We start from the raw sequence: 60,948 nt of genomic DNA, 5'->3' as shown, positions 1-60,948 counted from the left end.
TCCAGTGGAATATCTGCAGCAGAGCCCGCCTTCAGTGAAGTATGTTGGCTGGAAGGCTTTGAGGCCCGTCTTTGCCACTCCAGGGTCAGAGACCTTCACCTTGTTTGGATGACAGCCTGCTCCGACATTCATCTGTGGGCACAAACACCAAAACTCAAGAGACTTTTCAGTGAGAAGAAAAGGCAAACCTTGCATGCCAGAGTGAAAGTGAGAGAGTGTGTGAGTGCATACTCACCCTGAATGGACTCTCAGGGATGTTAGCGTCTCCCCAGGAGACCATCACAGTGTGCTTCACAGGCTTACGTGGGGTGTAGGTGCAGGTGTATGTGCTGCTGCTATTATCCTTAACCTGGACATCCACAGAATTGACTTCACCATCCTGTGCAGAAGACAAGGGATTATAGTTCAATCAGATTTAACACACCGTATTTTTCGGACCATAAGGCGCACTGTCGATGAACAGGTCTGGTTTCATACATGAGGCGCACTGGACTATAAAACGCATTAAGCGAAACAAAACAGCCAGATAAGTCAAACTTTACTCAACTCTTTCTTCTTGCTTCCTCCACTTCCGTACCATTGATTCATTATTATTGAAATCTCTCGCAGCTGCTCTATTCTCATGTTCTACTGCGTGACTGACAGCCTTGAGTTTGAAATCTGCTTCGTCAGCATGTCTCTTAACAGGTGGCATTTTGGGGTCATGATCCACACACAATACAGTAATATTATGTTGCAGCACAGTACGTATCACTCCGCCAGGCTCCTGACTACGTAGCCGTAATGCTCCGACAATCCATCAAGCCGTGCGACTTCGTAGCTTACCAAAGTCGTACTAAAACATTTTTTGACAGATTTTTAAGCGCCGTGTATTACATAAAATCGGTTCAAGGTCAGTAAGCACAACCACAATTCATACATAAGGCGCACTGTCGATTTTTGAGATAATTAAAGGATTTTAAGTGCGACTCATAGTCCGAAAAATACGGTACATACAATATATTTAACATATTTGTGATCATATACAAAGCCAGATATACCTGGGCTATAATTTTCAGAGGAGCTTTTCCTCCTTGCTTGGCATCAACTGTGAGTTCACTGGGTTTTCCAACAGCCAGACCACTGCTCTGTAGGCCTGGACCGTGCGCCTTAACCTAGAGAAAACTATTTTAAACAAACAATTAAAAAAGGAACAAGTCAAAGATCTACTATAGCCAAAAGATCATTTACAGACTATAGCGCTGTGAAAAAACATTTGCCTCCTTTCTGATTTCGTATCTTGTTCCATATTTGTCACACTTACACGTTTCAGATCAATAAATTTTAATATTAGACAAGAATGTCTAATATTAAACGGCAGTTTTCAAGGGGAAAAAGCTATCCAAACATACTTGGTCCTATATGAAAAAGTAATTGCACCGAATTAAATAAATTCTAACAACAGCTTATCAAGTTTAAAGGCGCTTCTGCTGTTTAACACGACCTCTGCTAGTTTCCTCTTTCTGGCTCAAAGCGGGAGATAAACAAGCAAGAGAGACGGGACTTGTGGCAGAAACGCCGATCAGCTGATCATTGATCAGTTTCATGATTGAAGTAGCAGCAGGAGAGGGAGAACGAGAGAAGAAGAGGCAGCTGTGCAGCAAAGACACAGAATAACTCCAGCTTTTTGTCTTTTTTATATTGTAGCTGAAGTACGGGACAAATCGAGTTTATTTTCAGCTCAATACAAAACGCATAATATTAACTCTGAATACCAGAGGATTCCGTTTTTTATGGCACGGTTGGCAACTCTACTAACTAACCATATGAATAAAATAAAGTTCACCAGTAACATCATAGCACCCACCCAACTGTACAGAAACTCCATCATGCTAGCTAGTACACAGTACGAGTTATTGTAACTGACTGTAGCACAACGTTAGCACAAGTTAGCACAAGGAAAATAAACTCCACCTAAACTTGGTCTGACCCAGATAGACTGCAGGTCATAACTTCTTACCTGAAGCTCATTTCACCTGACAGTCGGACTGGCGGCCGCCTTGGGTCTCTCCACCTCCAGTCCTTTCCCCCATCCACCTGCTGGCCTCCACCACTTGCTAATTTGACTGAATGTGTGAAAGCTCCACCATAGCCACTACCAAACAACTGAGTTCTTTTTACACGTCTGCCAGCATCTGTCCAATCCGCCACCTTTCACTGTTTACACGGTTAGGAAAAAAAGACGACAACAACAACAAAACATTGGGCCATTTAAAAGGCAAAATTAGCATCGGCCCACCGGGCAAATGGCCGGTATACCCGATGCCCCACAGACAGACTGAGGCCCCGCTGCTATTTTTGAGTGCAAAAATGTGTGGTCTCCAGCTAATGGAAAAGGCTGATCGCACGATGTGCGCGTAGTGCTCTTTAAATAGAACAATTTGCCCCATTCTCTTCGCCTGTCATGTGGCCACATGTGGCGGGCTAGCAGGCTAGCAACATACAGGCCCGGGTTCGAGCCCTCGGCTCACTTCCCTCTGTATGTTCACCTGCTAGGGGGAGGTCCAGGCGGGCGATCTTGGAGTGAAAATTCCAAGGGATGACCCCTCGTAGCCTGGGCTTCCCCTGACTTTTTGCTTTGCTTTGCTTTTTTTCTTTTACCTGCCAGCAACAAACACACCTCCTTGTTGTCATGGCTACCAACGACCACTCTTCTTGTGCCAACAAGTCATTGCCTGACAAAACATTATTTCCTATGTTTCCCTGGCTTTTTTGCCTTTTTTATTTCTTGTGTTTTAGACAAAAAGAAAAGAAAAAGATCTACAGATTCAGGCTTTTCTTTACCTGTGGTAGTCGGGTAGAATGACGTCACTGACACTATTTAATATGAAAACAAACTTTCTCAAACAAAAAACAAAAACAAAAAAGGAGTGGGTCGGTGTGTCATCTTTACCGAGCACCATACATGTTTTGCTTCACATTCAAATTATTATTTTTCCTTTTCAAAAATAATTCAGAGAGAAAAAAAACAGAGAAGTCAAATATATCAAATTTGCACGAATCCTCTAGTGAAGGTGCCTCCTCCTTCTGACCTTAGGGTAACTAATTTCTCAGACAGTGACATGACAGTGCGCTGGGAAGCTGCAGCTGATGATGATGTTTCTTACCTCACTAAGTGGAGGCGACCTGAGACAGGTGGGGAAGAACTATTGGATTGTTGGAGTACATATTATGAAGTAAAAAAAATACAATATCTCAATAAACTGTTGTCCTGTGTCTTAAGGAGTATGAGATATCACTGTCTGCACTCTATGGAGATGGAGCTCAGAGTGAAGCTGTGGCCATACGCTACAGCACCTGTGAGTCACACATTTTCTGATCCTGAACGTTTGTCAAACTCAGGAGGGGAGAGCCTGAAACCATTTACCTAAGTGACATTAGCAGCAGTGTTCAGCCTAAAAAATAGACAAGTTAAAAGTCATGCATCCATATTATTTGTTTATTTATTAAATTATTTTCGAGACACTGTTAGTTGTTAGAAGCCAGTGTTTTAATGACAGGACATATATGACAGTAATGAGACAACCTAAGATATCCAAGATTAGCACAAAAACACAAATAGAATCACAGAAAGCGTGTTTCTCTCCCGTTAGTCTTTAGGCCCAGTTACCTTTTACTTTTCTGTGGTCAGAAGCCCTTCATGTCAAATTCTGTCTCTATGTACAATATAGCATTACTAATACAAGAACCTGTATGTAAATGAACTTCATTGTGTAATTGATGGCAGTTGTCAAAGTACTAGTCACTTAAAGGTTAAATTTCACATCGAAATTCTCATATTATATTCTATTTGAATGTTTAAAAAGAAAAATATCACAGTATTTATGCTTTCACTGAGCATATACCTGCATCAATGAAGAACTCTCAAGGCTGAAAAGTCCTGGCTTTGGTCAGCCACGGTCCACTCACACGCACACGTCACCAATCCCTGACTGCTTGATCATAACAGCAATTGGGCTGCTGGGAACATGACGGGCGTTCTTCTTGATGTTAACAAGGTGCTCACCAATCTCCCTGGGAACAAACGAGATTCCTAAGACAGACCGACAAAACAGATGTTAACAACGCTTATTCTTGTGTGTGCATGCAGCCCGTTTCAGTTGCCCCTGCTTCTTTCTCCACGCTTTAACTTTTATTACTTTCCCCCTCTGTCTTTTACTTAAGGGTTAATAAAGTATTTGGATTCTGATGAGTCTCGTTGTTTAGCAAACTTCTCACTTATCAGATGGACACTCACCAATGTGAGCCTTACGCAGCATCTTCAGCAGGCAGGGCTCCTCTGGGCCTGAGGGTGTTGTAAGAGGGGCTGTCAGCTGGCTGAGGTCACGCTCTCCTATGTCCAGTGGAATATCTGCAGCAGAGCCCGCCTTCAGTGAAGTATGTTGGCTGGAAGGCTTTGAGGCCCGTCTTTGCCACTCCAGGGTCAGAGACCTTCACCTTGTTTGGATGACAGCCTGCTCCGACATTCATCTGTGGGCACAAACACCAAAACTCAAGAGACTTTTCAGTGAGAAGAAAAGGCAAACCTTGCATGCCAGAGTGAAAGTGAGAGAGTGTGTGAGTGCATACTCACCCTGAATGGACTCTCAGGGATGTTAGCGTCTCCCCAGGAGACCATCACAGTGTGCTTCACAGGCTTACGTGGGGTGTAGGTGCAGGTGTATGTGCTGCTGCTATTATCCTTAACCTGGACATCCACAGAATTGACTTCACCATCCTGTGCAGAAGACAAGGGATTATAGTTCAATCAGATTTAACACACTGTATTTTTCGGACCATAAGGCGCACTGTCGATGAACAGGTCTGGTTTCATACATGAGGCGCACTGGACTATAAAACGCATTAAGCGAAACAAAACAGCCAGATAAGTCAAACTTTACTCAACTCTTTCTTCTTGCTTCCTCCACTTCCGTACCATTGATTCATTATTATTGAAATCTCTCGCAGCTGCTCTATTCTCATGTTCTACTGCGTGACTGACAGCCTTGAGTTTGAAATCCGCTTCGTCAGCATGTCTCTTAACAGGTGGCATTTTGGGGTCATGATCCACACACAATACAGTAATATTATGTTGCAGCACAGTACGTATCACTCCGCCAGGCTCCTGACTACGTAGCCGTAATGCTCCGACAATCCATCAAGCGGTGCGACTTCATAGCTTACCAAAGTCGTACTAAAACATTTTTTGACAGATTTTTAAGCGCCGTGTATTACATAAAATCGGTTCAAGGTCAGTAAGCACAACCACAATTCATACATAAGGCGCACTGTCGATTTTTGAGATAATTAAAGGATTTTAAGTGCGACTCATAGTCCGAAAAATACGGTACATACAATATATTTAACATATTTGTGATCATATACAAAGCCAGATATACCTGGGCTATAATTTTCAGAGGAGCTTTTCCTCCTTGCTTGGCATCAACTGTGAGTTCACTGGGTTTTCCAACAGCCAGACCACTGCTCTGTAGGCCTGGACCGTGCGCCTTAACCTAGAGAAAACTATTTTAAACAAACAATTAAAAAAGGAACAAGTCAAAGATCTACTATAGCCAAAAGATCATTTACAGACTATAGCGCTGTGAAAAAATATTTGCCTCCTTTCTGATTTCGTATCTTGTTCCATATTTGTCACACTTACACGTTTCAGATCAATAAATTTTAATATTAGACAAGAATGTCTAATATTAAACGGCAGTTTTCAAGGGGAAAAAGCTATCCAAACATACTTGGTCCTATATGAAAAAGTAATTGCACCGAATTAAATAAATTCTAACAACAGCTTATCAAGTTTAAAGGCGCTTCTGCTGTTTAACACGACCTCTGCTAGTTTCCTCTTTCTGGCGCAAAGCGGGAGATAAACAAGCAAGAGAGACGGGACTTGTGGCAGAAACGCCGATCAGCTGATCATTGATCAGTTTCATGATTGAAGTAGCAGCAGGAGAGGGAGAACGAGAGAAGAAGAGGCAGCTGTGCAGCAAAGACACAGAATAACTCCAGCTTTTTGTCTTTTTTATATTGTAGCTGAAGTACGGGACAAATCGAGTTTATTTTCAGCTCAATACAAAACGCATAATATTAACTCTGAATACCAGAGGATTCCGTTTTTTATGGCACGGTTGGCAACTCTACTAACTAACCATATGAATAAAATAAAGTTCACCAGTAACATCATAGCACCCACCCAACTGTACAGAAACTCCATCATGCTAGCTAGTACACAGTACGAGTTATTGTAACTGACTGTAGCACAACGTTAGCACAAGTTAGCACAAGGAAAATAAACTCCACCTAAACTTGGTCTGACCCAGATAGACTGCAGGTCATAACTTCTTACCTGAAGCTCATTTCACCTGACAGTCGGACTGGCGGCCGCCTTGGGTCTCTCCACCTCCAGTCCTTTCCCCCATCCACCTGCTGGCCTCCACCACTTGCTAATTTGACTGAATGTGTGAAAGCTCCACCATAGCCACTACCAAACAACTGAGTTCTTTTTACACGTCTGCCAGCATCTGTCCAATCCGCCACCTTTCACTGTTTACACGGTTAGGAAAAAAAGACGACGACAACAACAACAACAACAACAAAACATTGGGCCATTTAAAAGGCAAAATTAGCATCGGCCCACCGGGCAAATGGCCGGTATACCCGATGCCCCACAGACAGACTGAGGCCCCGCCGCTATTTTTGAGTGCAAAAATGTGTGGTCTCCAGCTAATGGAAAAGGCTGATCGCACGATGTGCGCGTAGTGCTCTTTAAATAGAACAATTTGCCCCATTCTCTTCGCCCGTCATGTGGCCACATGTGGCGGGCTAGCAGGCTAGCAACATACAGGCCCGGGTTCGAGCCCTCGGCTCACTTCCCTCTGTATGTTCACCTGCTAGGGGGAGGTCCAGGCGGGCGATCTTGGAGTGAAAATTCCAAGGGATGACCCCTCGTAGCCTGGGCTTCCCCTGACTTTTTGCTTTGCTTTGCTTTTTTTCTTTTACCTGCCAGCAACAAACACACCTCCTTGTTGTCATGGCTACCAACGACCACTCTTCTTGTGCCAACAAGTCATTGCCTGACAAAACATTATTTCCTATGTTTCCCTGGCTTTTTTGCCTTTTTTATTTCTTGTGTTTTAGACAAAAAGAAAAGAAAAAGATCTACAGATTCAGGCTTTTCTTTACCTGTGGTAGTCGGGTAGAATGACGTCACTGACACTATTTAATATGAAAACAAACTTTCTCAAACAAAAAACAAAAACAAAAAAGGAGTGGGTCGGTGTGTCATCTTTACCGAGCACCATACATGTTTTGCTTCACATTCAAATTATTATTTTTCCTTTTCAAAAATAATTCAGAGAGAAAAAAAACAGAGAAGTCAAATATATCAAATTTGCACGAATCCTCTAGTGAAGGTGCCTCCTCCTTCTGACCTTAGGGTAACTAATTTCTCAGACAGTGACATGACAGTGCGCTGGGAAGCTGCAGCTGATGATGATGTTTCTTACCTCACTAAGTGGAGGCGACCTGAGACAGGTGGGGAAGAACTATTGGATTGTTGGAGTACATATTATGAAGTAAAAAAAATACAATATCTCAATAAACTGTTGTCCTGTGTCTTAAGGAGTATGAGATATCACTGTCTGCACTCTATGGAGATGGAGCTCAGAGTGAAGCTGTGGCCATACGCTACAGCACCTGTGAGTCACACATTTTCTGATCCTGAACGTTTGTCAAACTCAGGAGGGGAGAGCCTGAAACCATTTACCTAAGTGACATTAGCAGCAGTGTTCAGCCTAAAAAATAGACAAGTTAAAAGTCATGCATCCATATTATTAGTTTATTTATTAAATTATTTTCGAGACACTGTTAGTTGTTAGAAGCCAGTGTTTTAATGACAGGACATATATGACAGTAATGAGACAACCTAAGATATCCAAGATTAGCACAAAAACACAAATAGAATCACAGAAAGCGTGTTTCTCTCCCGTTAGTCTTTAGGCCCAGTTACCTTTTACTTTTCTGTGGTCAGAAGCCCTTCATGTCAAATTCTGTCTCTATGTACAATATAGCATTACTAATACAAGAACCTGTATGTAAATGAACTTCATTGTGTAATTGATGGCAGTTCTCAAAGTACTAGTCACTTAAAGGTTAAATTTCACATCGAAATTCTCATATTATATTCTATTTGAATGTTTAAAAAGAAAAATATCACAGTATTTATGCTTTCACTGAGCATATACCTGCATCAATGATGAACTCTCAAGGCTGAAAAGTCCTGGCTTTGGTCAGCCACGGTCCACTCACACGCACACGTCACCAATCCCTGACTGCTTGATCATAACAGCAATTGGGCTGCTGGGAACATGACGGGCGTTCTTCTTGATGTTAACAAGGTGCTCACCAATCTCCCTGGGAACAAACGAGATTCCTAAGACAGACAGACAAAACAGATGTTAACAACGCTTATTCTTGTGTGTGCATGCAGCCCGTTTCAGTTGCTCCTGCTTCTTTCTCCACGCTTTAACTTTTATTACTTTCCCCCTCTGTCTTTTACTTAAGGGTTAATAAAGTATTTGGATTCTGATGAGTCTCGTTGTTTAGCAAACTTCTCACTTATCAGATGGACACTCACCAATGTGAGCCTTACGCAGCATCTTCAGCAGGCAGGGCTCCTCTGGGCCTGAGGGTGTTGTAAGAGGGGCTGTCAGCTGGCTGAGGTCACGCTCTCCTATGTCCAGTGGAATATCTGCAGCAGAGCCCGCCTTCAGTGAAGTATGTTGGCTGGAAGGCTTTGAGGCCCGTCTTTGCCACTCCAGGGTCAGAGACCTTCACCTTGTTTGGATGACAGCCTGCTCCGACATTCATCTGTGGGCACAAACACCAAAACTCAAGAGACTTTTCAGTGAGAAGAAAAGGCAAACCTTGCATGCCAGAGTGAAAGTGAGAGAGTGTGTGAGTGCATACTCACCCTGAATGGACTCTCAGGGATGTTAGCGTCTCCCCAGGAGACCATCACAGTGTGCTTCACAGGCTTACGTGGGGTGTAGGTGCAGGTGTATGTGCTGCTGCTATTATCCTTAACCTGGACATCCACAGAATTGACTTCACCATCCTGTGCAGAAGACAAGGGATTATAGTTCAATCAGATTTAACACACTGTATTTTTCGGACCATAAGGCGCACTGTCGATGAACAGGTCTGGTTTCATACATGAGGCGCACTGGACTATAAAACGCATTAAGCGAAACAAAACAGCCAGATAAGTCAAACTTTACTCAACTCTTTCTTCTTGCTTCCTCCACTTCCGTACCATTGATTCATTATTATTGAAATCTCTCGCAGCTGCTCTATTCTCATGTTCTACTGCGTGACTGACAGCCTTGAGTTTGAAATCCGCTTCGTCAGCATGTCTCTTAACAGGTGGCATTTTGGGGTCATGATCCACACACAATACAGTAATATTATGTTGCAGCACAGTACGTATCACTCCGCCAGGCTCCTGACTACGTAGCCGTAATGCTCCGACAATCCATCAAGCGGTGCGACTTCATAGCTTACCAAAGTCGTACTAAAACATTTTTTGACAGATTTTTAAGCGCCGTGTATTACATAAAATCGGTTCAAGGTCAGTAAGCACAACCACAATTCATACATAAGGCGCACTGTCGATTTTTGAGATAATTAAAGGATTTTAAGTGCGACTCATAGTCCGAAAAATACGGTACATACAATATATTTAACATATTTGTGATCATATACAAAGCCAGATATACCTGGGCTATAATTTTCAGAGGAGCTTTTCCTCCTTGCTTGGCATCAACTGTGAGTTCACTGGGTTTTCCAACAGCCAGACCACTGCTCTGTAGGCCTGGACCGTGCGCCTTAACCTAGAGAAAACTATTTTAAACAAACAATTAAAAAAGGAACAAGTCAAAGATCTACTATAGCCAAAAGATCATTTACAGACTATAGCGCTGTGAAAAAACATTTGCCTCCTTTCTGATTTCGTATCTTGTTCCATATTTGTCACACTTACACGTTTCAGATCAATAAATTTTAATATTAGACAAGAATGTCTAATATTAAACGGCAGTTTTCAAGGGGAAAAAGCTATCCAAACATACTTGGTCCTATATGAAAAAGTAATTGCACCGAATTAAATAAATTCTAACAACAGCTTATCAAGTTTAAAGGCGCTTCTGCTGTTTAACACGACCTCTGCTAGTTTCCTCTTTCTGGCGCAAAGCGGGAGATAAACAAGCAAGAGAGACGGGACTTGTGGCAGAAACGCCGATCAGCTGATCATTGATCAGTTTCATGATTGAAGTAGCAGCAGGAGAGGGAGAACGAGAGAAGAAGAGGCAGCTGTGCAGCAAAGACACAGAATAACTCCAGCTTTTTGTCTTTTTTATATTGTAGCTGAAGTACGGGACAAATCGAGTTTATTTTCAGCTCAATACAAAACGCATAATATTAACTCTGAATACCAGAGGATTCCGTTTTTTATGGCACGGTTGGCAACTCTACTAACTAACCATATGAATAAAATAAAGTTCACCAGTAACATCATAGCACCCACCCAACTGTACAGAAACTCCATCATGCTAGCTAGTACACAGTACGAGTTATTGTAACTGACTGTAGCACAACGTTAGCACAAGTTAGCACAAGGAAAATAAACTCCACCTAAACTTGGTCTGACCCAGATAGACTGCAGGTCATAACTTCTTACCTGAAGCTCATTTCACCTGACAGTCGGACTGGCGGCCGCCTTGGGTCTCTCCACCTCCAGTCCTTTCCCCCATCCACCTGCTGGCCTCCACCACTTGCTAATTTGACTGAATGTGTGAAAGCTCCACCATAGCCACTACCAAACAACTGAGTTCTTTTTACACGTCTGCCAGCATCTGTCCAATCCGCCACCTTTCACTGTTTACACGGTTAGGAAAAAAAGACGAGGACAACAACAACAACAACAACATTGGGCCATTTAAAAGGCAAAATTAGCATCGGCCCACCGGGCAAATGGCCGGTATACCCGATGCCCCACAGACAGACTGAGGCCCCGCCGCTATTTTTGAGTGCAAAAATGTGTGGTCTCCAGCTAATGGAAAAGGCTGATCGCACGATGTGCGCGTAGTGCTCTTTAAATAGAACAATTTGCCCCATTCTCTTCGCCCGTCATGTGGCCACATGTGGCGGGCTAGCAGGCTAGCAACATACAGGCCCGGGTTCGAGCCCTCGGCTCACTTCCCTCTGTATGTTCACCTGCTAGGGGGAGGTCCAGGCGGGCGATCTTGGAGTGAAAATTCCAAGGGATGACCCCTCGTAGCCTGGGCTTCCCCTGACTTTTTGCTTTGCTTTTTTTCTTTTACCTGCCAGCAACAAACACACCTCCTTGTTGTCATGGCTACCAACGACCACTCTTCTTGTGCCAACAAGTCATTGCCTGACAAAACATTATTTCCTATGTTTCCCTGGCTTTTTTGCCTTTTTTATTTCTTGTGTTTTAGACAAAAAGAAAAGAAAAAGATCTACAGATTCAGGCTTTTCTTTACCTGTGGTAGTCGGGTAGAATGACGTCACTGACACTATTTAATATGAAAACAAACTTTCTCAAACAAAAAACAAAAACAAAAGAGGAGTGGGTCGGTGTGTCATCTTTACCGAGCACCATACATGTTTTGCTTCACATTCAAATTATTATTTTTCCTTTTCAAAAATAATTCAGAGAGAAAAAAAACAGAGAAGTCAAATATATCAAATTTGCACGAATCCTCTAGTAAAGGTGCCTCCTCCTTCTGACCTTAGGGTAACTAATTTCTCAGACAGTGAGATGACAGTGCGCTGGGAAGCTGCAGCTGATGATGATGTTTCTTACCTCACTAAGTGGAGGCGACCTGAGACAGGTGGGGAAGAACTATTGGATTGTTGGAGTACATATTATGAAGTAAAAAAAATACAATATCTCAATAAACTGTTGTCCTGTGTCTTAAGGAATGGTAAATGGTAAATGGCCTGTATTTATATAGCGCTTTACTAGTCCCTAAGGACCCCAAAGCACTTTACATATCCAGTCATCCACCCATTCACACACACATTCACACACTGGTGATGGCAAGCTACATCGTAGCCACAGCCACCCTGGGGCGCACTGACAGAGGCGAGGCTGCCGGACACTGGCGCCACCGGGCCCTCTGACCAAGGACTTTTAAGGAGTATGAGATATCACTGTCTGCACTCTATGGAGATGGAGCTCAGAGTGAAGCTGTGGCCATACGCTACAGCACCTGTGAGACAGACAGACAAAACAGATGTTAACAACGCTTATTCTTGTGTGTGCATGCAGCCCGTTTCAGTTGCTCCTGCTTCTTTCTCCACGCTTTAACTTTTATTACTTTCCCCCTCTGTCTTTTACTTAAGGGTTAATAAAGTATTTGGATTCTGATGAGTCTCGTTGTTTAGCAAACTTCTCACTTATCAGATGGACACTCACCAATGTGAGCCTTACGCAGCATCTTCAGCAGGCAGGGCTCCTCTGGGCCTGAGGGTGTTGTAAGAGGGGCTGTCAGCTGGCTGAGGTCACGCTCTCCTATGTCCAGTGGAATATCTGCAGCAGAGCCCGCCTTCAGTGAAGTATGTTGGCTGGAAGGCTTTGAGGCCCGTCTTTGCCACTCCAGGGTCAGAGACCTTCACCTTGTTTGGATGACAGCCTGCTCCGACATTCATCTGTGGGCACAAACACCAAAACTCAAGAGACTTTTCAGTGAGAAGAAAAGGCAAACCTTGCATGCCAGAGTGAAAGTGAGAGAGTGTGTGAGTGCATACTCACCCTGAATGGACTCTCAGGGATGTTAGCGTCTCCCCAGGAGACCATCACAGTGTGCTTCACAGGCTTACGTGGGGTGTAGGTGCAGGTGTATGTGCTGCTGCTATTATCCTTAACCTGGACATCCACAGAATTGACTTCACCATCCTGTGCAGAAGACAAGGGATTATAGTTCAATCAGATTTAACACACTGTATTTTTCGGACCATAAGGCGCACTGTCGATGAACAGGTCTGGTTTCATACATGAGGCGCACTGGACTATAAAACGCATTAAGCGAAACAAAACAGCCAGATAAGTCAAACTTTACTCAACTCTTTCTTCTTGCTTCCTCCACTTCCGTACCATTGATTCATTATTATTGAAATCTCTCGCAGCTGCTCTATTCTCATGTTCTACTGCGTGACTGACAGCCTTGAGTTTGAAATCCGCTTCGTCAGCATGTCTCTTAACAGGTGGCATTTTGGGGTCATGATCCACACACAATACAGTAATATTATGTTGCAGCACAGTACGTATCACTCCGCCAGGCTCCTGACTACGTAGCCGTAATGCTCCGACAATCCATCAAGCCGTGCGACTTCATAGCTTACCAAAGTCGTACTAAAACATTTTTTGACAGATTTTTAAGCGCCGTGTATTACATAAAATCGGTTCAAGGTCAGTAAGCACAACCACAATTCATACATAAGGCGCACTGTCGATTTTTGAGATAATTAAAGGATTTTAAGTGTGACTCATAGTCCGAAAAATACGGTACATACAATATATTTAACATATTTGTGATCATATACAAAGCCAGATATACCTGGGCTATAATTTTCAGAGGAGCTTTTCCTCCTTGCTTGGCATCAACTGTGAGTTCACTGGGTTTTCCAACAGCCAGACCACTGCTCTGTAGGCCTGGACCGTGCGCCTTAACCTAGAGAAAACTATTTTAAACAAACAATTAAAAAAGGAACAAGTCAAAGATCTACTATAGCCAAAAGATCATTTACAGACTATAGCGCTGTGAAAAAACATTTGCCTCCTTTCTGATTTCGTATCTTGTTCCATATTTGTCACACTTACACGTTTCAGATCAATAAATTTTAATATTAGACAAGAATGTCTAATATTAAACGGCAGTTTTCAAGGGGAAAAAGCTATCCAAACATACTTGGTCCTATATGAAAAAGTAATTGCACCGAATTAAATAAATTCTAACAACAGCTTATCAAGTTTAAAGGCGCTTCTGCTGTTTAACACGACCTCTGCTAGTTTCCTCTTTCTGGCGCAAAGCGGGAGATAAACAAGCAAGAGAGACGGGACTTGTGGCAGAAACGCCGATCAGCTGATCATTGATCAGTTTCATGATTGAAGTAGCAGCAGGAGAGGGAGAACGAGAGAAGAAGAGGCAGCTGTGCAGCAAAGACACAGAATAACTCCAGCTTTTTGTCTTTTTTATATTGTAGCTGAAGTACGGGACAAATCGAGTTTATTTTCAGCTCAATACAAAACGCATAATATTAACTCTGAATACCAGAGGATTCCGTTTTTTATGGCACGGTTGGCAACTCTACTAACTAACCATATGAATAAAATAAAGTTCACCAGTAACATCATAGCACCCACCCAACTGTACAGAAACTCCATCATGCTAGCTAGTACACAGTACGAGTTATTGTAACTGACTGTAGCACAACGTTAGCACAAGTTAGCACAAGGAAAATAAACTCCACCTAAACTTGGTCTGACCCAGATAGACTGCAGGTCATAACTTCTTACCTGAAGCTCATTTCACCTGACAGTCGGACTGGCGGCCGCCTTGGGTCTCTCCACCTCCAGTCCTTTCCCCCATCCACCTGCTGGCCTCCACCACTTGCTAATTTGACTGAATGTGTGAAAGCTCCACCATAGCCACTACCAAACAACTGAGTTCTTTTTACACGTCTGCCAGCATCTGTCCAATCCGCCACCTTTCACTGTTTACACGGTTAGGAAAAAAAGACGAGGACAACAACAACAACAACAACAACAACAAAACATTGGGCCATTTAAAAGGCAAAATTAGCATCGGCCCACCGGGCAAATGGCCGGTATACCCGATGCCCCACAGACAGACTGAGGCCCCGCCGCTATTTTTGAGTGCAAAAATGTGTGGTCTCCAGCTAATGGAAAAGGCTGATCGCACGATGTGCGCGTAGTGCTCTTTAAATAGAACAATTTGCCCCATTCTCTTCGCCCGTCATGTGGCCACATGTGGCGGGCTAGCAGGCTAGCAACATACAGGCCCGGGTTCGAGCCCTCGGCTCACTTCCCTCTGTATGTTCACCTGCTAGGGGGAGGTCCAGGCGGGCGATCTTGGAGTGAAAATTCCAAGGGATGACCCCTCGTAGCCTGGGCTTCCCCTGACTTTTTGCTTTGCTTTTTTTCTTTTACCTGCCAGCAACAAACACACCTCCTTGTTGTCATGGCTACCAACGACCACTCTTCTTGTGCCAACAAGTCATTGCCTGACAAAACATTATTTCCTATGTTTCCCTGGCTTTTTTGCCTTTTTTATTTCTTGTGTTTTAGACAAAAAGAAAAGAAAAAGATCTACAGATTCAGGCTTTTCTTTACCTGTGGTAGTCGGGTAGAATGACGTCACTGACACTATTTAATATGAAAACAAACTTTCTCAAACAAAAAACAAAAACAAAAAAGGAGTGGGTCGGTGTGTCATCTTTACCGAGCACCATACATGTTTTGCTTCACATTCAAATTATTATTTTTCCTTTTCAAAAATAATTCAGAGAGAAAAAAAACAGAGAAGTCAAATATATCAAATTTGCACGAATCCTCTAGTGAAGGTGCCTCCTCCTTCTGACCTTAGGGTAACTAATTTCTCAGACAGTGACATGACAGTGCGCTGGGAAGCTGCAGCTGATGATGATGTTTCTTACCTCACTAAGTGGAGGCGACCTGAGACAGGTGGGGAAGAACTATTGGATTGTTGGAGTACATATTATGAAGTAAAAAAAATACAATATCTCAATAAACTGTTGTCCTGTGTCTTAAGGAGTATGAGATATCACTGTCTGCACTCTATGGAGATGGAGCTCAGAGTGAAGCTGTGGCCATACGCTACAGCACCTGTGAGTCACACATTTTCTGATCCTGAACGTTTGTCAAACTCAGGAGGGGAGAGCCTGAAACCATTTACCTAAGTGACATTAGCAGCAGTGTTCAGCCTAAAAAATAGACAAGTTAAAAGTCATGCATCCATATTATTTGTTTATTTATTAAATTATTTTCGAGACACTGTTAGTTGTTAGAAGCCAGTGTTTTAATGACAGGACATATATGACAGTAATGAGACAACCTAAGATATCCAAGATTAGCACAAAAACACAAATAGAATCACAGAAAGCGTGTTTCTCTCCCGTTAGTCTTTAGGCCCAGTTACCTTTTACTTTTCTGTGGTCAGAAGCCCTTCATGTCAAATTCTGTCTCTATGTACAATATAGCATTACTAATACAAGAACCTGTATGTAAATGAACTTCATTGTGTAATTGATGGCAGTTGTCAAAGTACTAGTCACTTAAAGGTTAAATTTCACATCGAAATTCTCATATTATATTCTATTTGAATGTTTAAAAAGAAAAATATCACAGTATTTATGCTTTCACTGAGCATATACCTGCATCAATGAAGAACTCTCAAGGCTGAAAAGTCCTGGCTTTGGTCAGCCACGGTCCACTCACACGCACACGTCACCAATCCCTGACTGCTTGATCATAACAGCAATTGGGCTGCTGGGAACATGACGGGCGTTCTTCTTGATGTTAACAAGGTGCTCACCAATCTCCCTGGGAACAAACGAGATTCCTAAGACAGACAGACAAAACAGATGTTAACAACGCTTATTCTTGTGTGTGCATGCAGCCCGTTTCAGTTGCTCCTGCTTCTTTCTCCACGCTTTAACTTTTATTACTTTCCCCCTCTGTCTTTTACTTAAGGGTTAATAAAGTATTTGGATTCTGATGAGTCTCGTTGTTTAGCAAACTTCTCACTTATCAGATGGACACTCACCAATGTGAGCCTTACGCAGCATCTTCAGCAGGCAGGGCTCCTCTGGGCCTGAGGGTGTTGTAAGAGGGGCTGTCAGCTGGCTGAGGTCACGCTCTCCTATGTCCAGTGGAATATCTGCAGCAGAGCCCGCCTTCAGTGAAGTATGTTGGCTGGAAGGCTTTGAGGCCCGTCTTTGCCACTCCAGGGTCAGAGACCTTCACCTTGTTTGGATGACAGCCTGCTCCGACATTCATCTGTGGGCACAAACACCAAAACTCAAGAGACTTTTCAGTGAGAAGAAAAGGCAAACCTTGCATGCCAGAGTGAAAGTGAGAGAGTGTGTGAGTGCATACTCACCCTGAATGGACTCTCAGGGATGTTAGCGTCTCCCCAGGAGACCATCACAGTGTGCTTCACAGGCTTACGTAGGGTGTAGGTGCAGGTGTATGTGCTGCTGCTATTATCCTTAACCTGGACATCCACAGAATTGACTTCACCATCCTGTGCAGAAGACAAGGGATTATAGTTCAATCAGATTTAACACACTGTATTTTTCGGACCATAAGGCGCACTGTCGATGAACAGGTCTGGTTTCATACATGAGGCGCACTGGACTATAAAACGCATTAAGCGAAACAAAACAGCCAGATAAGTCAAACTTTACTCAACTCTTTCTTCTTGCTTCCTCCACTTCCGTACCATTGATTCATTATTATTGAAATCTCTCGCAGCTGCTCTATTCTCATGTTCTACTGCGTGACTGACAGCCTTGAGTTTGAAATCCGCTTCGTCAGCATGTCTCTTAACAGCTGGCATTTTGGGGTCATGATCCACACACAATACAGTAATATTATGTTGCAGCACAGTACGTATCACTCCGCCAGGCTCCTGACTACGTAGCCGTAATGCTCCGACAATCCATCAAGCGGTGCGACTTCGTAGCTTACCAAAGTCGTACTAAAACATTTTTTGACAGATTTTTAAGCGCCGTGTATTACATAAAATCGGTTCAAGGTCAGTAAGCACAACCACAATTCATACATAAGGCGCACTGTCGATTTTTGAGATAATTAAAGGATTTTAAGTGCGACTCATAGTCCGAAAAATACGGTACATACAATATATTTAACATATTTGTGATCATATACAAAGCCAGATATACCTGGGCTATAATTTTCAGAGGAGCTTTTCCTCCTTGCTTGGCATCAACTGTGAGTTCACTGGGTTTTCCAACAGCCAGACCACTGCTCTGTAGGCCTGGACCGTGCGCCTTAACCTAGAGAAAACTATTTTAAACAAACAATTAAAAAAGGAACAAGTCAAAGATCTACTATAGCCAAAAGATCATTTACAGACTATAGCGCTGTGAAAAAATATTTGCCTCCTTTCTGATTTCGTATCTTGTTCCATATTTGTCACACTTACACGTTTCAGATCAATAAATTTTAATATTAGACAAGAATGTCTAATATTAAACGGCAGTTTTCAAGGGGAAAAAGCTATCCAAACATACTTGGTCCTATATGAAAAAGTAATTGCACCGAATTAAATAAATTCTAACAACAGCTTATCAAGTTTAAAGGCGCTTCTGCTGTTTAACACGACCTCTGCTAGTTTCCTCTTTCTGGCGCAAAGCGGGAGATAAACAAGCAAGAGAGACGGGACTTGTGGCAGAAACGCCGATCAGCTGATCATTGATCAGTTTCATGATTGAAGTAGCAGCAGGAGAGGGAGAACGAGAGAAGAAGAGGCAGCTGTGCAGCAAAGACACAGAATAACTCCAGCTTTTTGTCTTTTTTATATTGTAGCTGAAGTACGGGACAAATCGAGTTTATTTTCAGCTCAATACAAAACGCATAATATTAACTCTGAATACCAGAGGATTCCGTTTTTTATGGCACGGTTGGCAACTCTACTAACTAACCATATGAATAAAATAAAGTTCACCAGTAACATCATAGCACCCACCCAACTGTACAGAAACTCCATCATGCTAGCTAGTACACAGTACGAGTTATTGTAACTGACTGTAGCACAACGTTAGCACAAGTTAGCACAAGGAAAATAAACTCCACCTAAACTTGGTCTGACCCAGATAGACTGCAGGTCATAACTTCTTACCTGAAGCTCATTTCACCTGACAGTCGGACTGGCGGCCGCCTTGGGTCTCTCCACCTCCAGTCCTTTCCCCCATCCACCTGCTGGCCTCCACCACTTGCTAATTTGACTGAATGTGTGAAAGCTCCACCATAGCCACTACCAAACAACTGAGTTCTTTTTACACGTCTGCCAGCATCTGTCCAATCCGCCACCTTTCACTGTTTACACGGTTAGGAAAAAAAGACGACAACAACAACAAAACATTGGGCCATTTAAAAGGCAAAATTAGCATCGGCCCACCGGGCAAATGGCCGGTATACCCGATGCCCCACAGACAGACTGAGGCCCCGCCGCTATTTTTGAGTGCAAAAATGTGTGGTCTCCAGCTAATGGAAAAGGCTGATCGCACGATGTGCGCGTAGTGCTCTTTAAATAGAACAATTTGCCCCATTCTCTTCGCCCGTCATGTGGCCACATGTGGCGGGCTAGCAGGCTAGCAACATACAGGCCCGGGTTCGAGCCCTCGGCTCACTTCCCTCTGTATGTTCACCTGCTAGGGGGAGGTCCAGGCGGGCGATCTTGGAGTGAAAATTCCAAGGGATGACCCCTCGTAGCCTGGGCTTCCCCTGACTTTTTGCTTTGCTTTTTTTCTTTTACCTGCCAGCAACAAACACACCTCCTTGTTGTCATGGCTACCAACGACCACTCTTCTTGTGCCAACAAGTCATTGCCTGACAAAACATTATTTCCTATGTTTCCCTGGCTTTTTTGCCTTTTTTATTTCTTGTGTTTTAGACAAAAAGAAAAGAAAAAGATCTACAGATTCAGGCTTTTCTTTACCTGTGGTAGTCGGGTAGAATGACGTCACTGACACTATTTAATATGAAAACAAACTTTCTCAAACAAAAAACAAAAACAAAAAAGGAGTGGGTCGGTGTGTCATCTTTACCGAGCACCATACATGTTTTGCTTCACATTCAAATTATTATTTTTCCTTTTCAAAAATAATTCAGAGAGAAAAAAAACAGAGAAGTCAAATATATCAAATTTGCACGAATCCTCTAGTGAAGGTGCCTCCTCCTTCTGACCTTAGGGTAACTAATTTCTCAGACAGTGACATGACAGTGCGCTGGGAAGCTGCAGCTGATGATGATGTTTCTTACCTCACTAAGTGGAGGCGACCTGAGACAGGTGGGGAAGAACTATTGGATTGTTGGAGTACATATTATGAAGTAAAAAAAATACAATATCTCAATAAACTGTTGTCCTGTGTCTTAAGGAGTATGAGATATCACTGTCTGCACTCTATGGAGATGGAGCTCAGAGTGAAGCTGTGGCCATACGCTACAGCACCTGTGAGTCACACATTTTCTGATCCTGAACGTTTGTCAAACTCAGGAGGGGAGAGCCTGAAACCATTTACCTAAGTGACATTAGCAGCAGTGTTCAGCCTAAAAAATAGACAAGTTAAAAGTCATGCATCCATATTATTTGTTTATTTATTAAATTATTTTCGAGACACTGTTAGTTGTTAGAAGCCAGTGTTTTAATGACAGGACATATATGACAGTAATGAGACAACCTAAGATATCCAAGATTAGCACAAAAACACAAATAGAATCACAGAAAGCGTGTTTCTCTCCCGTTAGTCTTTAGGCCCAGTTACCTTTTACTTTTCTGTGGTCAGAAGCCCTTCATGTCAAATTCTGTCTCTATGTACAATATAGCATTACTAATACAAGAACCTGTATGTAAATGAACTTCATTGTGTAATTGATGGCAGTTCTCAAAGTACTAGTCACTTAACTGCAATTGTATATGTGTCCCCGGTATTTTGACTTGCAGATGCTATTGTAATATTTGAAAAGTCCCTGTGCTGATATAAGGAATGTGTTATGAATCGTTGTACTTTAAAATGGACTCATTTTGTCTCCTTCTCTGCCCTTGGTTCACAGGAAGGCATATAATTGTCGTGTACTGGAAACTCGTCTCTGTTACGATGTAGCCAATTTGATGTATCTTAGCACTGAAAGGTAACAATGTTTTAAACAAATATGTGTTTGCGTGTTTGAAGATCTTCAGTAATCCTAATTGCTGATGCGTTAATTTCAGGAAAAAGACAGAACGCAGTAAGAAATTCTTTATTGACCTGAAGACACAGGGGAAGATTACCATGGTCAACCCAAAGCCCTGTGGACACCTGTGCTGTTGTATCGTTAAAGGGTGTGAACAGGTGAGTATAACTTTACCTTAAAACAGTGCATTCTAATACTGGTGTAGCTTATGTCGAAACATAATGTATGAAGTGTGGACTCTGTAGTGAGATCAGTTGAATAGGTATGGGTATGAACTGAATCTTTTTGATCAGGTTAAAAATTCATGGTTTTTCCACTGCTCCTTCATGAAGCTATGGGACTGTGTAACCCCTTAACACACTAAATGGCTTTTACTGGTTAAATGCAACAGTTTCACATTGGTAAATGGTAAATGGCCTGTATTTGTATAGCGCTTTACTAGTCCCTAAGGACCCCAAAGCGCTTGACACATTCAGTCATCCACCCATTCACACAGTAATCCCAGTGTATCCCAGTAAACCATTAAAAAATATCATCACTTTTTTTTTTTTTTTTGTCTTTCATAGGAAGAGGCAGTGAGCTTCTATACCCGTTTGGAGGCAAGCTTAAAAGAACAATGCAGGAAGGAGAGGGAGAAGATCAACTCGAAACCTTTAGGAATGGCTTTTGTCACCTTCGAGGATGAAGGCACAGCTGCAATGTACGTACGCTTACCCTCATGGGAAAATAAATGTATATGTGTCTGCTGCATTGTTTTTGAACTGACAAGCTCTTTGGCTCATTACCCAACGATCTCTGTTCCCAGAATTTTAAAGGACTTCAATGCCTGCAAGTGTCATGGCTGTCAGTGCCGTCGTGAGCCCAGAAGCTCTATATTCAGCGGCAAACTGCATACACAAAAATGGACCATCGCCTATGCCCCTGATCCACAAAATGTTTACTGGTAAGAACACATTTAAGTAACAAGTGCTGCTGCTGTTCGTAACTGTTTATTCATAACGCTCTTAACTGATTAATTTGATTCAGTACCATTACTTACCCATATAAGGCGACGGGATGTGGGGAAGTAATAATAAGGTTTCTGGGTGAAATAGAAGTCACAAAGACAGGGTGGGTGGAAGGGAACTAAAACTGAGGTTTTATTTTATCAGCCGTTCTACTCTAAGAAAATCAGCCAAGGCACATCTGCTACTAAGCAACTGTGGCTTGCTTAGTGGGGTGAGATCTACACAACACCCCCACACAGCAAAACCACAGTAGGGCTGCTTGGGATGTAATGAGTCCATTTTTCAAAAAAAATACTACCTCACTCCAGATGAGCTATTGTTTTTTAAGCTGCAGTATCAGTTTACCAGCCAGCTGTGTCCGTAACTGCAGGTCATCAGACTGTGTCAGTCTAACCGCTGTATAACCTTTATCCCACAGGGATCATCTGTCACTGGGAGGATTGAAGTGGTGGCTCCGCTGCTTGTTAATCAACAGTATCCTCTTCATCCTCCTCTTCTTTCTCACCACTCCTGCCATTATCATCTCCACCATGGACAAGTTCAATGTTACCAAACCAGTGGAGTACTTAAATGTGAGCGTCCCAAAATTTGAATGCTTGATTAAATTTTAAGTTATAAGCATATTCATGTTTTTCTCTTAGCATTTGAGTTCAAGGCATAACAAGTCTGCATCCTAATACAGAAGCACATGAATTCACCTGTTTAGTTACATAAACATATCCTCGTCTGTCTGATCTGTTCCTCAGAATCCAATCATCACCCAGTTCTTCCCCACCCTCCTCCTGTGGTCTTTCTCTGCCTTACTTCCTACTGTCGTCTACTACTCTGCCTTCTTCGAAAGGCACTGGACCCGGTACGGTTTAAATTCTCTGCGGTCAACAGTATTTGAGTTATGTAGTCTTTATTTTAAGTTTAAAGTGATTTGGTGTATTGCATAAATTAATGTGTTCACCTTTTTATTTGGTTGTATAGGTCAGGAGAAAACAGGACTACGATGCATAAATGCTACACTTTCTTGATCTTTATGGTCCTGTTGTTGCCCTCTCTTGGACTCACCAGGTAAAGTATGTTTTTATTTTGCGCTGCCCAGCAGTACAAGCATCTGAAATATTTCAGATAATTAATTTCATTTCCTGTTTCTTTGCAGTTTGGATGTTTTCTTCCGGTGGCTTTTTGACAAAAGTTTCTTGCAGGAAGCTAAAATAAGATTTGAGTGAGTAGTGTACGGCACAGTGCTATGCTATTATATATAGAGCAGTATGTGATTTGAATGTATTTAATATTTATATCAGTCCTTTAGGAATACCAAAAACATCTTGAATTAATCTGTAATGAAACTGAATCCTGCAATAATTTTCAAAGCTCATTTTAGTATTTTTGATGATTGCTTCTTTTTTCTTTGCTTTTTAGGTGTGTTTTCCTTCCTGACAATGGAGCCTTCTTTGTAAACTATGTCATAGCATCTGCATTCATCGGTAATGCCATGGACTTGCTGAGGATTCCTGGTTTACTGATGTACATGATCCGCCTCTGTCTGGCTCGCTCTGCAGCTGACAGAAAGAATGTCAAAAGGGTTAGTGAGACCATATGATGGGAATAAGGGCACAGAAGGGTAGATGCACTATGTGCAGTGCTCTTAATGTGAAAAGATATTTACATAAATGTCTTGGGCTTTTGGAGTATTGCTGACATGAGATACTTGACTAGTTAGAAAAATTTTCTCTGACAATTTTCATATTGGATCAAATGTTTGAGTAATATTTTAAATCGCCTGGTGTGATTGCGGTTGTTTCACTGCCACTTTTATGTTTGTACTGTGTGCTGAAATACAATGGTGAAAACTATGTAATCCAACCTTTTTATAACAACTGTCGATTATTACTCAAAGGAAAAAAAAAAAAAGCCACATTTGGTAGTTAAAATGTTTGTTTTAAGTTGGCTTGTTGTCTCTTTATAGCACCAGGCTTATGAGTTCCAGTTTGGGGCAGCTTATGCCTGGATGATGTGTGTCTTCACTGTGGTTATGACCTACAGCATAACCTGCCCAATCATAGTCCCTTTCGGTGAGTTCTGCTGTTTAATAGCCCTGCTAGCTTGCTCCTGTTTCACTTTAACATGGTTTGCTGATTAAATTACAGCAGGATAAACATGTAGAGGACAGACAGCATGCAGTGATTCAGTTCTTTATACAGTGGCTTATCGGCAGGCCTAATTGGATTAGCTTTACTGATTGGCTTGCCTCTGTTCCCTGTGCAGGGCTGATGTACATGCTGCTAAAACACCTAGCAGACAGATACAACATGTATTATGCGTATCTGCCATCTAAATTGGACAAGAAGATCCATTCTGGAGCTGTAAACCAAGTGGTGGCTGCTCCTATCCTCTGCCTGTTTTGGCTTCTCTTCTTCTCCACTGTTCGCTCGGGTAGGAAGACGACTCCACCTAGAGGCCACTCTGGTCCTTTACACATGTCTGGTGTTATTTATGAAAGACAGATCCCAGTGCAATAAATGTCTCTCCCGGTTCTTTCCTCCAGGGTTTTCAGCCGCAACATCCATGTTTACATTTGTGGTTTTGATCATCACAATCATCATTTGCCTCTGTCACGTCATCTTTGGGTATTTTAAATATTTCAGCGCTCACAACTACAAGGTTGGTAGATGGTCACTTTTTATAGCGTATTGCTGTTTAGAATCATGCTGATTAGCCTTTCTAGTGTTTTACTCTAGTCTCATGCTCAACTACTTTCAATGTGTGTTTTCTCTGTCAGATTGAAACAGAGGCTGTGGACGGATCGGAAAATGGAGACTCGGCGTGTCCTTCTGCTGTCAACAAGGCAGCGGTATGTATTCAGTGGTTTATCAATGTCAGCATGAACCTCAGAGCATCCTGTTAAAAAGCAGGATGCTCTGCCAAAGCCTTTAGTAGCTGAAGTCAAAAACAAAGGACAAAGATGGGTAACATATAGTTTTAATGCACAATTGTGCTTTTTCAGTGCATGTGGAGCAATGTTAGTTTACAGATGAATTATGGATGGGGTGAGATTGTGAAGAACTTCACTACAGCAGGCTGTACAACCAAAATTATCTAACTTGCTTGATTTTGAAATTGATACTGTAGCTATATCTGTTAGGAGGCTGAAGGGTGGCAGTGGCAGGTGCTAGTATTTTTAATGATGGCAAAACACATCCATATATGAAGACAAGATGCATGCATCAAACAGAATCTGTTAAGAAACCTACCTATCCAAGACCACGATTGCCAAAGAGATATACTCCCGTTGTCCCCTGCATGTCCAAAGACATGCAGTTAGTGGAGATGGGTTCATTGGAAACACTAAATTGCCAATAGTTGTCTGTGTTAGCCCTGCGACAGACTGACATCCTGTCCAGGGTGTACCCTGCCTCTCACCCTATAGTAGCTGGGATGGGCTCCAGCCCCGCCCACAACCCTGACAAGGTTAAACGGAAGAGACAAAGGGAGTATAATCAGCATGCTTCTTGTTTAACAATACATTTCAGTTAAGGATAAATTAGGAAAAACACACACATATGGTAGAACCTGTAGAACCAAGCCTTAAAAAAACAAAAAACCTTGTAGAGAAACATAAAGATGAGTACCAAACTGTAATACTCTTTTATTTCTGACTGTCCCCTACAGCAAATGTACATTGCTGAGGTACTACAAGAGCCAAATTCAGATGAGACTGGTTCTGGCAGCGGTGAGGACGACGGCCAGGGGTCCTCACAAGACGAGGAAATAATCAGTGTTGACAATGGCTTAAATGAAGCCTTTCAGTCTGGTGAGGACAGCCTAATTGATAATGAAGTGCGGCAATGATTGCACCTGGGAATAGAAAGCCAAGTCACTTTAGGAGCCCAGTGAATGAGTGAATTAAATGAGGAACTGAACCAACGGTTCTCCGAAACATCTCATCCTCCTTGGGGGACCTTCCACTAACATAAGCACCCTGCCCTGTCTACTAAGAATTAAACGGACTGTCGCACAAAGACTCTCACATTTCCTTTACTGGGCCTCGCCAGGCCGCATCCTATGTGTACCTACTGGAGAAGGAATCTACTCTGGCATCGAAAGGGTAGCAACATCTTCGTGCTCCTGACGCAACTGAGGCACACCCCAGTCGCTTTCTCTGGACCAATGGAAAGAAGACATTAATCATTGCCTTGTCTTGTAAGGGGAGTTACCTTGGTATTGCACCCGAATGACAGGACCAGTACGCTCCACTTTCACTAAGGTACTGCAGTATGGCATGCAGCTTCAAAAACGTGGAGAGATTTCTCCCATAATTGCTAACTGCACTAGATGTTTTCAGAAAATAAGAAGATTAGGAGAGATGAGCGCATGAGATGATGGGAGCAGCCTTTATGCCAGATAGTGCTATCAGTCCAGATGAGATGGTCTCACATGATTCTTCCAGTTCCATAGAAGCCTTGAAAAACTGGGGAAAAAATGCTACTTAACACTCCAGGAAGCTTTGACACTGTACAGCTATTAAAAAAAATCTCTGGATTTGTAAAATAGCCTTTTTTTCGACATGTATTTATTGGTAGGCATGGAGTTTTTAACGCTGTCATGCTTTACACACCCTTTAAGCTGTGGAAGAAGATAATTCATGTCTCAGCACACTACACTGATAATGATCTTAGTTTCTGGGTCTGAACCTTTTGTTGGGACTGCAGTTGGAATGCTGCTACTAATGCTGCCTCCAAATAAAAAGGGGGGAAACCTTTGCACGGTTGCTGCAGAAGGACCAGAGCTGAGAGCCTGTGGCAGGTCTAGCTATGAGGAAGGAGAGAAAGGCCTTTTTGGTTCCCCCTTCCCCGGGTCAGTTTTAGATGATGCTGACTGTGCTTCTGTACGCGTTGTTCTCGTTTCCTTTTTGTTTACGTTTTCCTGTAAGTTGCTTGAAATTAAGATTTAGTTCAGGTGGCTGCCATTTTTCTTCTTTTGTCCTGTCAGGCCCTCTTTAATGTCAATGTTTATGTAGACACTTTATCATGCCGATAGCTTATTTTAAGTTTCTGTAGTCAATGAGGAGAGATTAGGGGTGTAGACTGTTCTTTTTTTTTTTTTTTTTTTTTTTTTCTTCGATAACACTAAATAATGGGCAAGATTTAACTATAACAGTTACAGATTTATTTTTTTTTGTGTCGTACTTGTCTTTAATAGGAAAGAGGGGATTGTGAAGGAATCGAGTTTGACCCAGAAGTGTCTGTGAGCATATAGACATGCTCTAAAAGACCACATTTGATCAAGAAACGCAGCAACTCTAATCAGAATACTTTAACAACATTGCAACACTACGAGCTACCCTATGAAATATTTAAAAAATGAAGAACATTTATGATAAAAGGCAAAGCACAACTGCTGTCTGTTGACTTAATGATATGGGATCATATTAAAACACGTTTTGTACCAGCTTTTGGAACCATAGACAAAATAAATGTGCGCTAACTGATCTTCCACTTGTATGACTGATGGAGAAGGGCACATCTTGGTGTATTTGTACCACGTATAGGTTCATCATCATGGTACTAACAAGACAATTGTATGACACCGCTGATTCCTGTGCTCTTTGCATCACGATTAGGTGATTTCGTTTGGTTTTTGTTTGTTTGTTTTTTAAATATACCTCTGAGCTGGCTTGAACTGTCTGAATGTGTCAGCACAGGTAACACATCTTTTCCAGTAACTCTAATCTCAGTTCAACTAACATTTCCATGTCTCCACTAAGCACTGGATGTAGTTAAATATATCGTATTTGGTGAGATAAAGGTAGGATACGAGTGGTTCTGTATTTAAGCAACTTTAATGGGACGGTTCTCTCACTAAGCCAGATGTTTTATACTGTATTCAACCTTACTGCTGTCCAGCCCAGTGCTCTTGTATTTAATTTGCTTATAGATCTACGTTTGTTAGTCTCATGGTTTCAGTGATTTCTGTAATGATGGATTTTTCTTTTGTACTATCTTTGTAAGATCTGTATAAACTTAATGCAAATAATGGGGTTGTAATTTTTTTTTAAACAGCAGATCTCTAACGGAGGTTGTGGGCTTGTTTGTCTCTGCATCTCAAAAAGTGCACAGTCACAATGTTTTGTTTGTTCTGTTTGTGCTTTGCCTTTTTTAGGTTTAGATCATTCTAGATATTGAGAGTAACAATGGCATATCTCAACATTCGACTTACTCGTTTATCATTCTTTCCATTGGTCTGTCTGTACAGACATATTCTGTACTTCCCCTGAGTTCATTCAACAATAAATGTGTTTAATCAGCTTAGTTGATGATAAGAGTTTCTGTTCAATCGTCCAGTGGTAGAGGAATTTAAAGTAATATCTTTCTGATATTATAATTTTATTTTATTCAGTTGCACATGAAAGCTGAATTTGTGTTCAGTTCTATACAATCGGGGTTTTGCTGTTGCAGGTTTATTTGGTCAATTAGCAGCAGCTTCATTAGTTATACCTCACTGGTACTGGGTTGGACCCCCTTTTGCCTTCAGAATTGCTTTAATTCTTCGTAGCACAGATTCGGCAAGGTGCTGGAAACATTACTCAAAGGTTTTGGTCCGTGTTGACGTGATAGTGCTGTTTAAATGGATTAGTTGGTACCAGAGTGTGCCCAAAAAAATACACCACCACCACCTCTGAGCCTTTGATATGAGACGGGATGGGTCCATGCATTCACGTTGTTTATGCCAAATTCTAACTCTACCATCCAAATGTTTCAGCAGAAATCAAGACTCGCCAGCGGGCAACTTTTTTTTTTCCTTCTTTTATTGTCCAATTTTGGTGAGCCTGTGCAAACTGTAGCCTCAGTTTCCTGTTCTTAGCCGACAGAAGTGATGCCCACTTTGGTCTTGTGCTTGCTGTAACGTGTGGTTATTTTAGCTGCTACTGCTTTCCTGTCAGCTCGAAGCAGCCTGGTCATTCTCCTTTTGAGCTCAGACATCAACAAAACATTTTCATTTAGAGAACTGCTGCTCACTTCTCGTTTTCTGACCATTTTCTGTAAACCCCAGAGATGGTTATTCAGCCATTTCTGAAACACTTTCTGTCTCAATCTGTTTCTCACTTTTGAACTGTATGGCAGGCCAATACAGAAAATAACATATTAATTAAATGTGTAGTGAATTAATTTAAATTGAAAATGAATAAATATTTAAATAATTAAACATCTGTTCATTTCATTTATAAGAATTATTTCCAATTTCAATGAATAAATGAAATTTAATTCTTTAATTTGTATGTAATTTAATTTATTTTGGCACTTGTGGCCCTCTATACATTTTTCTTGTGTTTTACTCTCTTTTGATAGCGTGTTTTAATTGTTGCACAGTGCTTTATTTTAATAGCAATTGACATAAAACTTACAAACTTTACTTACGTACTAAACTATATTAGTGGTATGCAAAAAGGAGTGTATCGACTTCTTATGTAACCTGTCCTGCCAGTGACCTACACTCCCTCTTCTTCCATCAGGAGCCTCGCGTTGTGAAGGAATTCGTCTTTAACACACTCACTGTGCTCTTTATAGTGTCCACTTAGTGTGGTCTGGGAGTACTTTGTTGAGATTGAGATTTTACTCCAAACTGAAAACGGGTGGTGAACAATTGCGCAATCGAAGCCCTAAAAGATGCAATTAACGCCTTTGTTGTCCTACAGTGTAGGATGGGCGCGTAAAACCTCTCCAGAAAATACCTTTTAACCCACCCTGTCAAAACCGGCCTGGGTTATGTTTAACTGGGGCACAGAGGAATGGAGTTTTGCTTCCACTCAGGTTGCAGTTCTCGCTGTCGGACACTTGGTGCTGCTGCTTGGGAAGCCGCTGTGTAGCAAACGAGGGGGGCGGCCACGGCGGTGCGACGTGGAAAGGCAGAACAGCATTCTGGTGTTGTCTGATGGTAGAGATTAAACTCCAGCGACCCAATGAGAACGCACACCGTCCCGGATCTCAGTAGGAGCTAACGCTGAAATGAAAGCAAAGGGGCGAACCGGGTAAATACTTGTTAGGAAGAAGTCGTCGCCATGGACGGAGGGCTGATTATTACATTTATATCTGTGGCGATGTTTGTAGGCTCCTTTCTCCTCGGATTCATCCCACTGTTGTTCAGACCGTCTGAGGTAAGTGATTTCCCACAGTCTTTGTTTATAGCGGACTGTCTGGATCTACTTCATCTTGTCTTATTTGTCGTGCCTTCATAATGTGCAAGGCTGTTGTTTTGGAAACTTGCTGAACAACTAGAACTTGTGAGGGGAATCTCAGTCATCTGCTGAAATCACGTGTCTTAACCCTAGAAAAGCCTGCAGTTCGTTTCCATCCTGGGGGCAGGTCTGCTGTGTGGGACAGCGCTGGCCATCACCATCCCAGAGGGAGTGGGTTTGCTGGAAGACTCGTGGAAAGGTGAGCAGGAAAGCTCAAACATGCACATGACAACGAAGCAGAATGGTTGCTGTGCAAGCTTTGTGTTTATGTGGGTGTGCTAACCCACCAAATTTGCATGTGTTTGATTGTAGCCTCCAGATGATTGATGAGGCAGGTGGGAGATGAAAAAGCTGCTCTCTGTAAAAACAACAAAAACAAGCTCATCAAAAGCTCTTTCTGTTCTTCATCTTCCGTCTCCAGCGTCATCCTCTGATGTGTCATCCGGTCTAAATTCCAGTAAAGAAAATGGGACCGTGGCAGAGAGAGGCCCACCTCGGTTCCTCATTGGGGTGGCTTTGACGCTCGGGTTCACCTTCATGTTTGTCGTCGATCAGATAGGAAGCTACCTTTCCACACGCGGCAAGTTATCAGAACTCTCACGCCAGCTTTACATTGCAGAGTGTTGCCTCCACAGATTTGTTAACCACCTCAGCGTGTGCGATGTCTAATTTCAGACCAGACGACTTGTTTGTCCAACAGCGTCCACTTCACAGCCACGTTGGGCCTGGTTATTCACGCTGCAGGTACGTGACACAGCCAAACCTCTCCTCTGCATATTTCTTCTCTTGCTTTTGCTTGAGACGCACTGTTTCACTGGCTTCGAGGTCACAGGGGTGGAAAGTTTATAAGGAAACGTTCCTTATGCCCCCGTGTGACTCAGCATGTGATTCTGCAGCACAGCCTGCAGGATCTAACTTTACAGTTATTTAAACGGGGACAACCAAGCTTGACAGCAGTCACAAATCAAACAACAATCATCCATGATGCAGATCTTAAAGACCGGAGACCTATACAAATCCACATAAAAGAAGTAGCTGTACCATAGAGTAATAATCTCTTTGTTTGCTTTTAGCTGATGGATTTGCTCTGGGTGCTGCTGTGGCTACAGGTCAAGTGACAGTACAAGTTGTAGTGTTTTTTGCTGTGATTCTGCACAAGGTGAGAGAACGGCTCATTGAAATGAACAGATGTCTGGGTGACGAGCACGATGCCATTGACCGTCTTTCCCGTCTCCTGTTTAGGCGCCCGCCGCTTTTGGCTTGGTCTCCTTTCTGATGCACGGAGGCCTCGAGAAGAAGTTCATTCAGGGACACTTACTGGCCTTTTCAGCTGCAGCGCCTATAGTTGCTATTGCCACTTACTTCATATTATATGCAGTAAGAAAGCACAATCTGACTGTCGTGTCTGCTTGAAAGGAGATGCATTAAATCCCAGTGACTAGACGGTTGCTGGGTCTGAGTTATTTAACTTGATGTGTGCTGTGTCTGCAGTCTGGAAGCTCATCTGAGAATCAGCTCAGTGCAACGGGAGTGGGAATGCTCTTCTCAGCGGGGACGTTTCTCTATGTGGCCACGGTGCATGTTCTCCCTGAGATCAGCAGCAGCAGGACTGATGAGCTGCCCTTGGACTCCGAGCAGCAGTCTGGAGCCGAAGCCCACCAGCAGACACACTTGGGGCTCCTGGAGAGCCTCACCCTCATCATCGGTGTGGGGCTTCCGATGTTGCTGGCCCTCGGACTGCACGATGACTAAAAGAAAACATGAGGGCAATTTATTTTAAAAGGGGGTGAAAGGAAAACTCTGAGCACCTGTACTGTATGCCACAATGATCAGAGGACAAAATAGGCTTTGACAGAGTCTACCTTGGTCCTCTTATTTCAGTGTAACTTGGATTTGTGTCAGGCTATTGTTTGGGTGTCAAAAAGCTTTCCGGGAGGTGATAAAGAATCGGGTAACTAATAGTTTCATAGCTGAATTGAGTTTCCATTCAGAGGAAGCAGAACCAGTTCTCATTTGTTGCCACGGTCCGCTGAAGGCATGTTGAGGTATTAAATATCCTGAAAGGTGAATAGATTTACAGGAACAACCAAATAATTCGATACTCTCTCACCTAGAAAATAAGGTCTCTAGGGCGTACACTTTATATTATTATATTTTACGGCTAAGAGTTTGAAAATATGGCCGGATTTTCAGATTATAAATGTGCAATAATACAAACTACAAAGTTTTTTTTATAATGTTGTTTGTCTGAGTTGGTTTATGGTGGGGATCGTGTTGAGTGAGAGGCAGCCTGGACAGGTTACCGTCTGTCTGCTATCACAGAGGCGCGGGCCAACTGTTCGCACTCACAGCTGCAGCTAACGCTAATTTAGAATCATCTCTCTGACTGAGCATTCATGCTTGTGCAGTGTGGAATAAGGCTGGGACAAAACCAGGGACACGCGGAGAACATCCAAACACAGAAAAGGGGCAAAGGTTTGAACCTCTCAATGTGAAGTGATAATAACTGCAGCCAAATGAGAAGACCAACCGGTAAACTGGTCCAGCAACTCTCATGTTAGGTGATACGTTAGACGGAGACGGGTTCCTGGCAGCAGGTGAGGTACGTATCAAGAACTATCAAGCAGATTCTGGAGGTTACAGATGTTTTATTGACTCACTGCCAGTTAGAGCAATTTTTACCTTTACTTTCCTTCTTTCAGCTCCTTTAGTGTGTGCAACATGTGAAATATTGAAACACGTGAAATGTCTTCTGGTTTTATAATGGCTTATTTATTTACTTTATACTTGATTCTTTTTTGTTTTCGTCACACAACGCTGTACATTGCTGCATCGACTGACCTAAAGCTTGTTTACTTATGTTTAACGTGTGGAGCAGAATTCCCCTTTTAACAGCTACACTAAATATCTTGAGATTGAATTTTAATTTCATAGTTTTTGTATTGTAAACCAAAGTTAAGATATTTTACACTTAAATTTGTCCTTTATTCATTAAGCTCTAAACACAGTTCATGTATGAACCCATATGAAAACACATGCACAGGTTAGAGACCAATTAGGTTTGCATAAATGTAACCCATCTGCTCTACAAACCTTTGGAAGTGACCACAGAAGACATGACAAAGGAGTATTAGCCAAAAGGAAGGTTTTTGGGTTTATAAATGACAGGCCACCAAATACCCTGATTCAACCGAGGACTTGGATTTTAACTACTTTAAAAAAAACTTTGTCTTCAAGAATGCCTTAAATCACTGTCTGTGGTTGATGCTGTCTAGTGTTGCTTATTAAATTTTTGTTTGTCTGATAAATATTGATGACTCCTGTTTCCTCCTACTGGTGGAAAATTCCACTCTGACCCTCGGTGGAAGCTTGCCATTGGTGGAACACCACTAGAATAAAATCCAGTGTTTTTATGAACTCCCTGATCAGGGCTCATTTGCTGGAGTTTTTTTTTTTTTTTAAGTTGAACACCATGCCATGAGAATAAAGATTTCTTTACTATTGCCTGAAAAGAGAGTTCCTTGGAGTTCTTTGATGATTTGTCCTACATGTGACCCCAATTTGAATACAGGAAGTGCTCCCGTTTACAGTTCATGTAATTATTAAAAATGTGGCACACATGATCACGCTGCTAATGGTGAAATCAAACATCTGTTATGGCCTAGCATTAAAGTGATACAGCGTTGTTCTGTTTGAATCTTGCACGTAATAAAAATCTTCAAGTGGTATAAAGATTTTATAACACACAGTAGTCAGACTAACAGGAAAACAGGCAACACCGTGGTCTAGCAAACATTAACTCTTGCCTCGTGTCCTCATAGCTCATTCAGAGCATTGCAGTAGGACTGCACTTTGATTCCTTTCCAACCTCTGCAGACTATCCCCTCCCCTCTTATTTGCAGTCTACTAACAGCTAAACGCTCTAGCCATCAATCTTTAAGTGCCAGATGGTTATATTTGTTGTCACTAGTTGAATGTGGGTTGCATATAATGTGTTGCTACACAATCAATCTCATCTCAGGCTTAAGAACTAGCCAGGGGTCAAATATAAATGAATACACTGCTGTGAAGTACTGAACACAAATGGTTGAGGAAACAATGGTGCCTGTAAAGTTTACCCTGACAGGAGGTCACTCAGAGGTCTTGCTGATCTAAGCAGTTAACCTCAACTAAATAAAATGAAATGAAACCGTTTGGAAGTCTTTGAAACTGTAACCCAGCTACTGCACTCTATCAAATAAAAAGTTGACTTTTTGGATTATTAAAATCACCAAATGTTCATGTGTCTGTCATTACAATGGCCAAAAATGATTTTTAAGAACAGCTCTGATATGATGTTCAAGGGCCCTTGCATCTCGGGGACCATTTATAATGAATTTAAATTCATTTACATTCAAAGTGCAGAGAACAGTGATGTCTCAGTATTTCTGCAAGTCTCTGGAGCTATTATTTGACTGCAGATCCTTTTCTAAGCAGCTCTGGGTGAGTGTACAGGTGCAAAACAGAGTCTGAATAGAGTTCACAGATTCATGCGGTTTAAAGACGCAGTCAGCTGAGCCTCAAGCGCCATCTGATCAAAGGTCCGGCTGTGCGTCTGCTGCCTCACTCTCTCCCTCATGTGAAAGGAGGCCCGAGCCAGCCTCTGTGCCTCCTCCTGTATCTGCTCTCGCTGCCTTCTCAGCTGCTCCCTCTTCTGCTCCTTTGTGGAAATGCGGCTCTCTCTGACTCTCCTCGCCGCCTCCTCCTCTCTCTGTAGTTCCTCTCTGAGCCTCTGGTGGCAGAGCTGCCTGTGTTTGTTGTTCTGCCGGGTTTTCTGAGCTCTGCGTCTGTGCTGCGCTGAGGCGTGCAGGGCGGCTCTCTCCATGCGTCTCTGGCTCAGCTGGACCAGGATCTGCTTGTGTGTGAGCTGCTGGACGCTCTGCAGCTCGGCCCTCAGCTGCACTCTTTGACTCATCTCCTCCTCCCGGGCAGCCCGCTCCCGAAGCTCTTCGAGTCGTGCCTCTACAGACTTGGCACGCCTTTGGCAGGAGCGCTGCAACTTCTTCTCCAGTGTGCTCCTCCTCTGCGCCTCCTCTTCCTCCCCCTGCAGCTCAACCTGGTGTTTCAGCAAGATGTGTCTCAGCAGCTCTTTATGGTTTTCCTCCTGCAGCCTCTTCCGCTCCTCCTTCTCCTTCAGCATCTTGCTCCTCAGGACCTTCTCCTCCTTCTCCGCTGCCACCTGTCTCTCCCTCTCTCGCTCCCTCTTCCCCGCCTCCTCCTTCTCGGTCAGCAGCTTCTCCTGGTAGCGTTTGCGCTCTTCCGCCTCCTCCTGTGTACTCTCCATCTTTGCCCTGCGGTACACTTCCACCTCCTCTTTTAGCCTTCTCCATCGGTCTTCTTGCAGCAGCACCTCCTGCTTAAGCTGTTCTGCTTTCTCTTTTTCTCGATGCTCCCTCAGCCTCCTGCGGGCCTCCAGCTCCTCGTTCCAGCGTTTCATACTCCGTTTCAGCTTCTTCCTCCTCTTTTTTTCTGCCTGAACTTGCTGGGCCTCCTCCTGCCTGCGGGCCTCCTGTCGCTCCCATTCCTCCTGCTGGTTGAGCTTCAAACGAGCCTGTTCCTCCTCATGCTTCACCAGCATCAGAGCAGCTATCTTCTGGTCTCTCTCCGATACTGTGACACACATCTGCTTTTGGATGCTCTTGGTGAGCCTCTTCAGCTTCTTCTCGGTAGCTGGGGAGTGTATGAGGTCTCCCAGGTTGAAGCTGCACAATGTGCTCCTCTCTGGATCCCTTTTACTAGGAGCAGAGCAGGAGGACCTGCTAACAGCCTTCTCTTCAGAGCAGAGATCTGCATAGGGCATTTCTGTTGAGCGCTCTTCCAGTCTGGTGTCAGGCAACACCTCCAAGCCCGAGGCTTTACTGCTGCATGGCCGCCTGTCCCCGGCCGCCTGGATAATCCTCCGCCGTTCCTGGCCGCACTTTTGTAAAGTCTTCAGCCTCTCCTTTTCATAAGATTCATGCATGACTCTCATTGTCTCAGACGGCGTGTCCTGTTGCTCAGCAATGAAGTCGTTTAGAGATTTAATTAAAAGCTGAACCGGTTTTACACCCAGCCGAGCGCAAGACTCAAGCGAGCGAGAGTTCGTTAAGACGTGTCGGTTGCTCTCTGCTCCGGGAGAGTCGAAGTTGTTCAGGTCCAACTTAAGCACAGGGGAGCTGCACCTCAGCTCCTCCATCCTAAAACTAAAAAGCTAAATTAATGGATGCCAGATACGGAGGTCCTGAGGCTCACAGGTGCTACACCGAGCAGCGCTTCCGCACGGTCTGCAGCACAGAGAGGTCAGCAGGGGATTAGCTACTTCCTCGCGGACAAATAACAGTCGGTATTTCATTAACCGTCTTTACCTCAACTGTGAGCAATGACAGGCCGAATAATAAACAAAAAAACCCAACTTTATTTAAGCAGACGGGAACGTGTTAAATAAACGCTTGCAGTCAAGCATGGATTTAAAAAAGGGTCAGTCTGTTGAGGTTTACAGGGATTTATTTATGCACAGCTCACTTAGGATCCCACCAGAGCGTTTCATTCAGGTTTACTTTCCCTGGATCACTGCAACGTCTTGATTTTTTTTTTCTTTTCCAGTCTCACTGTCTGCTTCAGCCAAGCTTTAGCTGCTGCCACAAACTAAAATCACCACCATGTTTATCAAAAGAGAAAGCTTTTAAAATGCTAAACTATATATAACTGGGACTCGGATGCGTGGCTCATGGGCTTTTGAATTTGCTGTTGCTGTTTGCTTTTGATGAGTTTAAATGATTATATATCCCTGGTCGCTGTATGTATGACAATGCAGTTTATCTGCAAAATAACAAGTAAGGAAAGCTCAAATAATTAGTATGGAGTGAAAAGAACAATTTTTTCAACAAAATACAGCCAAAACTGAAAATAGCATGACCTAGACCTACTTAGATCAAGTAGAAATACATTAGAGCTATTCAAGTTACATGCCTGCTGTTCATGCGCTCATCCAGCAGTGCTGGGTTGGGTAAGATTCGATTTTGAACTTTTTATTGTCTTTATACATGTTGACTTATTTAGTTTTTAATTTTTTATTTGTGAGTTGTAACCTGGACTTTTTGATTTTGAAGAATATAGGAGATTTTTATATTCTGTGGTAAATACACCACAGTTTGAATAAACATCCCAGAAGGCATTTTGGATTGGGTGCTGTCATAAAATACTAATTTCCCCCTGAGCAAAAGGTTATCCTTAACAAGACTCATTCTTTCTAGTTTGCCAGGTAGGTGCCACTTCCTCTTTGTTCTGCGTTCACATACCAAGCTATAAATGTGTGCGCCTGTCTTATTTTATTGAATCTCTAGCAGACTACCCATTGTTATATTATTCACCTGCATTTTGGTTTTTAATAATGACATGTAATGCTGCATTAGCTAAAAGCATTTCATGGACTCTTGTGCATTAAAAAAAAAAAAAAGTAAAAACATCCCAATAATTAATTAATTACATATCTTTAAAAAAAAACACATTTGTATGGGGTAGACTGGGGTTGGTTGTCACACTTTTTACCGTTACATGAAGTTGCAGAAGTTCCCAGGATCTTTTAAAAGACAACCAGTCTATTAGCAGATTTTCCCAACAGATAACCTGAGCAATAGTAAGCAGGTCAGTGTAAATATGTAAGAGAAAACCAAATGATGAACTCCATTTTTAAAACATAAAAAGTCCACTTAAAAACCAGAGAATCTGCAAGGACCTACCCAATCTGCAATCAATACAAGAGAGACTGATGCTTTTCCTTGAAAATTTATTCAAAAAGCAAACAACACAGGCTGGTCGGTATAAAGCGCTAATGCTACCGAGTCATGTGCAAAGTGTTAAGTCCAATCATTGAGACACATATTTTACTACAAGAGCAGTAAATGTAGGTCAGAGTAAAGAGAAACATCACAATCTTAACCATCTCCATTTTTTTAATTTTTAACTCACTTTTTATATAAATAAAATACATTTATTTAAACATGTATCTGTGCAAACTTGTAAGTAATTTCAAACAGAATTTCTATTATTACGTGACCCCACCCAGGGGGCTACAGCCGACACTTTGGGTACTTCAGCTACAATAAAAAAAGACACAAAGCTGGAGTTATTCTGTGTCTTTGCTGCACAGCTGCCTCTTCTTCTCTCGTTCTCCCTCTCCTGCTGCTACTTCAATCATGAAACTGATCAATGATCAGCTGATCGGCGTTTCTGCCACAAGTCCCGTCTCTCTTGCTTGTTTATCTCCCGCTTTGCGCCAGAAAGAGGAAACTAGCAGAGGTCGTGTTAAACAGCAGAAGCGCCTTTAAACTTGATAAGCTGTTGTTAGAATTTATTTAATATCACTTTCTAGTAACAGCTGATGTTTGTTGGAGCCACAGCTGTAAAAGCTGCTGGTCATGATATCGGTTTGGTTATCTGGTGAGAGGGAAACATGAAGATGAAACCAGGAGATGTCCTTACTGAATCATCAGCGCTGAACAGGTGATGGAGAAACAGGTTTACCTTTTAGGTGACATGAATGGGTTGAAGGAAAGCCATGAACTGTTTCTGAGAGACAACTTACACCTTTTCTATGTAGCTGACAGCTGGTAACTGTGCAGGGGCGGGTCTAGCAAAGATTTGCCATGGGGCCAGGTAGAGCATTAACAGGGAGAGGGGGCACAAAGAAATACTTTTCTTTCTTATTCTCATTTAAAATTTCTAGCTTTCAACAAATAATTATCCGAATCTTACAACCAAAGTTTTCATCTGATGTCAAATTTATAGAAATCCATTATTGTACATAGTAAGTTTTTTTCAGGGTCCCAACATAATTTCTTCAGAAGAAAGTACTGTACATGATGCCAGTATTTTCCCACATTTTCTAGATACTGTACTAGTACTTTGTGTAAAATGCCATCGAAAAGTCAGTTAAGTTTTATTCTTTCTCACCTGTCTTTCTGTCTCCTTTCACTTTTAAAAGGTTGCCATGTTAGAAAAAATATTTTGCCCTGCCATGCTGTTTATTGATGTGGTAAATAAATAGTTTATGAAAATATCACTAAATCTGTCATTTATTATTTTTAATATTCAGTAATGGTCATGTCTCACCTCTAGTCTTCTCTGTCTTAATTTCAGGTTTCCACCATATGTTGTAGATAGTTCAGGAAGTTAACTCAACCAAGCAGTCTTTGGGTTTCGGCTAAGTACTGTTTAGAATACCAGAATAGGGAGGATGGTGTAGGTTTAAGTTTATTAGATTGATACATATGTACCAACAAGACAGTGTACATCACTGTCACAACGACGTTTGTTTTCATTCAAAGGCTTTATGGTTTTTCCTATAATACCTGGTGGGCCGGTCTCTAGTCAAAATGCCCGGGCTGATTTTTTGTCCCAGTCCAGCCCTGCCCATCAGTATTCTTCATTCTGCTGTGCCACATTTTACACACTGACCAAGAAAGGACGTAAGCTCTTCATGGTGACCCCAGAAATTTTAATGTATCACTTTCTAGCATACGGCTGACACTGCTCGACATCTTGCAGTGCAGTATAAGAGTCCCGCCACAAGGAGACACTAAAGGCTTTCAAACCAACAGTTTCTGCTTCCAAAGCGGCGCCAACCGTTAATAGTCGACATTGGTTGCACACAGATGTTTTGCTTTGGCACGAGCTCGAACAATTGAGTTGAATTACACGAGTTATTCATATTCAATAAACCTGTGAAATTTGTGTTGATAAAATATGATTGAAACATGTTTTGGTGAAGTAATTTGAGCTCTTGGAATATTTTAATCCTTCACAATTTTCACACTTTATTCCAACACTATTCAGTGACAAACAAACAAAACACTACATTTTCTGAAATATTTGTGGGGTTTTTCTTGTTTGTTTTTATACTACTTGAAAACTAAAGTGACCCTCCAATGTGATGACAGTGCCAGCAGTGGCCCACAGCTCATTTAACGCTTTCTCCTAATTGACTCATAACAGTCTCTCATATGTATGAACTATGTAGGCTATCTCTATTTTGAAACAATGAGTGGGCAATGACAGCATCTCCTCATTGTGTACTTTACTGACAACAGGACAACAGGGAATACAGAGAAACTGACTGAGGACTTTTTCCAACTGGTGCCAGCAGAACCACTTCCAGATCAACACTCCGAAAACCAAGGAGCAGGTAGTGGACTCCACCTACACCAGTGAACATCCAGAGAATGGGCATTAAGATAGCTGACTCATATAAGTGATCTGACCAATAAACTGATCTGGAGTAACAACAGAGAGTCCATGTACACAAAAGGATAGAGACGAGACGGTTGTATTTGCAACAGAGAAGTCTTTTGGAAGGGAGCAGGGAGAGCTCCTGAAGACCTTCTAGGACTCTTTGGTGGTATTGTCCATGTTTTATAGTGTGGTCTGCTGGGGACAGGAAGAAACTGAAAAGGTTGATCAAGAAAACTAGCTCTGTTCTGGGATGCCCTCTTGACCCAGTGGAGGTAGTTATCTCTGTCAGATAACAGCTCCCACCCCATACAGGTCACTCTGACAACACTAAGCAGTCCCTTCAGTGACAGGCTGCTGCACCCACGGTGTGCAAAGGGGACATTTTGGAGGCCTTTCCCTCTAGCTGTTGTCAAATTGTACACTGCACAACAGCAGTGAATGTACACCACATATGCACACACACTGGGCTCTTTACATATATCAGTGTGCAATACTAAATACCTGCTACTATTAACACCCAAACACTGCACTATGAAATGTTTCATTCTTCTTCTAATAGTAATCTGTATTATTGCATCATATATATGTACATGTATGTATACAGATCAATGATACAGATATATATAGATAGATGGATATAGATATATAGACTTAAATATATAAGTACATATCTATTTCTTAGTCTATATTTCTTCTATTTTTGCATAGCATTATTGATGTCAGGTATGCTGCATGTGTTCATTTGTTCCTGCCTTGTGTACTCTGCTGCAGTAATAATTTGAATTTCCCCAACTCTGGGACTAACAAAGGTTATCTTATCTGAAATGTATCTAAACCCAGCTGATATCTGGCTACATTTTCTGGTGAGCATCCAAATCACACTGGATTGAGGTTTACACACTGTATAATGCCTGATTTCTTGTAAATATTTAACGATGGCCTTGTGAAATATATATTGATAAAATGTTTACCAGGCCACAGTGAACAATGAAAAATAAAATTAAAACAAATAATTGAAAACACTGAAAAACACTCACAAATATATTTTGTAGAGATGACGCATTTGTCTTAACCTGGTTATGCTGTACCATCCAGATGAAGATGTGAGCCAAAGAGCCTTTAAGTTTCATTTAATGAACTTACCTTTTCCTACATATGAGAAATGAGCTGGTGTGAAGTAAATTGGGTTTTGTATATCTGTAGCCTCAGATGAGCATGAAATTTCATTTCTGACTTGACCTGCTTAACAGCAGTCTCAAATATTAAAGTCTTGGTGTTAGGATGTGGAGGATGTGCCAGAAATGTTTGTTAAAACAAATAACTGGACCTTACTTGTTAAGCTCAATGTTCTCACTGTCACATGGAAAAATCTATGTTTTTTTCCCTAATAAATATACATTAATTTTAGGCAGGGCTGGACTGGGACAAAAAATCAGCCCGGGCATTTTGACTAGAGACCGGCCCACCAGGTATTATAGGAAAAACCATAAAGCCTTTGAATGAAAACAAACGTCGTTGTGACAGTGATGTACACTGTCTTGTTGGTACATATGTATCAATCTAATAAACTTAAACCTACACCATCCTCCCTATTCTGGTATTCTAAACAGTACTTAGCCAAAACCCAAAGACTGCTTGGTTGAGTTAACTTCCTGAACTATCTACAACATATGGTGGAAACCTGAAATTAAGACAGAGAAGACTAGAGGTGAGACATGACCATTACTGAATATTAAAAATAATAAATGACAGATTTAGTGATATTTTCATAAACTATTTATTTACCACATCAATAAACAGCATGGCAGGGCAAAATATTTTTTCTAACATGGCAACCTTTTAAAAGTGAAAGGAGACAGAAAGACAGGTGAGAAAGAATAAAACTTAACTGACTTTTCGATGGCATTTTACACAAAGTACTAGTACAGTATCTAGAAAATGTGGGAAAATACTGGCATCATGTACAGTACTTTCTTCTGAAGAAATTATGTTGGGACCCTGAAAAAAACTTACTATGTACAATAATGGATTTCTATAAATTTGACATCGGATGAAAACTTTGGTTGTAAGATTCAAATAATTATTTGTTGAAAGCTAGAAATTTTAAATGAGAATAAGAAAGAAAAGTATTTCTTTGTGCCCCCCTCTCCCTGTTAATGCTCTACCTGGCCCCATGGCAAATCTTTGCTAGACCCGCCCCTGCACAGTTACCAGCTGTCAGCTATATAGAAAAGGTGTAAGTTGTCTCTCAGAAACAGTTCATGGCTTTCCTTCAACCCATTCATGTCACCTAAAAGGTAAACCTGTTTCTCCATCACCTGTTCAGCGCTGATGATTCAGTAAGGACATCTCCTGGTTTCATCTTCATGTTTCCCTCTCACCAGATAACCAAACCGATATCATGACCAGCAGCTTTTACAGCTGTGGCTCCAACAAACATCAGCTGTTACTAGAAAGTGATATTAAATAAATTCTAACAACAGCTTATCAAGTTTAAAGGCGCTTCTGCTGTTTAACACGACCTCTGCTAGTTTCCTCTTTCTGGCGCAAAGCGGGAGATAAACAAGCAAGAGAGACGGGACTTGTGGCAGAAACGCCGATCAGCTGATCATTGATCAGTTTCATGATTGAAGTAGCAGCAGGAGAGGGAGAACGAGAGAAGAAGAGGCAGCTGTGCAGCAAAGACACAGAATAACTCCAGCTTTTTGTCTTTTTTATATTGTAGCTGAAGTACGGGACAAATCGAGTTTATTTTCAGCTCAATACAAAACGCATAATATTAACTCTGAATACCAGAGGATTCCGTTTTTTATGGCACGGTTGGCAACTCTACTAACTAACCATATGAATAAAATAAAGTTCACCAGTAACATCATAGCACCCACCCAACTGTACAGAAACTCCATCATGCTAGCTAGTACACAGTACGAGTTATTGTAACTGACTGTAGCACAACGTTAGCACAAGTTAGCACAAGGAAAATAAACTCCACCTAAACTTGGTCTGACCCAGATAGACTGCAGGTCATAACTTCTTACCTGAAGCTCATTTCACCTGACAGTCGGACTGGCGGCCGCCTTGGGTCTCTCCACCTCCAGTCCTTTCCCCCATCCACCTGCTGGCCTCCACCACTTGCTAATTTGACTGAATGTGTGAAAGCTCCACCATAGCCACTACCAAACAACTGAGTTCTTTTTACACGTCTGCCAGCATCTGTCCAATCCGCCACCTTTCACTGTTTACACGGTTAGGAAAAAAAGATGAGGACAACAACAACAACAAAACATTGGGCCATTTAAAAGGCAAAATTAGCATCGGCCCACCGGGCAAATGGCCGGTATACCCGATGCCCCACAGACAGACTGAGGCCCCGCCGCTATTTTTGAGTGCAAAAATGTGTGGTCTCCAGCTAATGGAAAAGGCTGATCGCACGATGTGCGCGTAGTGCTCTTTAAATAGAACAATTTGCCCCATTCTCTTCGCCCGTCATGTGGCCACATGTGGCGGGCTAGCAGGCTAGCAACATACAGGCCCGGGTTCGAGCCCTCGGCTCACTTCCCTCTGTATGTTCACCTGCTAGGGGGAGGTCCAGGCGGGCGATCTTGGAGTGAAAATTCCAAGGGATGACCCCTCGTAGCCTGGGCTTCCCCTGACTTTTTGCTTTGCTTTTTTTCTTTTACCTGCCAGCAACAAACACACCTCCTTGTTGTCATGGCTACCAACGACCACTCTTCTTGTGCCAACAAGTCATTGCCTGACAAAACATTATTTCCTATGTTTCCCTGGCTTTTTTGCCTTTTTTATTTCTTGTGTTTTAGACAAAAAGAAAAGAAAAAGATCTACAGATTCAGGCTTTTCTTTACCTGTGGTAGTCGGGTAGAATGACGTCACTGACACTATTTAATATGAAAACAAACTTTCTCAAACAAAAAACAAAAACAAAAAAGGAGTGGGTCGGTGTGTCATCTTTACCGAGCACCATACATGTTTTGCTTCACATTCAAATTATTATTTTTCCTTTTCAAAAATAATTCAGAGAGAAAAAAAACAGAGAAGTCAAATATATCAAATTTGCACGAATCCTCTAGTGAAGGTGCCTCCTCCTTCTGACCTTAGGGTAACTAATTTCTCAGACAGTGACATGACAGTGCGCTGGGAAGCTGCAGCTGATGATGATGTTTCTTACCTCACTAAGTGGAGGCGACCTGAGACAGGTGGGGAAGAACTATTGGATTGTTGGAGTACATATTATGAAGTAAAAAAAATACAATATCTCAATAAACTGTTGTCCTGTGTCTTAAGGAGTATGAGATATCACTGTCTGCACTCTATGGAGATGGAGCTCAGAGTGAAGCTGTGGCCATACGCTACAGCACCTGTGAGTCACACATTTTCTGATCCTGAACGTTTGTCAAACTCAGGAGGGGAGAGCCTGAAACCATTTACCTAAGTGACATTAGCAGCAGTGTTCAGCCTAAAAAATAGACAAGTTAAAAGTCATGCATCCATATTATTAGTTTATTTATTAAATTATTTTCGAGACACTGTTAGTTGTTAGAAGCCAGTGTTTTAATGACAGGACATATATGACAGTAATGAGACAACCTAAGATATCCAAGATTAGCACAAAAACACAAATAGAATCACAGAAAGCGTGTTTCTCTCCCGTTAGTCTTTAGGCCCAGTTACCTTTTACTTTTCTGTGGTCAGAAGCCCTTCATGTCAAATTCTGTCTCTATGTACAATATAGCATTACTAATACAAGAACCTGTATGTAAATGAACTTCATTGTGTAATTGATGGCAGTTGTCAAAGTACTAGTCACTTAAAGGTTAAATTTCACATCGAAATTCTCATATTATATTCTATTTGAATGTTTAAAAAGAAAAATATCACAGTATTTATGCTTTCACTGAGCATATACCTGCATCAATGAAGAACTCTCAAGGCTGAAAAGTCCTGGCTTTGGTCAGCCACGGTCCACTCACACGCACACGTCACCAATCCCTGACTGCTTGATCATAACAGCAATTGGGCTGCTGGGAACATGACGGGCGTTCTTCTTGATGTTAACAAGGTGCTCACCAATCTCCCTGGGAACAAACGAGATTCCTAAGACAGACAGACAAAACAGATGTTAACAACGCTTATTCTTGTGTGTGCATGCAGCCCGTTTCAGTTGCTCCTGCTTCTTTCTCCACGCTTTAACTTTTATTACTTTCCCCCTCTGTCTTTTACTTAAGGGTTAATAAAGTATTTGGATTCTGATGAGTCTCGTTGTTTAGCAAACTTCTCACTTATCAGATGGACACTCACCAATGTGAGCCTTACGCAGCATCTTCAGCAGGCAGGGCTCCTCTGGGCCTGAGGGTGTTGTAAGAGGGGCTGTCAGCTGGCTGAGGTCACGCTCTCCTATGTCCAGTGGAATATCTGCAGCAGAGCCCGCCTTCAGTGAAGTATGTTGGCTGGAAGGCTTTGAGGCCCGTCTTTGCCACTCCAGGGTCAGAGACCTTCACCTTGTTTGGATGACAGCCTGCTCCGACATTCATCTGTGGGCACAAACACCAAAACTCAAGAGACTTTTCAGTGAGAAGAAAAGGCAAACCTTGCATGCCAGAGTGAAAGTGAGAGAGTGTGTGAGTGCATACTCACCCTGAATGGACTCTCAGGGATGTTAGCGTCTCCCCAGGAGACCATCACAGTGTGCTTCACAGGCTTACGTGGGGTGTAGGTGCAGGTGTATGTGCTGCTGCTATTATCCTTAACCTGGACATCCACAGAATTGACTTCACCATCCTGTGCAGAAGACAAGGGATTATAGTTCAATCAGATTTAACACACTGTATTTTTCGGACCATAAGGCGCACTGTCGATGAACAGGTCTGGTTTCATACATGAGGCGCACTGGACTATAAAACGCATTAAGCGAAACAAAACAGCCAGATAAGTCAAACTTTACTCAACTCTTTCTTCTTGCTTCCTCCACTTCCGTACCATTGATTCATTATTATTGAAATCTCTCGCAGCTGCTCTATTCTCATGTTCTACTGCGTGACTGACAGCCTTGAGTTTGAAATCCGCTTCGTCAGCATGTCTCTTAACAGGTGGCATTTTGGGGTCATGATCCACACACAATACAGTAATATTATGTTGCAGCACAGTACGTATCACTCCGCCAGGCTCCTGACTACGTAGCCGTAATGCTCCGACAATCCATCAAGCCGTGCGACTTCGTAGCTTACCAAAGTCGTACTAAAACATTTTTTGACAGATTTTTAAGCGCCGTGTATTACATAAAATCGGTTCAAGGTCAGTAAGCACAACCACAATTCATACATAAGGCGCACTGTCGATTTTTGAGATAATTAAAGGATTTTAAGTGCGACTCATAGTCCGAAAAATACGGTACATACAATATATTTAACATATTTGTGATCATATACAAAGCCAGATATACCTGGGCTATAATTTTCAGAGGAGCTTTTCCTCCTTGCTTGGCATCAACTGTGAGTTCACTGGGTTTTCCAACAGCCAGACCACTGCTCTGTAGGCCTGGACCGTGCGCCTTAACCTAGAGAAAACTATTTTAAACAAACAATTAAAAAAGGAACAAGTCAAAGATCTACTATAGCCAAAAGATCATTTACAGACTATAGCGCTGTGAAAAAACATTTGCCTCCTTTCTGATTTCGTATCTTGTTCCATATTTGTCACACTTACACGTTTCAGATCAATAAATTTTAATATTAGACAAGAATGTCTAATATTAAACGGCAGTTTTCAAGGGGAAAAAGCTATCCAAACATACTTGGTCCTATATGAAAAAGTAATTGCACCGAATTAAATAAATTCTAACAACAGCTTATCAAGTTTAAAGGCGCTTCTGCTGTTTAACACGACCTCTGCTAGTTTCCTCTTTCTGGCGCAAAGCGGGAGATAAACAAGCAAGAGAGACGGGACTTGTGGCAGAAACGCCGATCAGCTGATCATTGATCAGTTTCATGATTGAAGTAGCAGCAGGAGAGGGAGAACGAGAGAAGAAGAGGCAGCTGTGCAGCAAAGACACAGAATAACTCCAGCTTTTTGTCTTTTTTATATTGTAGCTGAAGTACGGGACAAATCGAGTTTATTTTCAGCTCAATACAAAACGCATAATATTAACTCTGAATACCAGAGGATTCCGTTTTTTATGGCACGGTTGGCAACTCTACTAACTAACCATATGAATAAAATAAAGTTCACCAGTAACATCATAGCACCCACCCAACTGTACAGAAACTCCATCATGCTAGCTAGTACACAGTACGAGTTATTGTAACTGACTGTAGCACAACGTTAGCACAAGTTAGCACAAGGAAAATAAACTCCACCTAAACTTGGTCTGACCCAGATAGACTGCAGGTCATAACTTCTTACCTGAAGCTCATTTCACCTGACAGTCGGACTGGCGGCCGCCTTGGGTCTCTCCACCTCCAGTCCTTTCCCCCATCCACCTGCTGGCCTCCACCACTTGCTAATTTGACTGAATGTGTGAAAGCTCCACCATAGCCACTACCAAACAACTGAGTTCTTTTTACACGTCTGCCAGCATCTGTCCAATCCGCCACCTTTCACTGTTTACACGGTTAGGAAAAAAAGACGACGACAACAACAACAACAAAACATTGGGCCATTTAAAAGGCAAAATTAGCATCGGCCCACCGGGCAAATGGCCGGTATACCCGATGCCCCACAGACAGACTGAGGCCCCGCCGCTATTTTTGAGTGCAAAAATGTGTGGTCTCCAGCTAATGGAAAAGGCTGATCGCACGATGTGCGCGTAGTGCTCTTTAAATAGAACAATTTGCCCCATTCTCTTCGCCCGTCATGTGGCCACATGTGGCGGGCTAGCAGGCTAGCAACATACAGGCCCGGGTTCGAGCCCTCGGCTCACTTCCCTCTGTATGTTCACCTGCTAGGGGGAGGTCCAGGCGGGCGATCTTGGAGTGAAAATTCCAAGGGATGACCCCTCGTAGCCTGGGCTTCCCCTGACTTTTTGCTTTGCTTTTTTTCTTTTACCTGCCAGCAACAAACACACCTCCTTGTTGTCATGGCTACCAACGACCACTCTTCTTGTGCCAACAAGTCATTGCCTGACAAAACATTATTTCCTATGTTTCCCTGGCTTTTTTGCCTTTTTTATTTCTTGTGTTTTAGACAAAAAGAAAAGAAAAAGATCTACAGATTCAGGCTTTTCTTTACCTGTGGTAGTCGGGTAGAATGACGTCACTGACACTATTTAATATGAAAACAAACTTTCTCAAACAAAAAACAAAAACAAAAAAGGAGTGGGTCGGTGTGTCATCTTTACCGAGCACCATACATGTTTTGCTTCACATTCAAATTATTATTTTTCCTTTTCAAAAATAATTCAGAGAGAAAAAAAACAGAGAAGTCAAATATATCAAATTTGCACGAATCCTCTAGTGAAGGTGCCTCCTCCTTCTGACCTTAGGGTAACTAATTTCTCAGACAGTGACATGACAGTGCGCTGGGAAGCTGCAGCTGATGATGATGTTTCTTACCTCACTAAGTGGAGGCGACCTGAGACAGGTGGGGAAGAACTATTGGATTGTTGGAGTACATATTATGAAGTAAAAAAAATACAATATCTCAATAAACTGTTGTCCTGTGTCTTAAGGAGTATGAGATATCACTGTCTGCACTCTATGGAGATGGAGCTCAGAGTGAAGCTGTGGCCATACGCTACAGCACCTGTGAGTCACACATTTTCTGATCCTGAACGTTTGTCAAACTCAGGAGGGGAGAGCCTGAAACCATTTACCTAAGTGACATTAGCAGCAGTGTTCAGCCTAAAAAATAGACAAGTTAAAAGTCATGCATCCATATTATTAGTTTATTTATTAAATTATTTTCGAGACACTGTTAGTTGTTAGAAGCCAGTGTTTTAATGACAGGACATATATGACAGTAATGAGACAACCTAAGATATCCAAGATTAGCACAAAAACACAAATAGAATCACAGAAAGCGTGTTTCTCTCCCGTTAGTCTTTAGGCCCAGTTACCTTTTACTTTTCTGTGGTCAGAAGCCCTTCATGTCAAATTCTGTCTCTATGTACAATATAGCATTACTAATACAAGAACCTGTATGTAAATGAACTTCATTGTGTAATTGATGGCAGTTGTCAAAGTACTAGTCACTTAAAGGTTAAATTTCACATCGAAATTCTCATATTATATTCTATTTGAATGTTTAAAAAGAAAAATATCACAGTATTTATGCTTTCACTGAGCATATACCTGCATCAATGAAGAACTCTCAAGGCTGAAAAGTCCTGGCTTTGGTCAGCCACGGTCCACTCACACGCACACGTCACCAATCCCTGACTGCTTGATCATAACAGCAATTGGGCTGCTGGGAACATGACGGGCGTTCTTCTTGATGTTAACAAGGTGCTCACCAATCTCCCTGGGAACAAACGAGATTCCTAAGACAGACAGACAAAACAGATGTTAACAACGCTTATTCTTGTGTGTGCATGCAGCCCGTTTCAGTTGCTCCTGCTTCTTTCTCCACGCTTTAACTTTTATTACTTTCCCCCTCTGTCTTTTACTTAAGGGTTAATAAAGTATTTGGATTCTGATGAGTCTCGTTGTTTAGCAAACTTCTCACTTATCAGATGGACACTCACCAATGTGAGCCTTACGCAGCATCTTCAGCAGGCAGGGCTCCTCTGGGCCTGAGGGTGTTGTAAGAGGGGCTGTCAGCTGGCTGAGGTCACGCTCTCCTATGTCCAGTGGAATATCTGCAGCAGAGCCCGCCTTCAGTGAAGTATGTTGGCTGGAAGGCTTTGAGGCCCGTCTTTGCCACTCCAGGGTCAGAGACCTTCACCTTGTTTGGATGACAGCCTGCTCCGACATTCATCTGTGGGCACAAACACCAAAACTCAAGAGACTTTTCAGTGAGAAGAAAAGGCAAACCTTGCATGCCAGAGTGAAAGTGAGAGAGTGTGTGAGTGCATACTCACCCTGAATGGACTCTCAGGGATGTTAGCGTCTCCCCAGGAGACCATCACAGTGTGCTTCACAGGCTTACGTAGGGTGTAGGTGCAGGTGTATGTGCTGCTGCTATTATCCTTAACCTGGACATCCACAGAATTGACTTCACCATCCTGTGCAGAAGACAAGGGATTATAGTTCAATCAGATTTAACACACTGTATTTTTCGGACCATAAGGCGCACTGTCGATGAACAGGTCTGGTTTCATACATGAGGCGCACTGGACTATAAAACGCATTAAGCGAAACAAAACAGCCAGATAAGTCAAACTTTACTCAACTCTTTCTTCTTGCTTCCTCCACTTCCGTACCATTGATTCATTATTATTGAAATCTCTCGCAGCTGCTCTATTCTCATGTTCTACTGCGTGACTGACAGCCTTGAGTTTGAAATCCGCTTCGTCAGCATGTCTCTTAACAGGTGGCATTTTGGGGTCATGATCCACACACAATACAGTAATATTATGTTGCAGCACAGTACGTATCACTCCGCCAGGCTCCTGACTACGTAGCCGTAATGCTCCGACAATCCATCAAGCCGTGCGACTTCATAGCTTACCAAAGTCGTACTAAAACATTTTTTGACAGATTTTTAAGCGCCGTGTATTACATAAAATCGGTTCAAGGTCAGTAAGCACAACCACAATTCATACATAAGGCGCACTGTCGATTTTTGAGATAATTAAAGGATTTTAAGTGCGACTCATAGTCCGAAAAATACGGTACATACAATATATTTAACATATTTGTGATCATATACAAAGCCAGATATACCTGGGCTATAATTTTCAGAGGAGCTTTTCCTCCTTGCTTGGCATCAACTGTGAGTTCACTGGGTTTTCCAACAGCCAGACCACTGCTCTGTAGGCCTGGACCGTGCGCCTTAACCTAGAGAAAACTATTTTAAACAAACAATTAAAAAAGGAACAAGTCAAAGATCTACTATAGCCAAAAGATCATTTACAGACTATAGCGCTGTGAAAAAACATTTGCCTCCTTTCTGATTTCGTATCTTGTTCCATATTTGTCACACTTACACGTTTCAGATCAATAAATTTTAATATTAGACAAGAATGTCTAATATTAAACGGCAGTTTTCAAGGGGAAAAAGCTATCCAAACATACTTGGTCCTATATGAAAAAGTAATTGCACCGAATTAAATAAATTCTAACAACAGCTTATCAAGTTTAAAGGCGCTTCTGCTGTTTAACACGACCTCTGCTAGTTTCCTCTTTCTGGCGCAAAGCGGGAGATAAACAAGCAAGAGAGACGGGACTTGTGGCAGAAACGCCGATCAGCTGATCATTGATCAGTTTCATGATTGAAGTAGCAGCAGGAGAGGGAGAACGAGAGAAGAAGAGGCAGCTGTGCAGCAAAGACACAGAATAACTCCAGCTTTTTGTCTTTTTTATATTGTAGCTGAAGTACGGGACAAATCGAGTTTATTTTCAGCTCAATACAAAACGCATAATATTAACTCTGAATACCAGAGGATTCCGTTTTTTATGGCACGGTTGGCAACTCTACTAACTAACCATATGAATAAAATAAAGTTCACCAGTAACATCATAGCACCCACCCAACTGTACAGAAACTCCATCATGCTAGCTAGTACACAGTACGAGTTATTGTAACTGACTGTAGCACAACGTTAGCACAAGTTAGCACAAGGAAAATAAACTCCACCTAAACTTGGTCTGACCCAGATAGACTGCAGGTCATAACTTCTTACCTGAAGCTCATTTCACCTGACAGTCGGACTGGCGGCCGCCTTGGGTCTCTCCACCTCCAGTCCTTTCCCCCATCCACCTGCTGGCCTCCACCACTTGCTAATTTGACTGAATGTGTGAAAGCTCCACCATAGCCACTACCAAACAACTGAGTTCTTTTTACACGTCTGCCAGCATCTGTCCAATCCGCCACCTTTCACTGTTTACACGGTTAGGAAAAAAAGACGAGGACAACAACAACAACAAAACATTGGGCCATTTAAAAGGCAAAATTAGCATCGGCCCACCGGGCAAATGGCCGGTATACCCGATGCCCCACAGACAGACTGAGGCCCCGCCGCTATTTTTGAGTGCAAAAATGTGTGGTCTCCAGCTAATGGAAAAGGCTGATCGCACGATGTGCGCGTAGTGCTCTTTAAATAGAACAATTTGCCCCATTCTCTTCGCCCGTCATGTGGCCACATGTGGCGGGCTAGCAGGCTAGCAACATACAGGCCCGGGTTCGAGCCCTCGGCTCACTTCCCTCTGTATGTTCACCTGCTAGGGGGAGGTCCAGGCGGGCGATCTTGGAGTGAAAATTCCAAGGGATGACCCCTCGTAGCCTGGGCTTCCCCTGACTTTTTGCTTTGCTTTGCTTTGCTTTTTTTCTTTTACCTGCCAGCAACAAACACACCTCCTTGTTGTCATGGCTACCAACGACCACTCTTCTTGTGCCAACAAGTCATTGCCTGACAAAACATTATTTCCTATGTTTCCCTGGCTTTTTTGCCTTTTTTATTTCTTGTGTTTTAGACAAAAAGAAAAGAAAAAGATCTACAGATTCAGGCTTTTCTTTACCTGTGGTAGTCGGGTAGAATGACGTCACTGACACTATTTAATATGAAAACAAACTTTCTCAAACAAAAAACAAAAACAAAAAAGGAGTGGGTCGGTGTGTCATCTTTACCGAGCACCATACATGTTTTGCTTCACATTCAAATTATTATTTTTCCTTTTCAAAAATAATTCAGAGAGAAAAAAAACAGAGAAGTCAAATATATCAAATTTGCACGAATCCTCTAGTGAAGGTGCCTCCTCCTTCTGACCTTAGGGTAACTAATTTCTCAGACAGTGACATGACAGTGCGCTGGGAAGCTGCAGCTGATGATGATGTTTCTTACCTCACTAAGTGGAGGCGACCTGAGACAGGTGGGGAAGAACTATTGGATTGTTGGAGTACATATTATGAAGTAAAAAAAATACAATATCTCAATAAACTGTTGTCCTGTGTCTTAAGGAGTATGAGATATCACTGTCTGCACTCTATGGAGATGGAGCTCAGAGTGAAGCTGTGGCCATACGCTACAGCACCTGTGAGTCACACATTTTCTGATCCTGAACGTTTGTCAAACTCAGGAGGGGAGAGCCTGAAACCATTTACCTAAGTGACATTAGCAGCAGTGTTCAGCCTAAAAAATAGACAAGTTAAAAGTCATGCATCCATATTATTAGTTTATTTATTAAATTATTTTCGAGACACTGTTAGTTGTTAGAAGCCAGTGTTTTAATGACAGGACATATATGACAGTAATGAGACAACCTAAGATATCCAAGATTAGCACAAAAACACAAATAGAATCACAGAAAGCGTGTTTCTCTCCCGTTAGTCTTTAGGCCCAGTTACCTTTTACTTTTCTGTGGTCAGAAGCCCTTCATGTCAAATTCTGTCTCTATGTACAATATAGCATTACTAATACAAGAACCTGTATGTAAATGAACTTCATTGTGTAATTGATGGCAGTTGTCAAAGTACTAGTCACTTAAAGGTTAAATTTCACATCGAAATTCTCATATTATATTCTATTTGAATGTTTAAAAAGAAAAATATCACAGTATTTATGCTTTCACTGAGCATATACCTGCATCAATGAAGAACTCTCAAGGCTGAAAAGTCCTGGCTTTGGTCAGCCACGGTCCACTCACACGCACACGTCACCAATCCCTGACTGCTTGATCATAACAGCAATTGGGCTGCTGGGAACATGACGGGCGTTCTTCTTGATGTTAACAAGGTGCTCACCAATCTCCCTGGGAACAAACGAGATTCCTAAGACAGACAGACAAAACAGATGTTAACAACGCTTATTCTTGTGTGTGCATGCAGCCCGTTTCAGTTGCTCCTGCTTCTTTCTCCACGCTTTAACTTTTATTACTTTCCCCCTCTGTCTTTTACTTAAGGGTTAATAAAGTATTTGGATTCTGATGAGTCTCGTTGTTTAGCAAACTTCTCACTTATCAGATGGACACTCACCAATGTGAGCCTTACGCAGCATCTTCAGCAGGCAGGGCTCCTCTGGGCCTGAGGGTGTTGTAAGAGGGGCTGTCAGCTGGCTGAGGTCACGCTCTCCTATGTCCAGTGGAATATCTGCAGCAGAGCCCGCCTTCAGTGAAGTATGTTGGCTGGAAGGCTTTGAGGCCCGTCTTTGCCACTCCAGGGTCAGAGACCTTCACCTTGTTTGGATGACAGCCTGCTCCGACATTCATCTGTGGGCACAAACACCAAAACTCAAGAGACTTTTCAGTGAGAAGAAAAGGCAAACCTTGCATGCCAGAGTGAAAGTGAGAGAGTGTGTGAGTGCATACTCACCCTGAATGGACTCTCAGGGATGTTAGCGTCTCCCCAGGAGACCATCACAGTGTGCTTCACAGGCTTACGTGGGGTGTAGGTGCAGGTGTATGTGCTGCTGCTATTATCCTTAACCTGGACATCCACAGAATTGACTTCACCATCCTGTGCAGAAGACAAGGGATTATAGTTCAATCAGATTTAACACACTGTATTTTTCGGACCATAAGGCGCACTGTCGATGAACAGGTCTGGTTTCATACATGAGGCGCACTGGACTATAAAACGCATTAAGCGAAACAAAACAGCCAGATAAGTCAAACTTTACTCAACTCTTTCTTCTTGCTTCCTCCACTTCCGTACCATTGATTCATTATTATTGAAATCTCTCGCAGCTGCTCTATTCTCATGTTCTACTGCGTGACTGACAGCCTTGAGTTTGAAATCCGCTTCGTCAGCATGTCTCTTAACAGGTGGCATTTTGGGGTCATGATCCACACACAATACAGTAATATTATGTTGCAGCACAGTACGTATCACTCCGCCAGGCTCCTGACTACGTAGCCGTAATGCTCCGACAATCCATCAAGCCGTGCGACTTCGTAGCTTACCAAAGTCGTACTAAAACATTTTTTGACAGATTTTTAAGCGCCGTGTATTACATAAAATCGGTTCAAGGTCAGTAAGCACAACCACAATTCATACATAAGGCGCACTGTCGATTTTTGAGATAATTAAAGGATTTTAAGTGCGACTCATAGTCCGAAAAATACGGTACATACAATATATTTAACATATTTGTGATCATATACAAAGCCAGATATACCTGGGCTATAATTTTCAGAGGAGCTTTTCCTCCTTGCTTGGCATCAACTGTGAGTTCACTGGGTTTTCCAACAGCCAGACCACTGCTCTGTAGGCCTGGACCGTGCGCCTTAACCTAGAGAAAACTATTTTAAACAAACAATTAAAAAAGGAACAAGTCAAAGATCTACTATAGCCAAAAGATCATTTACAGACTATAGCGCTGTGAAAAAACATTTGCCTCCTTTCTGATTTCGTATCTTGTTCCATATTTGTCACACTTACACGTTTCAGATCAATAAATTTTAATATTAGACAAGAATGTCTAATATTAAACGGCAGTTTTCAAGGGGAAAAAGCTATCCAAACATACTTGGTCCTATATGAAAAAGTAATTGCACCGAATTAAATAAATTCTAACAACAGCTTATCAAGTTTAAAGGCGCTTCTGCTGTTTAACACGACCTCTGCTAGTTTCCTCTTTCTGGCGCAAAGCGGGAGATAAACAAGCAAGAGAGACGGGACTTGTGGCAGAAACGCCGATCAGCTGATCATTGATCAGTTTCATGATTGAAGTAGCAGCAGGAGAGGGAGAACGAGAGAAGAAGAGGCAGCTGTGCAGCAAAGACACAGAATAACTCCAGCTTTTTGTCTTTTTTATATTGTAGCTGAAGTACGGGACAAATCGAGTTTATTTTCAGCTCAATACAAAACGCATAATATTAACTCTGAATACCAGAGGATTCCGTTTTTTATGGCACGGTTGGCAACTCTACTAACTAACCATATGAATAAAATAAAGTTCACCAGTAACATCATAGCACCCACCCAACTGTACAGAAACTCCATCATGCTAGCTAGTACACAGTACGAGTTATTGTAACTGACTGTAGCACAACGTTAGCACAAGTTAGCACAAGGAAAATAAACTCCACCTAAACTTGGTCTGACCCAGATAGACTGCAGGTCATAACTTCTTACCTGAAGCTCATTTCACCTGACAGTCGGACTGGCGGCCGCCTTGGGTCTCTCCACCTCCAGTCCTTTCCCCCATCCACCTGCTGGCCTCCACCACTTGCTAATTTGACTGAATGTGTGAAAGCTCCACCATAGCCACTACCAAACAACTGAGTTCTTTTTACACGTCTGCCAGCATCTGTCCAATCCGCCACCTTTCACTGTTTACACGGTTAGGAAAAAAAGACGAGGACAACAACAACAACAAAACATTGGGCCATTTAAAAGGCAAAATTAGCATCGGCCCACCGGGCAAATGGCCGGTATACCCGATGCCCCACAGACAGACTGAGGCCCCGCCGCTATTTTTGAGTGCAAAAATGTGTGGTCTCCAGCTAATGGAAAAGGCTGATCGCACGATGTGCGCGTAGTGCTCTTTAAATAGAACAATTTGCCCCATTCTCTTCGCCCGTCATGTGGCCACATGTGGCGGGCTAGCAGGCTAGCAACATACAGGCCCGGGTTCGAGCCCTCGGCTCACTTCCCTCTGTATGTTCACCTGCTAGGGGGAGGTCCAGGCGGGCGATCTTGGAGTGAAAATTCCAAGGGATGACCCCTCGTAGCCTGGGCTTCCCCTGACTTTTTGCTTTGCTTTGCTTTTTTTCTTTTACCTGCCAGCAACAAACACACCTCCTTGTTGTCATGGCTACCAACGACCACTCTTCTTGTGCCAACAAGTCATTGCCTGACAAAACATTATTTCCTATGTTTCCCTGGCTTTTTTGCCTTTTTTATTTCTTGTGTTTTAGACAAAAAGAAAAGAAAAAGATCTACAGATTCAGGCTTTTCTTTACCTGTGGTAGTCGGGTAGAATGACGTCACTGACACTATTTAATATGAAAACAAACTTTCTCAAACAAAAAACAAAAACAAAAAAGGAGTGGGTCGGTGTGTCATCTTTACCGAGCACCATACATGTTTTGCTTCACATTCAAATTATTATTTTTCCTTTTCAAAAATAATTCAGAGAGAAAAAAAACAGAGAAGTCAAATATATCAAATTTGCACGAATCCTCTAGTGAAGGTGCCTCCTCCTTCTGACCTTAGGGTAACTAATTTCTCAGACAGTGACATGACAGTGCGCTGGGAAGCTGCAGCTGATGATGATGTTTCTTACCTCACTAAGTGGAGGCGACCTGAGACAGGTGGGGAAGAACTATTGGATTGTTGGAGTACATATTATGAAGTAAAAAAAATACAATATCTCAATAAACTGTTGTCCTGTGTCTTAAGGAGTATGAGATATCACTGTCTGCACTCTATGGAGATGGAGCTCAGAGTGAAGCTGTGGCCATACGCTACAGCACCTGTGAGTCACACATTTTCTGATCCTGAACGTTTGTCAAACTCAGGAGGGGAGAGCCTGAAACCATTTACCTAAGTGACATTAGCAGCAGTGTTCAGCCTAAAAAATAGACAAGTTAAAAGTCATGCATCCATATTATTAGTTTATTTATTAAATTATTTTCGAGACACTGTTAGTTGTTAGAAGCCAGTGTTTTAATGACAGGACATATATGACAGTAATGAGACAACCTAAGATATCCAAGATTAGCACAAAAACACAAATAGAATCACAGAAAGCGTGTTTCTCTCCCGTTAGTCTTTAGGCCCAGTTACCTTTTACTTTTCTGTGGTCAGAAGCCCTTCATGTCATATTCTGTCTCTATGTACAATATAGCATTACTAATACAAGAACCTGTATGTAAATGAACTTCATTGTGTAATTGATGGCAGTTCTCAAAGTACTAGTCACTTAAAGGTTAAATTTCACATCGAAATTCTCATATTATATTCTATTTGAATGTTTAAAAAGAAAAATATCACAGTATTTATGCTTTCACTGAGCATATACCTGCATCAATGATGAACTCTCAAGGCTGAAAAGTCCTGGCTTTGGTCAGCCACGGTCCACTCACACGCACACGTCACCAATCCCTGACTGCTTGATCATAACAGCAATTGGGCTGCTGGGAACATGACGGGCGTTCTTCTTGATGTTAACAAGGTGCTCACCAATCTCCCTGGGAACAAACGAGATTCCTAAGACAGACAGACAAAACAGATGTTAACAACGCTTATTCTTGTGTGTGCATGCAGCCCGTTTCAGTTGCTCCTGCTTCTTTCTCCACGCTTTAACTTTTATTACTTTCCCCCTCTGTCTTTTACTTAAGGGTTAATAAAGTATTTGGATTCTGATGAGTCTCGTTGTTTAGCAAACTTCTCACTTATCAGATGGACACTCACCAATGTGAGCCTTACGCAGCATCTTCAGCAGGCAGGGCTCCTCTGGGCCTGAGGGTGTTGTAAGAGGGGCTGTCAGCTGGCTGAGGTCACGCTCTCCTATGTCCAGTGGAATATCTGCAGCAGAGCCCGCCTTCAGTGAAGTATGTTGGCTGGAAGGCTTTGAGGCCCGTCTTTGCCACTCCAGGGTCAGAGACCTTCACCTTGTTTGGATGACAGCCTGCTCCGACATTCATCTGTGGGCACAAACACCAAAACTCAAGAGACTTTTCAGTGAGAAGAAAAGGCAAACCTTGCATGCCAGAGTGAAAGTGAGAGAGTGTGTGAGTGCATACTCACCCTGAATGGACTCTCAGGGATGTTAGCATCTCCCCAGGAGACCATCACAGTGTGCTTCACAGGCTTACGTGGGGTGTAGGTGCAGGTGTATGTGCTGCTGCTATTATCCTTAACCTGGACATCCACAGAATTGACTTCACCATCCTGTGCAGAAGACAAGGGATTATAGTTCAATCAGATTTAACACACTGTATTTTTCGGACCATAAGGCGCACTGTCGATGAACAGGTCTGGTTTCATACATGAGGCGCACTGGACTATAAAACGCATTAAGCGAAACAAAACAGCCAGATAAGTCAAACTTTACTCAACTCTTTCTTCTTGCTTCCTCCACTTCCGTACCATTGATTCATTATTATTGAAATCTCTCGCAGCTGCTCTATTCTCATGTTCTACTGCGTGACTGACAGCCTTGAGTTTGAAATCCGCTTCGTCAGCATGTCTCTTAACAGGTGGCATTTTGGGGTCATGATCCACACACAATACAGTAATATTATGTTGCAGCACAGTACGTATCACTCCGCCAGGCTCCTGACTACGTAGCCGTAATGCTCCGACAATCCATCAAGCGGTGCGACTTCATAGCTTACCAAAGTCGTACTAAAACATTTTTTGACAGATTTTTAAGCGCCGTGTATTACATAAAATCGGTTCAAGGTCAGTAAGCACAACCACAATTCATACATAAGGCGCACTGTCGATTTTTGAGATAATTAAAGGATTTTAAGTGCGACTCATAGTCCGAAAAATACGGTACATACAATATATTTAACATATTTGTGATCATATACAAAGCCAGATATACCTGGGCTATAATTTTCAGAGGAGCTTTTCCTCCTTGCTTGGCATCAACTGTGAGTTCACTGGGTTTTCCAACAGCCAGACCACTGCTCTGTAGGCCTGGACCGTGCGCCTTAACCTAGAGAAAACTATTTTAAACAAACAATTAAAAAAGGAACAAGTCAAAGATCTACTATAGCCAAAAGATCATTTACAGACTATAGCGCTGTGAAAAAACATTTGCCTCCTTTCTGATTTCGTATCTTGTTCCATATTTGTCACACTTACACGTTTCAGATCAATAAATTTTAATATTAGACAAGAATGTCTAATATTAAACGGCAGTTTTCAAGGGGAAAAAGCTATCCAAACATACTTGGTCCTATATGAAAAAGTAATTGCACCGAATTAAATAAATTCTAACAACAGCTTATCAAGTTTAACCTTCCTCTCGTGTTAGCTTTCTGTTATCATGTCTTATGTTAGCGGGTCGGTTTTGACCCGTGAATTAAATCAGCTATAAAATATACTAAAAACAATAAGTTATCATCCAATTTGTTTCTCATCTCTTGGTTACCCTGTTAGGCTTCCTTATCCATGAAAATGTTGGTTTTAATACTTTTGGTGTGGGCCTCTGGGTCTTTTTTTGTCACTATACCCCTCGATTTCAATTAAAAAAAAATTGTAAAATTAACCTCAAGAGAATCATATTAATAAATAAAAGGTTTCTGTGTTACCTGAGTATTACTGAGGGGTATAGGACACATCTCTTAAATAAATCTGTTTTATTGATTTTTTTCATTTTAAGATTAATA

The 60,948-nt window shown here is 42.2% G+C and overlaps 3 protein-coding genes across 3 annotated transcripts; 2 read left to right on the top strand and 1 right to left on the bottom strand.

Annotated features, from left to right (window-relative positions):
• Positions 1-20,874: 20,874 nt before the first annotated feature.
• Positions 20,875-28,379, top strand: LOC147316409 (mechanosensitive cation channel TMEM63B-like). Its single transcript, XM_086259900.1, has 14 exons — positions 20,875-21,031; positions 21,111-21,231; positions 21,640-21,773; positions 21,879-22,016; positions 22,499-22,652; positions 22,827-22,933; positions 23,053-23,139; positions 23,228-23,293; positions 23,491-23,653; positions 24,038-24,143; positions 24,337-24,504; positions 24,617-24,732; positions 24,851-24,922; positions 25,741-28,379. The coding sequence occupies exons 1-14, from the start codon at positions 21,012-21,014 to the stop codon at positions 25,918-25,920; spliced, it is 1,632 nt and encodes a 543-aa protein (XP_086116026.1). The 5' UTR covers positions 20,875-21,011; the 3' UTR covers positions 25,921-28,379.
• A 1,564-nt stretch (positions 28,380-29,943) lies between these two features.
• LOC147316408 (zinc transporter ZIP9-like) lies at positions 29,944-34,565 on the top strand. The gene is made up of 7 exons (XM_086259899.1): positions 29,944-30,223; positions 30,398-30,503; positions 30,726-30,884; positions 30,980-31,048; positions 31,378-31,463; positions 31,547-31,681; positions 31,796-34,565. The coding sequence occupies exons 1-7, from the start codon at positions 30,128-30,130 to the stop codon at positions 32,054-32,056; spliced, it is 912 nt and encodes a 303-aa protein (XP_086116025.1). The 5' UTR covers positions 29,944-30,127; the 3' UTR covers positions 32,057-34,565.
• Positions 32,040-36,604, bottom strand: LOC147316407 (uncharacterized). The gene has a single exon (XM_086259898.1). The coding sequence runs from the start codon at positions 36,516-36,518 to the stop codon at positions 34,824-34,826; it is 1,695 nt and encodes a 564-aa protein (XP_086116024.1). The 5' UTR covers positions 36,519-36,604; the 3' UTR covers positions 32,040-34,823.
• Positions 36,605-60,948: the final 24,344 nt, after the last annotated feature.

The sequence above is a fragment of the Aulonocara sp. 'chitande type north' Nkhata Bay genome, linkage group LG13 (assembly GCF_057382095.1).
Source record: "Aulonocara sp. 'chitande type north' Nkhata Bay isolate Kocher_YH1m ecotype deep benthic linkage group LG13, A_spYH_male_GT1.1, whole genome shotgun sequence".
In the NCBI taxonomy this organism is placed as follows: Eukaryota; Metazoa; Chordata; class Actinopteri; order Cichliformes; family Cichlidae; genus Aulonocara; species Aulonocara sp. 'chitande type north' Nkhata Bay.
The sequence above is the reverse complement of the archived record's forward strand: the minus strand, read 5'-3'. Positions and strand labels throughout refer to the sequence as shown.

Coding starts and splice junctions, on each gene's coding strand:
- LOC147316409 (XM_086259900.1), top strand. CDS start 21,012: ATGTATCTTAGCACTGAAAG. Junction 24,144..24,336: donor CCCAATCATAGTCCCTTTCG/GTGAGTTCTGCT, acceptor TTCCCTGTGCAG/GGCTGATGTACATGCTGCTA. Junction 24,923..25,740: donor CTGCTGTCAACAAGGCAGCG/GTATGTATTCAG, acceptor TGTCCCCTACAG/CAAATGTACATTGCTGAGGT.
- LOC147316408 (XM_086259899.1), top strand. CDS start 30,128: ATGGACGGAGGGCTGATTATTACATTTATATCTGTGGCGATGTTTGTA. Junction 31,049..31,377: donor CCTGGTTATTCACGCTGCAG/GTACGTGACACA, acceptor GTTTGCTTTTAG/CTGATGGATTTGCTCTGGGT. Junction 31,464..31,546: donor TTGCTGTGATTCTGCACAAG/GTGAGAGAACGG, acceptor TCTCCTGTTTAG/GCGCCCGCCGCTTTTGGCTT.
- LOC147316407 (XM_086259898.1), bottom strand. CDS start 36,518: ATGGAGGAGCTGAGGTGCAGCTCCCCTGTGCTTAAGTTGGACCTGAAC.